This window comes from Coffea eugenioides, chromosome 7, assembly GCF_003713205.1.
Source record: "Coffea eugenioides isolate CCC68of chromosome 7, Ceug_1.0, whole genome shotgun sequence".
Classification (NCBI taxonomy): Eukaryota; Viridiplantae; Streptophyta; class Magnoliopsida; order Gentianales; family Rubiaceae; genus Coffea; species Coffea eugenioides.
Window position 1 is genome coordinate 7,056,332 of NC_040041.1, and position 71,219 is coordinate 7,127,550.

The 71,219-nt window shown below is 34.8% G+C and overlaps 8 protein-coding genes and 1 non-coding gene across 9 annotated transcripts in view; 4 read left to right on the forward strand and 5 right to left on the reverse strand.

Annotated features, from left to right (window-relative positions):
* The first annotated feature begins 1,924 nt into the window (after positions 1–1,924).
* LOC113776776 (pentatricopeptide repeat-containing protein At4g39952, mitochondrial) lies at positions 1,925–7,099 on the forward strand. The gene is made up of 5 exons (XM_027321837.1): positions 1,925–4,442; positions 5,130–5,222; positions 5,597–5,753; positions 5,879–5,921; positions 6,438–7,099. The coding sequence occupies exon 1, from the start codon at positions 1,925–1,927 to the stop codon at positions 4,250–4,252; it is 2,328 nt and encodes a 775-aa protein (XP_027177638.1). The 3' UTR covers positions 4,253–4,442; positions 5,130–5,222; positions 5,597–5,753; positions 5,879–5,921; positions 6,438–7,099.
* Positions 7,100–8,932: 1,833 nt separating this feature from the next.
* Positions 8,933–12,664, forward strand: LOC113777765 (2-hydroxy-6-oxononadienedioate/2-hydroxy-6-oxononatrienedioate hydrolase). Its single transcript, XM_027322960.1, has 4 exons — positions 8,933–9,794; positions 11,566–11,658; positions 11,770–11,837; positions 12,160–12,664. The coding sequence occupies exons 1-4, from the start codon at positions 9,171–9,173 to the stop codon at positions 12,320–12,322; spliced, it is 948 nt and encodes a 315-aa protein (XP_027178761.1). The 5' UTR covers positions 8,933–9,170; the 3' UTR covers positions 12,323–12,664.
* Positions 12,665–12,947: 283 nt separating this feature from the next.
* On the reverse strand, positions 12,948–14,228 carry LOC113777766. The gene is made up of 2 exons (XM_027322961.1): positions 13,271–14,228; positions 12,948–13,153 (listed from the first exon to the last, which is right to left on the reverse strand). The coding sequence occupies exons 1-2, from the start codon at positions 14,154–14,156 to the stop codon at positions 13,095–13,097; spliced, it is 945 nt and encodes a 314-aa protein (XP_027178762.1). The 5' UTR covers positions 14,157–14,228; the 3' UTR covers positions 12,948–13,094.
* Positions 14,229–14,465: 237 nt separating this feature from the next.
* TRNAY-GUA lies at positions 14,466–14,555 on the reverse strand. Its single transcript is given in 2 exon segments — positions 14,466–14,501; positions 14,519–14,555. It is a non-coding gene; the product is annotated as a tRNA-Tyr (tRNA).
* A 12,804-nt stretch (positions 14,556–27,359) lies between these two features.
* On the reverse strand, positions 27,360–33,325 carry LOC113777714 (linamarin synthase 2-like). Its single transcript, XM_027322896.1, has 2 exons — positions 32,705–33,325; positions 27,360–28,537 (listed from the first exon to the last, which is right to left on the reverse strand). Exons 1-2 carry the CDS (start codon positions 33,222–33,224, stop codon positions 27,594–27,596), a joined length of 1,464 nt encoding a protein of 487 aa, XP_027178697.1. The 5' UTR covers positions 33,225–33,325; the 3' UTR covers positions 27,360–27,593.
* A 2,095-nt stretch (positions 33,326–35,420) lies between these two features.
* On the reverse strand, positions 35,421–38,610 carry LOC113776703 (linamarin synthase 2-like). The gene is made up of 2 exons (XM_027321765.1): positions 38,061–38,610; positions 35,421–36,503 (listed from the first exon to the last, which is right to left on the reverse strand). The coding sequence occupies exons 1-2, from the start codon at positions 38,578–38,580 to the stop codon at positions 35,560–35,562; spliced, it is 1,464 nt and encodes a 487-aa protein (XP_027177566.1). The 5' UTR covers positions 38,581–38,610; the 3' UTR covers positions 35,421–35,559.
* Positions 38,611–40,389: 1,779 nt separating this feature from the next.
* LOC113778765 (7-deoxyloganetin glucosyltransferase-like) lies at positions 40,390–42,916 on the reverse strand. The gene is made up of 2 exons (XM_027324255.1): positions 42,409–42,916; positions 40,390–41,429 (listed from the first exon to the last, which is right to left on the reverse strand). The coding sequence occupies exons 1-2, from the start codon at positions 42,914–42,916 to the stop codon at positions 40,474–40,476; spliced, it is 1,464 nt and encodes a 487-aa protein (XP_027180056.1). The 3' UTR covers positions 40,390–40,473.
* Positions 42,917–49,391: 6,475 nt separating this feature from the next.
* Positions 49,392–51,758, forward strand: LOC113778222 (7-deoxyloganetin glucosyltransferase-like). Its single transcript, XM_027323546.1, has 2 exons — positions 49,392–49,963; positions 50,645–51,758. The coding sequence occupies exons 1-2, from the start codon at positions 49,435–49,437 to the stop codon at positions 51,583–51,585; spliced, it is 1,470 nt and encodes a 489-aa protein (XP_027179347.1). The 5' UTR covers positions 49,392–49,434; the 3' UTR covers positions 51,586–51,758.
* A 17,431-nt stretch (positions 51,759–69,189) lies between these two features.
* The window catches only part of LOC113778223 (7-deoxyloganetin glucosyltransferase-like), a 2,440-nt gene continuing 410 nt past the window's right edge, over positions 69,190–71,219 (forward strand). Inside the window, exons 1-2 of the mRNA XM_027323547.1 lie at positions 69,190–69,754; positions 70,435–71,219. The exon at positions 70,435–71,219 is cut by the window's right edge and continues 410 nt beyond it. Of these exons, the coding sequence (XP_027179348.1) occupies positions 69,226–69,754; positions 70,435–71,219 (1,314 nt within the window). The 5' untranslated portion in view covers positions 69,190–69,225. The remainder of the gene's footprint in view (positions 69,755–70,434) is intronic.

Below are 71,219 nucleotides of genomic sequence, written 5' to 3' on the forward strand. Positions count from 1 at the left end.
TGCCCGATGCTCGATTAATTATGAATATGATATTTCTAACAGTGCTGTTAATAGGCTCATATTATATCATAATTTAACATGTGAACACGCACAATTACAATTATTACACTCCTCCTTTGAAAAAACTTTCTTAAAGTAACTGTACTTCTCTGAAAAAATGTAACACCTAAAGATTCTCTTAATTATAGGAATATCTATTAATTCCATTAGCCAAACTGTTTGTTTGTTGTTAGAATTAGGGAGTAAAATGATGTGCGTTGTAAGTTTAGTTGAAATCCCGTTTATGAGAGGAGAATTCATGAACTATTCTGACATTTTTACCATATCGGGATTGCATTATTTTGAATTAGCAAAAAATTAGGCTGATACAAAGTAAGCTTTTATTTGTAAATTTGAAGAATCTGAAATTATATAATGCTGAAATGTTAAAAAAGAAATTTGTACAATATTATACGTACACGAAATATTAACAAACAAAAGCAATCACGAAATATTAAAAAGGAATGCAATTATAACACATTTAAAACTCTATTTTACGTACACGAAATATTAACAAACAAAAGCAAGTAGCAACTTGAGAACAACCAAAAAAAAAAGGAAAAAAAAGGGAGGAAAACAACATACTCTTAAAAGGCATAATAAATTATTATAGAAGTTGACAAGTTTAACTACTGCTATAAAAGTAAAATAAGCATGAGTTTTTTATTTTAAATTTCTTTTTTCTTTTAAATAAAAATTTAAAAAATTGATTGAAAAAAAATATATATATATATGAGAATTTTGAATACAAATTAATCAATAAATTATTAACACGTCCAAATGCAAATAGTTGGGCATATGTGTATTGAATATTGTATTTATTATTTTGAATTACTTTTAAACAAGTTGGGTATTGGGTACCAAAATAAAAAATCCAACCCGCCCAATGAATAAGTTGGGTTGTTCTTACCCAACCCAACAAAACCCATAACCCAATTGACCCAACCCATCCTTTAAAATTAATAGGCGGGTTGGGCGAGTTGTTTTTTTTTTTTTTTTTTTTTCCAGAGACGACAATTGTTGTATAACCTAATCTATTCTACACTAAGGGGGAGACGGCGGACCTAAGGAGACCCATAAATAATCCGGAGGGACTGAACCACCACCGGACCAAACGGGTGCACAACACACCTGTCTGGATTTTTTGAAGCAAAGTTTTGGGCTTTTTTACCAGTTCTATTATTCACCAATTAAGATGTTCTAGAAGAGAATCAATTTTCTGATGTGTCATTTCCTTTAATTATTGAATTATTTAATATTGTACATTTGATTCATATTATCCAATGATTATATGTTAGTTAAATTAAATGTTTAAATCCCTATGCAGCACAGGACATAAGATCAAATGTCCAGATTCCTATTATATTCTAACATTTAAATTATTTTAAATCATTTGTAGTTCTCGTGCATAGCACGAGAATCAAAGTTAGTTGTCATCTATTAAAATGATATATTAAGGGGGATTGGATTCGATAATAAAGTAGAAGGAATAGTGAGTAAGAGATTTTAAATTCATGTATTATTGTTTGAAAAAAAAAGGTATATTGAGTTAAAATTTCTCAAACAATTATATTTTCGAGAGAGGAATGAATTGAGTGGTTTGAATGGACTAAGTGTAGATGAGAGATTCAGATTCGAACTTTTCGACTTGCACTTAAAAAAAAAGGTAAAAAAACTATTATATTTCCGGGTAATGGGAGAAAAATAAAAGAAAAGAAAAGAAAAAAGAAATTCAGTTCAGAAAATCATGAAAAATAAAAAAATCCTACTAATTTAGTGCCACTTCACTTTCAAATGATTCGGCATGCTTAAATGATTTCATCCACTGTGCAATTTCAGACGACCAATTTTTCGCCTTGGTCCTCTCCTTCCGTGGCGCCACCAAATGCCCAAATTCAAATTCTCCTCTCTGTACAATCGCTTCTACTCCTCTTCAACCTCTGACATTGTATCTAACTACCTAAACTGCCGTATAAATTCTTTCCTGTCCAGCCAATTCTTGGACCTAAAATCCCTTCTCAAATTCCACTCCTACATTATCACAACTGGTCAAAGAAACAATCTTTTCATAGCCTCAAAGCTCATGTCAATCTATGCTGCACTCAATCACCTCGAGTCCTGCACCAAAATCTTTAGTTCCACAAAGTGTAAAGACCCTTTTCTTTGGAACTCAATTATCAAAGCCCATTTCTCCAATGGCAATTACTTACCAGCCCTTGAATTTTTCCACAAAATGCGATTTTCTGGCTTTTCCCCTGATCAATTTAGTATCCCTATGGTAGTTTCAGCATGTGCTGAACTTGGTTTGGTTCAGAATGGGTTGAAAACTCATGCGTTGGTATCAAAATTGAATCTTTTTAATGGAAATTCTGCAGTTGGATCATCTTTTATATACATGTATGCCAAATGTGGTTACATGGATGATGCCTCTCTTGTGTTTGATGAAATGCTGAATAAGGATGTTGTAGCCTGGACTGCACTTGTGGTTGGGTATGTACAGAATGGGGAAAGTGTGAAGGGGTTGGAGTGTGTCTGTGACATGCTTAAGATTGGTGGGGATGATGAGAGGCCAAATTTTCGGACACTGGAAGGTGGGTTCCAAGCTTGTGGGAATCTGAGTGCTTTGGTAGAGGGTAGGTGCTTGCATGGATTATCAGTAAAATTGGGAACTGACTGTTCTCATGCCGTTCAGTCGTCATTTTTGTCAATGTATTGCAAGTGCGGGTCTCTTGAGGAAGCACACCGTGCATTTTCTGAAATCGTCAATCTGGATCTCCTATCATGGACATTGATGATTGGTGTCTATGCAAAAATGGAAAGTCTGGATGTATGTCTACATATGTTTTTGGAAATGCTGGCTTCTGGGATTTATCCTGATGGTATTCTGATCAGTTGCGTGCTTTTGGCTTTCAGTAGTTCCATGAGGATATCTCAAGGAAAGGCTTTTCATGGTTTTATTTTAAGGAGAAATTATGATACAGGTCAGGTTGTCTATTACGGGTTGCTATCAATGTATTGTAAGTTTGGACTTTCGCACCTGGCAGAAAAGTTGCTTGAGAGGGTGCATGGAAGGGATACCGAGTCATGGAACCTTATTGTGGCTGGCTTTTGCAAATCAAGACTAGAATCTAAGTGCATTGAAATGTTCAGAAAAATGCAACATCTGGAAATTGAATATAATTTGAACTGCTTGATGTCTGTGATTTCTTCCTGCTCTCGCCTGGAGGCAACCCTTTTAGGCAGGTCAGTGCACTGCCATGCGATAAAAAGTTTAGCATGTGAGAGTGTTTCTGTTGCGAATTCACTCATAGACATGTATGGTAAAAGTGGGAATTTGAATTCTGCAAGGAGAATATTTTCTAGGACACAGAAAGATACTGTCACGTGGAATGTGTTAATTTCATCTTATGCTCATAATGGATATTCTTCTGAGGCTTTAGCCCTCTTTAATCAAATGGTTTTGGAAGGAACCAAACCTAACACAGCTACACTGGTAACTTTGCTCTCTGCTTGTTCCCAGCTTGCATCTTTGGAAAAAGGAGAGCAGATTCATAATTACATTAAGGAAGTAGGGTTTGAATCTAGTTTGTCACTTGATACTGCACTTGTAGATATGTATGCAAAATGTGGGCAGCTTATCAAATCCAGAGAAGTATTTGACTTGATGAATACGAAAGATGTTATTTCCTATAACGTGATGATCTCAGGATATGGGGTGCATGGAGATGTAAAATCAGCAATTGAGATTTTTGAACAAATGGAGCAATCAAATAATAGGCCAAATGAACTTACCTTTCTTGCTATTATTTCAGCATGTACTCATGCAGGATTGGTCGAAGAAGGAAAATATCTTTTTAATAGAATGAAAGAGTATTCTCTAAGACCGACACTGAAGCACTATGCCTGCCTGGTGGATCTTCTTGGTCGTGCAGGTAGTCTGCTTGAAGCTGAAGAAGTAATATTGTCAATGCCTATTCCTCCTGATGCGGGAATGTGGGGTGCTTTATTAAGTGCTTGCAAATCTCATAATGATACTGAAATGGGTATAAGGATTGCAAAGCATGCTATTGAATCTGACCCGGACAATGATGGTTATTACGTGATAATCTCCGACCTCTATAGTTCTATAGGGTTGTGGGAAAAGGTAGAAAGGGTGAGAGATACTATGAAGGAAAGACAAGTGAGAAAGAGAGTTGGTTGGAGTGCATTATAACTTATTGGAAGGAATAAAGAGTTGGAGGGAGATCCTTGGGTTCCAGTTATTCTGTGTAAAATTGTTTGAGCGCTACATCTCTTTTTCTTCTGTATTAAGTTCAGACTTCTGAGTTCTGTTGCCTTTCTGACCTCTTTGCACCTCGGCGTCAGAGGTTGCTAACTAATTTGTGCAACGAGATGATTTGCAGGTAACATTTTTCTTTGCTCAATTTAGTTCTTCAAAATTGATACCATAAATAATTTGTGACCACTAGTAGAACTTTTCTCATGCTTGATACATATTATCTTTCTGTACTTCACTGAAGTTAGTATTTTACCCCTGGTATAAGCGTTAAGATGGCATGATATCATAATCCTTACTCAGATGTTCTTTTCCATACTATAGTATCCTGAATGGGGCTGTAATTTACCTTTGGTTCATTTTCTGATCAAGAATGGGTTCAAGCTGTTGACCAAAGTAAATTATGCTGTATTTGCTTACACATTCAGTTCAGATATATTTGCTCTATCATGCCATCGTTGAATAAAATGGAGAAATTTCCTTCATTTGGATGTCTTTATTCTGCAGGCTGCACATCAAGCGTGAAATGCTAAATTCATTTACCATCATAATGTTCTAAATGGTCCCCTCGAAATTCTACAAACAAAAGGCTAGTCATTAGAATAATGGAAAAGGGAGACACAATTTGATGCACACTTGCATGACATGATGAAGTCAAAAGAGTATTTTGTATATAAAAAATGTAAAAGAGAATGTGAATGGTCTTAAATGTCTTACATTTTAAGGAAGTAAACATGAGGAAACATACTGGTGGTTGCAATTTGTTGCAGTTCCTATTGTTAAGGACTGATCAGGGTATTCACTCCTCTTACAGGCAAAGAATGCTTCACTAAATGCTGAGGTTGAATATCTTACTTCTGGCTGAGTACATGCAGCCAAGCTGTCCTTCGCATGTTCTAGATAAAAAGTTATAAGCCTGTCTCTTAGAGATATTGTATTTACTTGTGTTGCTATTTTCACTACATGATATTGATATCAGGGAGGTAGGGCAATAATCAATATTACTTGCATTTATCCATGAAGCTACACTTATGGTTACAGGAGATTGGCTAAAAATAAAGTCAAAATGCTCAGTTGAAATTGTTGCTTCAGCCAAGTATACCACCTATTTTGGAATCATGCAGGAATTAAAAATTTAAAAGTTCTTGATTTCTCGGGATATTGTTTTAGGAATATGAAAATTGGTAGTGTTTGATGCTTGTCGTTCTGCTAGTCTTGAGTCTCATATGATCTGTCAATTATTTGAATGTTGTTTATACCTGTGATATGGTACTTTCCCAGATTCAAAGTGATCTGTTTGGCTCGCTGCATCTCAGGCCTGCATCATCTGATGAATAAAAGCTGACATTTGTACTTCAGACAAATAGAGACTGCAAAGTGTTGAACACCAGAAATTCATGATTTTTATTTTATCATGTCATTGCACTGTGACGTGAAGGTTGGTATGATGGTGTTGTTATGTTACTGAAACAGCAAGATTACAAAATTGTCATGTTCATCAAATTTCTTTTACTTCATAGTTTGTTGTGCTTCGTCATGACATGTATTCCATGCAATGTGCAGGCATTTGGTGCTACTCTTGCAATAACATGCTTCCTGATGAAAGGTAAAAAGGTTTTCTTATATTCAAATTTTGATATCGAGTCATCGTTAATTCTAAGAGGCTTGGCTTCAGCTTTTCCTTGTTTCTCCGTTTTATCTTCTTCCATAAGAAGGGGGAGTGGTAGATTTAGTTTGTGCGCTTAAAACACCTTTTGATTTAATGTTTGTGGAAAACCACTTCTGTGTCTCTACCAGAGTACATACCTGATTTATTTCCTTAGGCTAAAAGAAAACTTTTGTATTTCTTCTCTCTCTCTCTCTCCCTGCCCCCCCCCCCCCCCCTCCCCCACAAAAAAAAGAAAAAAGAAAAACCTCCTTTCTTTTGTATGATGTCAAGGAATTGGTGACTGGTGATGATACTTTGGAAACATTACCTTGTTTTCTTCATTCAGGATAACCAATCAGCCTTTTCTCTCTTCGTGTTAGTGCTTTTAGGTATTGTGATGCACGCCATGATAAAATTGGTGATTCATTTGATAGTACGAAAGAAAAAATCTTTTACCCTAATTGCCATTTGCAGTTGGTCCAACATCTAGAAAATTCACAACAAAAAAGGGTGTCAGATACCCAAGGTTTATTGCAAGCAAGAATGCCTTGGAGCAAGGGTAGTACCCAGTGTGCCTGTTCAAGAGTACCCAGAAGTTGTTTTGCGGTGATGGAGCTGATCTACTTACTTCAAGGTCAAATTATCATTCCTCTACATTCCCCCATGGGGACAAGTGATCCATGTTGAACCGATTTATAAGGGGCAAATTCACTCTCAAGGAACTAAAATTGAGCCTAATTTTCATGTTGCTGCAATGATTTATGTATGTTGATTTGCATGTCTTTTTAGTTCTATAGGTGTGTGGGGATAGACACAGCAACAGCTGTTGCATTCCAAAAATTTCGGGCTGACTAATCGGGATGACAACATGAATGTTAATTAGTTCAAGAAATTGATTAGACGTCAAGATCACTGGTTCTTGAGAGGTGTCATGTCAGCTGCAGAGTAACTGTTTGTTGAACTACAACTCTACGAGGACATTTGCTGTAGGTGAGCAACCCTGTACTGCATTTGACTCGGAAAATCCTAGTTTGATTATCTACTAGAAAATCCTGGTTTGATTATCTACTAGATTTTCTGTGTAATATCTAGTACCGCATAAATAGATAATATGGAGTTTTGACGGTGCTCCATGCCTTTTTGTTCTCTGTCTTTTTTTCAGAGTATGGTTTCCTATTTACCTTCTCAGAAATGAAGCGTTTTATCAATTACACTGCTTTTCATTGTGTAACGTGGCTCCGTGCCGTGTCATCTAAACGGAAATTCCCATACTTTGCTTGAGAATTTTGTGCGAAAGGAAGGGGTTGGTGAATGGAAAGTCTTCTCCAATCAATTGCTTCTATAAATCAACTTGCTCAATTTAAGTTGCTTTTAGTAGTTTAAATAGGAGGAAGAGACAAAGGGAACAGAAATTATTAATGCAAAAAAAGAGGAAAAGGAACTCCAATGGACAAATAAAGTGGTGTATGGGTATTCGAACAGCGAATCTCTTTCGTTTTCTTCCAAGCCGACAAAAAGAATGTGCTGTTTCCAACCACTTAAGGCCAAAATGGTCAAAGCATAGGAACTCATTAATTACTTTTATTTTTAACTCCAAATTTTTTTCCCGTGAGAAAATTTGCCAAAAAGAGAGGACATTTGCGATCTGTCTAATTAAGGGTCGCCATTGTCAAGATTCTTCGGTTTCCTCACAGAAAAATAAAGAATAAAAGGAAAACAAAAATGCAAAATTCTTCCGTCTGAGGGAAAGGAATAAAGAATACAGGGAAATGTGAAGCTGTCTCCCCATGTCGAGTTACAACCATCAAAGTAGACATTTCTTTGTCTTAAAGGAATATCAAAGTAGTCTTTGCCAACCATATAACTTTTGCTTGAGAATATTGGCATTAAGTGATAGTATAGAAATTCAAAATTAATTAAATATATGAAATGACAGGATTTGTTTGGATAGCCATTATTTTTTTAAATATATACTTTGCTTGCATTACAATTACAGTTTTCAATCAATTTTTTATCTTGTCAATAATCTTTTTATTTTACTTATATTATATCATAAAAAGTGTTATAGTAATTATTTCAAATAATCTACTATTCAAACACACTCAATGATATATAAATGGGCAGTTTTCGTTCTTTCAATTTTATACTTACTAACATGAATAGGGAAACAAATTTGCAACGGGATAATAGTATGTAAATTAAAAGAAAATGCTATTTGCTCTAATTTTCTATAATACCACTATCACTATCTTTTCTATCATATAATCTAATAAATAAAAATCATATTATATAAATGGTAATGGGAGTGCCATTATAAAAAAATGGAATGTAATTAACATTTGCCAAATAAAGTGGAATGCAATTAATTTTTGCCAAATTAGGTGTAATAGCCATTGCAATAACGGTTCAAATATAGCTATTTTTATTTTTATTTCACTCAAATGATTTTATTTTATTGTGTTTTTTGGTTCAAATGATTGAACAAACATTTTCCCTGTGTTTCCAAGATGAAGAGGAAATCCTATTCATCGTCTCCACTAACTTTTAGGGTTCGTTTGGGAGTGGAAGATTTGAATAGAAAAGAAAGGGAAAGAAGAGAAAGTTTACTTTTGCTTCATTTGTTAGTTTTAAATAAGAAAGAAAAGAAAAGAAATGGAAGGATGAATAGTTATGAAAATGCTTCCTCCCAAATCGGAAAGAAATGGGAAGAATGTTTGGAGAAAACTTGATATTTTTTATAAAATGCCTATTTTGTCCTTAAAAGGTTTTGAACAAATATTTAATGACTTCTATGTTCAAAATCATTCCACTAATTCTCAAAACTCCCAAACAACATAACAATCTCTTGCCTTCTCTTTTCTTCTTTCATAACTTAAGCTTTCCCTTCTTTTCTTTTCTATCCTAAACTCCCAAACTAAGCCTTAGTCCCTCGTTTTAAGCTTCAGTCTTTTGGTCTTTATAGCCGAAACCACAGTCCAGCTAACGAGGAAAAGTCCACACGTCTGCAAAACAGGAAAAGGAGCACCTTTTTTTTACCTGTAATCTAGGAAAGTCTCTTAGATTACCAGAATTTTGACGAGTCCCAAGAATCACTCAACCACAGAAGTTTTTTCCCCCATTTTTCTCCTAGAATCCAATCACCACCTCTCCAAGCACGGAAGCGCTTGTCTGATCATCCGACCAATCAGAGTTGCACTGGTGGTTGAAATGGCCAGGTGTTTCAGCTTTTCTTCATCAAGAAATTCATGCTTCAAATTCTCTTTTTCCCTTGCAGGACTAGAGTCATCCACCAAAGATCTTGGTGACGGAACGATCATGCACTTTTGGATCCCCAAAACCCACAAAGACAAAAAGCCCAATTTGCTTTTGATCCATGGCCTTGGAACGAATGCAATGTGGCAATGGGATGAGTTCATCTCACCACTATCTTCAAAATTCAATATTTATTTGCCAGACTTGCTATTCTTTGGTGATTCTTACACCGCTAGGCCTGAAAGATCAGAGGCTTTTCAAGCTCAGTGTGTGATGAGGACCATGGAGGCTCTTGGGGTCAAGAAAATGAGTGTTGTGGGAATCAGCTATGGGGGGTTTGTGGGATATAACTTGGCTGTGCAATTCCCTGAGGCTGTTGAGAAGTTAGTGCTTGGTTGTGCTGGGGTGTGCTTGGAAGAGAAGGATATGGAGGAGGGAATGTTTCTAGTGAAGAGTGTGGAGGATGCTGTTAGTATTTTGTTGCCTCAGACTCCTGAGAAGTTGAGGGAATTGATGAAGATTTCCTTTCATAAGCCTCAAAAGAGTGTGCCGTCTTGTTTCCTCAATGATTTCATTCATGTAAGTATGCTTGGACTTTCATTTGCTAGTATCTTTGTTGTGGAATTGGTTATTAGAATGATTGAAGGATTGGATTTTGATCAACTCATTGTAGATGGCAAGAGCTTGAAAGTTACGGATCATTGTTTTTTGCTTTGGGTTTTCATTGCTGTTTTATTTGTTGTGCAATTATTTATTATACTGACATTAAGATTTGATTTTGATAGACTTTTTGAGGATTGTAATAGCTTAAAAGTAAATGATAAGGTGGACGTTAGAAACATTTATATTTTGTGGTTTAGGTTTCATTTCAATCTGTGCGAATTAGGGACTAGAGGAGCTAGGTTTCGGGATATCAGTGTTAATTAACATTGTGTTTGCTAAAATTAGGGCCTCTGGTGGACATTTAAAGCTTAAAGTAATGCAATTTATCTGCCACAATAGATTCTAATGAGGCACACTCATGATTTATCCTAAGTAGAAAGAGAGAAATATCACATACTGGTTCATCTGAATCTGTTTCCTGAAACTCATTTTGCTGGTATGGCATGAATTTTGGGATTAATCTCAGTCCTTGATATTTGGCCTATTGCTAAAACGCTCTTTTAAGTTTTGTCCCACAATTGCAGTGTGGATGCTCAAGAAGTAATGCCTTCCATGTTACAGTTGTCAAAGCAAGATGCATAAGTATATTGTTGATGAAATTGTATTTTAATCAAAAGACTGATGTTTTCTCACTAATGACAATGAGAAGCACTAGATTTCCCCAAGTTACTGGTTAAGTAAATTATGTGTATTCGCTTGGTGCATGACATTACTAGACATAATCAGTTAGATAATCCTTCAGGTTTTTATCTTGTTGCTGCACAAATTCAGCTAAACAATCTTTTTTGCTTCTCCTATTTGCCTCTTATTCATTATTTATCTGCAGTTTTGGAGTATAGTATTCAGCCTCAATCTCCATCTGAAATTCTCTGTAGAGATCTTATGAATAGTGGCATTTTCTGCAAGTATTGCTTTATATGGTTTCTCATTGTCTTGCTTCTCTGGACACTTGAGAATTACATGTCGGTTAACAGATTCTGTTCTAGCTGTGAATTTCTGTCGATCTGTAAAATGATGCAAAATTTTTATCCCCATCATATTTGATTGTTGTTTGTGTTGGTCCTTATGAAGTTACGTGTTCCTTAGGCTTATGAAGCCAGACGTCTAATGTACAGCTTTCTCTGAAGAATTCCTAGCTTGCCTCCATATGTCCCTTTGTATCTTTGTTTCAGAACCATCTTCCTTTGAGGTACATAGGCTTGGTTACTCTGTGATACAGAATCGTAATATGAATGACAATGTCCTCTATTAAAATTTTCCGCTTAACACGTTACTGCTAATTATGGAGAAAAAGCAAATTAGGCACCAGTGAAAGCATATGATTAGGAAACTGAGTGCAGTTCCAATTTCTATCAGCTAAAAGGTAATGCTATATGGAATGCTTGCTTGCCTGACAAAAGAATGTCCTATCAGAAACATCTTAGATGAGTTTCATTCCAGATTTGCCATTGAAACAAACTTTCTGTTCAATTTCATGATGAATCAGATAAACCGTGATAAGAATTCATCCATAGTCTTAACGAAGTATGGAATTTACACAATTTTGTGGCCTTAACATGTCAAAGCACTCGGGTGAATATCGTTCTTCATTGTGAGATTATGAGGTCATTTGACACTCTTTATTGATGCTCAGATGAATTTTACATTTCTACCTGAAGTTCATTGTACATGTATGGTGTTTGTGCAGACGATGTGTGTAGAAAATCGGCAGGAAAAGATTGAGTTAATACAGGCATTGTACAAAGGGAGAAAGCTTGCGGATCTTCCTAAGATTACTCATGTTTGTTCCCTATCTTATTCTAACTTCTAAGCTGAAGTATGCACAGCAGTTCTGCTGCAATTTTAACTTATCTAAGCACTATTTACTTGGTAAGTTGTCTGCTTCCTGCAGCCCACATTGATTATTTGGGGTGAACATGACCAAATATTCCCGCTGGAATTGGGGCACAGATTCAAAAGGTCAGTTTTGTGAATCTTACTCTTAAATTTTCGAATTTGATTTATTACAATTAGGAGATGGATGAACGTGGGAAAGACAAATTAGCATAAAATTTCACAAACTAAAATCTGCAGGTCTGTGACAATTAACGTCTATATGAGCAACAGATTTTTGACTTAGAGCATGAGCATACAGTCTGATTCGTGCATACCATCTCATATACTTTTATAGTTGTTCTTTTTCTCTATTCTTTGACTTCGACAGACTTGATGTTTTTATAACTTAATTGCAACTCCGAGCTTCTTATTGAACAAACTTTAATTTTCTAAAAAACTTGTACAGGCATCTGGGCGAGAATGCAGAACTGTTAATAATAAAGAATGCAGGGCATGCATTCAATATAGAGGCGTCCAAGGAACTATGCAAACACTTGAAATCATTCCTTGTTAATCCTCTCACACCATCTAAGAAGGAAATAAATGGCAGCAGCCACAAGAAAGATTGAGAGAATGCTGCAAATAGGATTGGGAGATGCCGATATCCTATTCTTCTTTGAGTAGTTATTACTCCAAATTGTGGGTAAACACCACCAATATTGTTTACAGAACTCCTTCTCGTGCCACATTTGTTCTGTAATACCAGCTTTGGGATGGAGATATTTATGAAGTATCTATAGCGTTGTTGTTAATCTTTATCCCATGGCTGAATTTTTGAGATTATTAGCCAGATAGATGTTTGAGCTGGAACAAGTACCAGAATCGTGAAAACAAGCAGTAGTACATGTTCCGAGCCTAGTTGTACTATTTTCTATGTTCTGAAAGATCACATTTGCATGCTTTTCTCGACATATTTGCTAGGACATAACGCATCATTTTGATGGTAAAAGGTAACAGGATTTGCTACCCACTGACTGTAATAGCGAAATTGAGGGATTGCAGACGAGCAAAAACGCTGAAAGTGTTAAGGTTTGATCCTCTAGTGATCTAGTATCCCTAACAAACCAAACTTTTTGTCAGAACCTTGGGATTTATTAGCTAGGTAATAAGTTTCTTTGCAGACGGAATTTATTCCATGTTTAAATCTCTGATCTGCCTTATGTGCGTATCAGATGCAGATCCATGAATTGCTCCTCATCTTAATGAGCTAATGTTCTTATTCCTTTCACTTTTGACATTTCTTTCGATCAAGAAAAGCTAGAATCGATTCAAGAAATTTTTAAGTACATAAAGCAGAAGAAAAAGGTGAGGATACAACATCGACTCTTCAGTTTTGCTTGCTCATGAAGCTATTTGACAGAAGATCATTAGAACCGCCAAAATACCCCACCAAACTTTCCCTGTAAAGCCAAAAAAAATAAATCAATGAATAAAAATAAACATCCCAAGATAATAAATGCAAAACTGTACAAACCTCAATAGAAGAATCACTAAAATAGTAGAGAGAATTAACTTACAACTTAAATGAGAAGTTGAGCTCACAGAAAGCCACTGGCCATTAAGGTAGTTGTAGCAATCTGTAGTTGTATTAACACCACCATTTTGACAAACACAAACAAAAGAGTTATGTGGAGGAGCGTATCCACACACCCCACCACTTAGTTCACAGGCACGGCAACTTGGAGCAGTATTATAGCTATCCAATCCACCAAGATTGTACTTCAAAACCATACCATATTCCCACTGCATAGGGTCAGATGGCACATCCCCTAGTGACACAACTGAAGTATAGCCAGCACAGTTTAGTTCATGCAGGTTGAATTCATCCCTCGAGTCGAGATTCGCCGGAGAGTACACGCAGCAAGTGTTGGTAGAAGGAAAGAGAGGCAAGCCGAGGTCGACGACGGCCGGACATGTGTAGATTGAGGCACAGAGGTAGGTTGAAGAAGGATCACAGATGAGGGTGTTGAAGTCCTTCATGGTGAGGGATGATATGGAAGGATCGCATGATAACAGGATGAAGATTGATGGGCCAAGTTGGAATGGGCTGGCCCAGTCCAGGCCCAAGATGGTTGGGCAGGTTTGCATGAAGGTGCAATTTGACATGCATGGAGGTGAGATGGTTATGGTTGAAGAAGAATAGGATATGGAGGTTATGGGGTATGAGCCAGTGTGGGTGGTGAGGAGGAGCCGGTCACCGGTGGCCGTGGCCGTGCACGCGACGAATGGGTGGAATCGTGGCGAGCCGCAGCCGTAGCCGGTGCCTAAAGGGTACTTCACCTCTAATGAACCACACTTGGTCAGGCAAGCCGGATTTGGAGCCAATATGCACCATGGTCCAAAGGATATGATGAAGGAGTAATAGATGATTTTAGGGAAGATGAAAGAAAGTAGGGAATACATGTTATGTGATGAAGCGGAATAGTTGATAAATGATTCTTGATAGTAAAAATGTATGTTGTTACTTTGTAGTATTGTGGGAGTGTGTTTGTTTAATTTTAGAACAAAATTGGACAGCTTGCATTGTGCTTTTGAGTTTTGATAGAGGGAAGAAGGGATAAGTGAAGTAGTATTATAGAGTTGTGGATAGTGGAATATATGTGGCATCTCTTTAATGCGGGGCATCGCAATTGGGCAATTGGATTGTTGAAGGAATTTTGACTTGGGTTTTGACATCGAGAATCTCTTCTTTCTTTTTTTTGAAAAAAAAAATCCGACCTGCCGGATTCGAACCAGCGACCTAAGGATATCTGACGTTCATAACACTACAGTCCTCCGCTCTACCAACTGAGCTAAGGTCGGAATTGTGGAAGTGTTTTGCACAAATGATAGAAAAGTAGAAAACTACAAAGTTGCATTTACTTCGTACCTGTTCAGCACATGAAGCTATCTAAATAAAATTGTCAGGTTAATCTAGCAAAGTTCTTAATTTGCAGTTCTTATATCCTTCAAAGGGAAAAAAATAGTTCTTATATTAGAGCATGCCATCTTATTATTTTGACATATGAAAATAGGATAATATTGCACAATACACTAGTACTACTAATTTTGAAGAGTTGCTATGTCAATTCACTCCCAAAGGGGCGGCCCAAATGTGGGGATGAAAAAAGCCTATGAAACAAGTGTTTTTTTTCATCAAAATAACAAGGGAATGTCTAGAATGCCAAAATGGCCCACGGCACAAAACACCAGAAGTAGAACGAAATGGAGAGAAATGGCATTGGGGTGAGAGAGGCTCGAACTCTCGACCTCAGGATTACTCAGAAGCTATGAGACCTACGCGCTAGCCAACTGCGCCACCACCCCGTGCTTGTGTCATTTGACATTAGCAAACTATATAAGCGCTTTTGATTAGACCTTCTCAGAGGCAACAAAAATGAAATGGCAACTTTTTGATGAAAAAAAAAGGGGAAAATTCTTTGTGTTGTGTTCATTCTCACAAATTTAATGCTACTGAAAAATTAAAATAATCCTAAAGAGCACAAATCTATTGAAGTTACAATCTTCTCTCATAGAATTTTACCTGGATAATAGGAAACTGAAAATTTTCTATTAAAACACAATAATGGCAATGAAAACATAGGGTCGAACTCAATAAACCTTATATGGATTTTTGTGGGGCTGGAATACCCATCTTGGCTCGAATGTGCTATCGAGGCGAGGTTCCTTGCTTCGGATTTCGAATCAGCAGTTTGGAAAGTTTCATCAGTCATCCAATATCCAACTATCATGAAGTGATTGATGTGACTCACGCTGCCTGATATAAATTTCCTTGACACACCTACTCTTCTCTCAGTCGACCTATGGCCACCCTCTGGCCCTCAAAGGCTGTTCGGACACTAATAAATCCGTGCACTCTAATACCTTATAAATACCCTTCTCCCATGCACTTTTGAGGTAACAAATACCCTTAATACTCTTCATCTTTCAGTTTCCAGACCATTGCACTCGCTAATTTAAGCATTGGGATAATGACAATTGGTCTGCTGATCAGCAAAGGAAGGCCAGCAAATAACAGGCACTCCAGCACAAATAGTTTCTAATGTGGAATTCCATCCACGATGTCAAAAATGCACCAACAGCTGAGTCCTCCAACACTTTGTCCTCTGCACACCAGCTTGTTAACATCCCTCTATCCTGAATCTCCTCCAGGCACGACGTCAAGCTGATCGATCCACAGGAACTGTTGCTTGCTATTTGCAAGTCCCCAAGCAAATTCTTTGAAATTAATGACGGTCACTCATCAGTGTTGGACTTCCATAATTAACATAAACAACTGAGTTAGGTGCTCTTTGATCTAGCCACTCAAAAACTTTTGAATCAGGCTTTCAAAAACTTGAATTCAGGGAATCAACTTGGCTTTCAGGAACAATATGCTTATCTAGAAATGGTAAAGGGACCATTGTATAGATGCTTGGGAAATTGAACTTACAGATAATTACCTTTAATGCTTCTTTTTCTAGTTCATCAAAGGTACTGAAGATTATTGCTGGAGCTTTTAGACAACTCTCTGCTTTCTCACCCAGATGTGACCTCATTGGGATCAATTGCTTTGAAAAAGCTTGGAAGGCCCCTGAATTTTACGTTGCTCATGCCACAAATTTAATCAACAGGTTTATCAAGGGTACCATATGTGAGGAAATCGTAATCTAGGATAGGAAAACGAATTGGTTTTTCAAAATTGTGGAATAATTATATCAGCACTAGAAGGAAATAAACTTTATAATTGTCTAATATGTGAATAGCCCTCGTGATGAGGAAGCTATTGTTTTACCATTTCATTTGGGTTAATCACACTTTGCCCTTTGTGCTTTAGAGAGAATAACGCGTTACCACTTTCAACTTGAAATATATATACTTTGCCCCCCAAGGTAAAGGCGTTAACTCTTTTAACACTGATAGGTCACATGAACATTTTTACACCTAAATTAACCCTGTGAAAAAGTGTGCCTTTCCAAAGTTCACGGAGCCAAATGTACATGTCTTTAGCATTTGCGGTAGTAAAGTGTTATTATATCCAAAGAATAGAGACTTTAGAAACATAATCCAATATTTTTCTTTTGTGCTGGATAACCTTATTTGTCCTAATATTCATTGAAAATTATAAGTATTAACCTTTATCAAGATCTTTGATGTAAAGCGTTGATAAAAGAAATGAGGTATTTTTAAAAAAATTAATAAATTTGGTGTCAACAATCTTTTTCGTTATTCTTAGGCAGTGTTTCAAACTTTTTATTTGAAAGCATTTTTTTTTTGAGATTTATATTCCAAAAGATAAAAATAAATGAAATATTACTAAAATTTGATGATTATATTTATATGATTATATTAAAGGATTAATATCAAAACCTCCCTTGAGGTTTTCTCTAATGGTCTATTGGGATTAATATCTGGCCCATTGGGATTTATTGAGACTTTCGTGATTTTTGGCTCGTTGGGACCTATTAAGGCCTTTGTGATTCTGGTTTGCTTGGATTTGTTAAGACTTTTTGTGTGTGTATATATATATATATATATATATATATTATCTCATTGGGATCAATTGAGACTTTTGTAATTTGCCCATTGGGACTCATTGAGATTTTTTTAACATTGACTCATAAGGGCTTCAAAGGAGAAGGTGAAGCAAATTTATTAGGGTAAAATACACTAAACCCTCTTATGGTTTGGGTTATTGTCATAAAACTTTCTCATTGTTTAAAAACCCCCAAAGAGCCGGCTCTTGGTTTGGACTAATTTGGGTAACGAACAGAAATCATCCAATTTGACGAAAAAATATGAAATTCCTATATTAACCTTGTTTCAACCTATACTAAAAGTTAGTTTAGGGTTTACATAAGATTTTAAAAACTTTTTCACTTTATTTGAGAATAAAGAAACATCAAGTGGCTCATTTGAAAATTTCAAAACTTATCTTCTTCTCCAAATCTCCACTTTTTCCTTCAACAATAGTAGAACAGCCACCAATTACCACAACCACTATTCAACTAAATCCAAATCAAGACAAGACCGAAATTTTACTTTCTTAATTCTCTCAAATCTTGCATATTCATGGAGGAATTTATCACTGTTATCATTCCATGGGTAATCTTGTAAGTCTAGCATCTAAGCTCCTTCTATGGGTGATTTATCTGTGGTTTCTTTCTTAACTATAATGCAAATGTCCGAATGGAGATGAACTAAACAACATTATTGCCACTAATTTTCTTTGAAAACAACCTGCATACCAGAAAAATTCGCTAATTTCACTAAAATAAATTCCCTAAATTTGCCATTATCCTACTTAGTACTGCTGCCAGAAAAACTTACGGCTACCCAACTTTCAAAATTTCCCCAACAAATCGACAACAGCAATGAGAACTAGCAAAAGCCCAAGTTGATTTATCTGCAATTAAAGAAGGGGGTCTTCTGCACAATCGTAGCCGTTGGACGAGATTCCTAAATCATGCATTCTGTTTAGATGGACTCAGCAAGCAAAGCCAGCAGAAAAAAAACATATATGCTATTCAACTTGAAGATTCAACAATTCAAACAGCTCGATTTGGTGCTTTATGTGCATTAAGTAATCAAATGTGTTTTTATGCAGTTAAGGCACAGCAAGGATATGATGAAGCTAGAGATTGCATTATAAATTCAGCATCTCGTTTCAAAAATCTTTGGGTGAATGATGCATCTCTAGTGCATAAAGCTAAACGAAAGGATAATATGATGGATAAGTCCACAAAGAGGAGTGATTTTGATGTTCGTGATCCAATTCTGTAACAAAGTTCATAAAGCAAAAGTCCTACTTATTTGCACCTTTCCTGTAACATTATTTTTTGTTGCAATTTTCTATTTTAGTTATCCATCCGACACTAGTACGGGCATAGATACAGATTAAGCAACTAGTTTGAGGAGTAATATTTTTTATTATAAAATTAATTTGAATTGAATTAACAAGTTGATATTTTTAAAAAAAAAGTGCAATTTTTTGGGACTTAGATTGTCATTTTTGAAAAATTTTAAAAAACTATATTTTAGCAATTGTTATCATTGACACTTAATTGTCTAGACCAACTTTTATCAGCATAAAATTAGTGTCATTAAGAATAATTGAAGTTCTGATAGCAATACTCTATTCAAATGTAAATATTCAACCCAAGTAACAAAATAAATGATAACTAAACAAAGGAAATATGAGCTCAATTGATCGTGTTCAGACTACAAATTCTATTAATGGATAATTAGTATATACTAAATTGTATTTCCATTTGTAGAAAAACAATATGCATTTTATATCTACTAACGAATAAATTACTGATGTTTTAAACAAATCAAACCTAAACTCAAGGTGTGATATGTATGTAGTTGCTCACATTTATAATTATGCCATCGTCCTTTCTTTCCATTTTCTTTTTAATAGTGCAAATTTCTTTTGATTATATTGGTAAAAAATAACATATTTTACTAATTATTCCAATTTATTTAGAAAGTGTTACTAATTTCATTAGAAATTATGCAATGTAAAAATGGTTTAATAATTTTTTACTAAACATAAATACTGCATACAAAAGGAAAAGATATTGATTTTGTTTTACTTTGATTAGAAAAACTTGTGGTAGTAATAACGAAAATGGTGATTGTGGTGCAAATTTCGTATCAACAATCAACGTACACTTGGTTACGGCAATTTTTTAGTAGATTAGACTAATATATGCCATAAAGTAGTAAGATTTAATCATTTATGAATTGACAATTTTAGTAGTTTATATATCCTTCACGTATAAAAAATTATGATTATTATAAAATGACATCTTATAATAATTTACATAATATTTGCCAATTAAAAATAAGTTTGATAAAAAAAATATGCATACAAATCCATAATGTAAATGATACAAAATATATTTGAAAGTCACGAAACTTAATATATAGGTAAATTTACTATAATTTTCAAAGATCATGCTACATTAATACACCTTTAACTTTTATACTTGTGACCTAGAAAATAAATTTATTAAAAATTTATCATTTTATTAAATTCATAAGTATTAATACATGGAAATTGTGATGTATAGATAAGTGCTATTCTATAGATAACTCGAAAGATTTGTTGTTATTGTCATTCAAACTTTCTAACCTTTCACAAATTAAAAAATAATTCAAAATTTGTAAAATGACAAATTATTCTTACATATTTTATAAGTTTATGTGAAAAAATAGTCTTCATTATATATTTAAAATGCTTAAAACACATAACATTTATAAACGATGCATACAATCGTTTATTATACATTTACGTTATGAGCAATTACTAACTATAATACTTAGTTTCAATCATTAATAAAAAATCTTAGCATTATTTTAAATAAACTTCCTAATACTTGTTTCATATAAGTTTCTTTAAGCAAAATAGTAAATTTATGCCACAAACTAGTAAGTTTTGACGATTAACCAAATTTACTATTCTATCAACAAGATTTACTATTAATCTATAAAAACTTACTATTACTTGAAATAAATTTATTCTCCAAAAAGTAAGTTTTCAATATAGAGTAGTAATTTATTTTAAAAAAAATGACTTTCATATGTAATTCGATTAGCTTTTTAAGATATAAAAGTTATTAATTTATCAGGTTAACTTACTATTTTTAATGCGAAATTTACTAACCAAATTTTTAGGTATTATCTTATTTAGATGACCGGTCCAACAGATAATCAAATGATCGCTAAAATTATTTTGACCTATCATATTAGGTAAAACCAGTTTCGTTATCATAATTTTGTTATTCAGACTTTTCCAAAATTGGAAAGAAAAAGCATTTGTTTTTGTTCGGTAGACAGAAAAAGCATTTGCAAACTTGTCTCTAAACCCTTCTCAATCCCTCGCTGTCCCTCTCTCTTACACAACATCATCTTCCAGACCAATATGACCTTACATAGAGTCATTCTTACCCGGTATTTACTTCTCTATCTTGAGTCATTCTTACCAATGAAAATAAGTCCAAGAAGTCTTGGCAGCCTATTGGTTTGCGTCATTCTCTGGAAAGGTCCTTCTTTTTAGCGTTGTTCTAAATTGAGGGCCAAATTGAGGGCACGCTTGCTCCTTATAAATGTCATACTCTCCCTTTCTCTAATGATTCTTACATTTCTCTTGTTTAGAGAGTCAAAAAGTGATTTTTTGGACAAGACATAAAACTCTTTTTTTTTTTTCCAAAAGGTTCCTTAAACATATGCAGCCGAAATTCTTGTCTGGAGTAGAGTTGGAAAGTAGTGTGAAAGCAGAGCAAGTGGCTGAGCAAGTTGCAAAAAATCAGGCTACAACACGCGACTTCAACTCGCGTACTCAAGTGTCATGTATTCACTTCTGTGAATTTGGCATCATTTCAACTGATATTTTCTCAATGATCGACACTGAACTAGCTCTTGTACAAAACATGAAAGTTGTATCCCTTTGAGTTAGCTTGCCAATGATATAAGAATCATCCAATTTGGAGCTATGTGGATCGAGATATCACCAAAATACCATCAATTAGTCAGAGATCTGTTTCAGCTTTCGACCATGCACATGCACTTCTGTATTTCAACTTTTTGACAAGGAAAACGACTGAACTGGATTTTGATATTCTCATACCAAATTTAGATCTATCTCTTAGTTTCAAAATGGTATAAGAATCACCTCAATTTAATGGTGTAACTCAAGTTATGGTCGAAATATCTCAAGGTGTCAAAACTGTCTTTACTTGCATTTCTTCCTTTGAATGTTTTAGACTCCTAAAACATTAAATAAATAGCAAGTATTTGACAAAAAGTTAGACTCCTAAACTGCTCAGATTTTGGAACTGCTAAAATGCAGTGCATGAGAAGAGAAGGCTAGATTCACAGTGGTGATAACCATTTCAAGCATTTTATGCTCTCATGTTGGAAACAAGTATACAAGAGTTAAGGCATTTTATAAGCATGATTCTTATTCTTTTGCAGTCTCTGCCTGAAAGTATTAAGTTCAAGTTAAGGCAACTTTGGCACATTTAGTTTAAGCTTGTCCATATTGGAATTCTACAAGATCAAGATATTGAGATCAACATGTAATCATTTGCCAATATTAACGCTGAAAAGCTAGGACTAAAAATCAGAATCTTATGACAATGAGGTAGCATATGTTTATAGATGCCCAAATTAAACCTACATAATATAATAAGCTACAGTTCCAGAGGAACATAAAAAGGTTAAACAATTCTCAAAATTGGCATTTCTCATACTTAAAGCCAATCCCCCTAAGTCTGCAACACAAATCGCCAGTAGCAGAGACAGAAAGTAATGAGCTTAAAAATTAACAATAAACTTCAAATTCACTTAAGAGAGTTCAGAATATGAACAAGTATCCCCCAAACCGTTTTTATTTTTGAAAGAAAAACCTCAAATATCCTATTATCATAGCCCATGTTAACATTCATGAAAATCAACACATAATCAAAAATAAATAACATCCTAAAATATGCTTTGGCTCAATAGACGTATACACTGCAAAATGCAGAACTCACAGCTTCATTTGCTGAAGAAGCACCAGGCTTCCCCCTCCCTTTGCCATTGATTTTTTAGGAAGCACTAGGTTTTCCCCCTTCGCCGCTTCTTTTGTTTCCTTTATTTCCATCCCCATCTTTGTCTTCTTCCTTACCTTTGGAAAGGCCTACTTGGTAGGATTTTACTCCCCTATCACACCAAAATATATCCACAGGGAACATTATCTTGGAGACGAGCTGTCTCCTAATTTTTCCGATCCCATTGTGTCTAAAACCAGTACCCCATGAATTCTTGAATTGAAATATCTCAACCCCATCTTCGACCCAAAACCCCGTCAACAAAATTGCATGAAGTCCCACATAATTTTCCTCCTCTATTGGTCCATGATAAATGTCCTATGATGCAATAACATTCAATTTTACATCAAAACACATGATTGTGCTTGTACTTAATTTTAGTTGATTCTTTTCCTAACCTCTCCCTTGAGACGGATGAGGCTTGGATAGACATGCACTACACCAGTAAGAGGAAATTGTGAGAGTGTCGAATTGACTTCTTCCTTTGTGTTTGGCTCTATAAAACTTCTTGCAAAGAATCGCTTTGTCTGTAAAGACAAAAATTCAAACATTTTTATTCAGAATTAGCTATTTTTAAAAAAATTACACAAAACATTAACTAGAACAAACTTACATTTTGAGGTGGATTACACCTCCTGTTGGCACGATCCCATGGATAATCCTCATTCAAACAATGGATTTGTTTGAATAGGAGTTTATTTGGATGATTTATTTGAGATAATTACTGTAGCATTTTTTGTAATGTGATGTATGTGAGATAAAAAGGTGATTGAGAAAATAAAAAGGTGGTTAAAATTTGTGAAACAAATTATTTTACTTGAAATCATCTCAATACAAACAAACCTAATATCCCTGAGCACCGGCTTATTCAAATACCCATTGATAAGAGCATGCGTCTTCCTTCACATCGTCGGGTACTTGCATGCTATAGTAGTAGTCTCTAATGCAGTTGACAGCATCCTGTATAGACAATGACTGGTGCTCCTCTTCAAGGTGGAGAGCTTTATACTATGAAGAAATTGCTTCCAATCCAACAATAGCCCAACATATATCTTAAAAATAAATTAACAAATACATTAATATCCAAATATCTTTTTTTTTAAATATCCAAATATCTTAAAAATGCATTAACATCCAAATATCCAAAAACATTAATATGCAAAACTAGTGCTCACTCCTCATTACTACTAAACTAAAATATTATATTATATTATAGGACACATATCTTAAAAAAAATAGATTAATAAACACATTAACATCAAAAACTAGTGCTCATTGCTAGTAAAATATTATACTAAATATTACTCACTAATACTAAACTAAAATATTAAATATTATATTATAGGACACATATGTAATGATCTGGTTTAAAAAAGAGAGTTTAGGGAGAAAGTAGAAGAAGTGAGAACTAAGAAAGAGGTAAGTATCAGAGAAGAGGTTGAGGGAGAATGGGAAGATTTTATTATTTCAGAGAAGAGAAGTTATTACAACTCAAATCATCGCTGCCTAAGATACAATCAATCCTCTATTTATATACAAAAAGTGGGCTAAAGATGTAGCAGTAAGCACAGCTCAATTCCCTCTATTAACTAACACTAGTTTGGATCTAGGAGTTTTTCAAATACTAGTTTTTCAACTACTATAAAAAATTTTAAAATGTACTCTAAAAGGTATCCTAAAAAATAGTCTAAATTTTTTTTAATGTTTAAAAATAGTCTAAATTATTTCAAGGGAATAAAATGCAATCAACCTTAAGTTTTCCAAACTAATATACGACTTTGACAACAAAATCTATTTCATTGTTTCTGTTGGAACCCATGGTTGGACTGGAAATGCTGCATCTGCGCCTTGTGATTTATGAAAATGAAAAATCATACAGAAATTTAAAGTTTATAGTGTACAAAAGTGAAGAAAAAAATTAATCTTAAGCATATTTGTTTCATTTGAAATATAACTTGAATTTTGTTGTATATTTTAACCAATTGCTAATTCCTTCAGTGCGTACTCGAAACTCAAACTTGAAGCTGATTCATTGCCATTTTTCTAGATGTCCATGTTGCAATTAATGCAACAACATTACATTAAATTAGTATGTGCAGTAAGATTCATTGTAACTTTCCACAAGTTAGTATCTTTTTTATTTTCCACTAGTATATGAACTTGTAGGACGTACCTTTAAATCAGATTGCCTCTTTGTTTTTTAAAAAAAAATGGAGAGAGAGAGAGAGAGAGAGAGAGAGAGAGAGAAGAGATTGCCTCTGTCTCTGTGAAGTTGAAGACAAGACAACCCATAAAGCCACAATCAGGGGCTGTAAAAAATTTAATAACATGGCATATTCACATTGAAGATTTGCAGCTGAGGTGCCAAATTAAGTGTAGCATTTCGCAAGGATTATTGCCAGTTGAAATCATGACGTTACTTCAAATCTTGACCTGTCAACGTTTTTACGTGTCTTCCTTTAGTAACAGAAAATACTTAACAAGACGTAGCTAAATTGAAATGAATTCTATGATAGAGATGGTTTCCAAGAAGACAAGTAATTGATCATTGAAGCAATTACTATTCAGGTTCTTTGTGTAACAACCCCACTTTCCCCTAAGGCGAACCAAAGGGGTTAGCGGGCTGCCTGCCCAACTCTCGCCAGGACTAACGATGCAGACTAGAACTATCTATTGCGATCCGGAACTTACAAACGAGCGTAAACAAGTCAAAATGGAAAAATAACCCAAAATAAGAAAAATGAAATCCGGAGTCGGTCATGATAGTAACCGACCCGTCAGAACCCAACCGAAAGAGCACGCAAACATTCACATCTGAACTTTTTTCTTCCTTCTTGGCAAGAGAGAGGGCCGGCCACAAGGTGAAAGAAAATGGTGATTTTTTGTGAAATTTTTAGATATTTAACCAATTTTGGTCAAAAGTCAAAAAAAGTGAATAGTGTTCTTAAGTCAAAACCAATCACCAAGTGACACGTGGCACTCCATTAATGCATTCATATCCTTTCTTTTCTCTCTCACATCAATCATTTCACACACTCTACTTATCTCTTAACACCCGATAAATTTTACACAGTATCCGGAATTTAACCTAATTGGCCGAATTTTTCCGAACTTTTCGCACTAGTGGGTCCCACGTCCATAATATATTCTTAATTTTCTCAAAAACTAACCGATACTAGAAAAATCATTTAAAAGCTATATTTACTCATAAAATTTATTTGCACAATTTTTCGAATAAAGAAAAGGTGGAAAAACGTATAATTAAAAGATATTAAAACCTAGAAATTAAGAAAATTACGGGTCCTCACACTTTGCATTATTCCACTCCCATTAATTGTCAAGATTCCACTCAGTCAATTTGACAGCCAAGCAGGCACATACTCGCACATTATTGTAATCATATTGATTAGGAGTATACATTATGTCCTGTTATTAATTGTGTCAAATTCGAGATGAGAAATTAATAGATATTGTATCTAAGACAAAAAAAAAGAAAAAAAGAAAGTGATGCTTTATGAAACTTTCTAATTGCATTGTTCTTGTTATTCCAAGGCATGCAACTCCAACCATAGAGCTAGGTAATTCAAAAAAAAACTTCTATTGCATCAAATAATTGTTAGTTTCAATACATACACATGAAAAACTTCTATTGCATCACTAGGTACTTAATTATTATTAGTAACTAGTAAGTATAAAAGCAACAGGACAAATTAAAAGCATGATAACAGCTAACAGGCTTGGATTAACAAGCTTGGTTTGCACCGACATGGTGAAAAACTACTCATAACCATAGAAAGTAGAAATGAATTTTGCCAAATTCTAGTTATATGTCTAACATTTCATATGCAATCTTGCATGTTGATTTATGTGCATGCTGTACATGCATGTACAATCAATCACTTTGGTTCCATATCTTGCAGGTTAATAACTTGGGTAGTGTGTAGTATATTAGAATGAAGAGATAGAATTCAACCATGCATTTTATTGTAAGGACTTCAAAATGAATGAATATCGAAACTAGGATATTGGCCTTTTCAATAATAGTATATGTTACCAGTCGTGTGAAAAAATCCAAACTGATCTGGCCATTGGCAGTGCAAGCTGTGCAGAGCCAATGACCAGCGACAACAATCTGAAGAAAATTCTCTAAGTCCTTTAATCTGCATTGAAACACGCAAAATGGTTATGAAGTTAGAGAAAGAACATTTTGGAGCTTGGTGATAGTATGGTTACCTAATCTAAGTATAATACTGTTTTAAAGTTTATACACAAATCGACAATATAAAAGTATAAAATACCTCTCCCCGCTGGAAAAAAAAATCCACAATACAAAATATACAAGAATATTAGGTTGGTACATTTTCACACCAAAACCTAAATCAAATGCACCAACCAAATGTAACCGTTTCACTGAAAATTATATAGACCTTCCAAATCTCTAATTTAACATCCAAATGGAATAGTCCATAGTCTTTATTTCACTGATTGATCTTGTTTAACCTTCTTTTTTTTTTCTATTGTTGGTCCTTCTTCCGCAGAACAGGACAATTGGTGAAGTGTAGATACTCAGATCCTCTGTCAACTCGTGCGAGCTCGGGCAGGGTATGCATAAAATCAATACTGATGAATCTAGTAATCCTGTGATATCTGTATGCTGGATCAGATACAAGAGGAACTTGTAGGAAGCACCCTTTCATTAGATTATTCTGTCTCTGAGCTTATTGATTGAAGATGACCCATATAGCACCAAGCAGAGGCTGTCAAAAATTTAATAATAGGAACGACCAAAGTTAATTTGGTAGCTTCAAGGTGTGATTATGAAAAAGTGAAACATGGCACATTTGCACTCAAGATTTGCAGTTTAGGTGCTAAACTACGTAAGATTTTATAAAAATTGTTACCAGTAGAAATCGTGATGTTACTTCGTGGTCTGTGTACTTTTTACATATCTGTCTTCATTATGTCCTGTTGGTGTTTTCTTCAATTTCATGATGAGCAATTAACAGATATTGTAGCTAAGAAAACGAAAAAAAAAAAGAAAAATTGACGCTTTATGGAACGTTCTAATTGCAATGTTCTTCTTAATCCAAGGCATGCAACTCCAAATACAGATGTAGTTTAAAACGAATAGGACTAATATAGACCAAAATGAAAAATGATAAGCAGTAAAGGAGGGAAGAAGGGTGATTGAATTATTTTGAGTATCAAAGCCATTTCAGCCAATCTTTTCCTTTTAGGCCACAGAGGAAACATTTTTTGCAACTCATCCCTGGTAATGAAGAGCCTCATTGATGAACTTGTCAAAGTTAATGTAAGATAATCCCCCTACTTCAGTTGCTTCCTCAGCTTTCTTCTTCCATTCTTTAGCGTTGAACCTCATTTTTTCCCCTTCCTCTCCCACAATCATTTTGCGTACAAGTTCTGTAACTTCATCGCGCTTCACATCATGATTTATTTCCATTCCAATTCCCCACTTCTCACAAGAGTAATGACAATTAGTTTGCTGATCAGCAAAGAAAGGCCAGCAGATGACAGGCACACCAGCACAAATAGTTTCCATAATAGAATTCCATCCACAGTGTGTCAAAAATACGCCAACAGCTGAATGCTCCAACACTTTCTCCTGTGCACACCAGCTTGTTAAGAACCCTCTATCCTGAATCTCTTCCAGGAAATCTTCAGGTAGCATTGCTGATTCTCCTCCCTGCACTACATCAGGCCGCACAATCCACAAGAACTGTTGCCTGCTGTTAGCAAGTCCCCAAGCAAATTCTTTGAAATGATGGTCAGTCATGGTTGTTACACTTCCATAATTAACATAAACAACTGAGTTTGGTGCTCTTTGATCCAGCCACTCGAAAACTTTCGAGTTAGGCTTCCATAAACTTGAATTCAAGGAATTGACTTGGCTTTCGGGAACAATGTGCCTGGTTAATAACTTTAGAGGGCCTATTGTATAAATATTTGGGAAATTGAACTTCGAAATGACTGCCTCCAATGCTTCTTTTTCAAATTCATCGAAGGCATTGAAGATTATTGTTGGAGCTTTCAGACAACTCTGTGCTTCCTCTCCCATGAAATCAAACATAATGTCATTGGGATCTGTTGTTCTTAAAAAGCTTGGAAGGTCCCTGAATTTTACATTGCTCATGCCACAAATCCAATCAACAGGCTTATCAAGAGTACCATCTGTAAGGTAATTGTCATCTAGATAGAAAAACGAAAAACCATTTTTTAAGATTGAGGAACAATTATGAAGGCTGTCAAGCAATCAAAATCAAAATTCAAACATTTGAACAACGATCCTTATCAAGTTTTATTCCTTTTAGTATCTGTGTTTCAGAAAATTCATATAGGATTATCTACCAAGGTTGTTGACGAGTTAATGAAAATGGTAAAAGAAAGAAGAAAAATTAGAAAGACTGCTTCTGTTGTTTACGACAGCTACTATGTATCATTAGTTTTAGTATCAACAACTTATCACTGCTCATATTTACTTGCTCATGTGGAAGCCCATCTCAGTAGATCTAATTGAAGGAGTTACTTGACATATTGCAATCCTATCTCTCTTTCTGTGATAATTTCAGAAATCTTCTTTAAGGTTTTTTTGTAATATCACTTAGCATTAATGGTAGAGTCAGGACCGTACTGCATTCCTAAATTGATATTATTGTTATGTAAAAAAAAGTAGCTTACATTAAGATTGTATTTTATTTTCAATTTTCAAGTTTTAACTTTCTAACGTTATTTATTTTCCATATCCTATTCAATTTTGTATGTTAATAGCTTCAAAACAATTTCACCGACGGAGAGATGTCTAGAAGAAAATACTAATATTTTTTGGGGGGGTTATGTTTGGGGAGATTGGGATTTTTCAACATATAAGGGGCAATGTAAAGCAAAAATTGTATTTTCCAAAATTTAGGGGTTACAATTATAAGAAAAAAACTTTCAAACCTTTCAAGCCTACTATTTAATTTTTACAAAATTGAGGGACGACAATTGCCCATCCTTCATTACAGGGTGGCTCTGTCATTGCTTATCATCCATGAAATTTTCAAAATATTCCTTACCTCATTAGTTTGAAATGTCTAGATATTTCATGAAATGTCATCAACTAACGACATTATCCTTGCACTATCAATAACTATTGTTTTACCAAAAAAAAATCCAAAAGGAAGAAAAAACTTTTAAACAAAAAAAATTATGGACAAAAAATAACCAAATTGACATTCCATATTGGTTTGTATTTCTCTGTGTCTCCAACTGTTGCCCGAGTTTAGTCTATAGTTGGTCACTTGAAGAATTTTAGTAAATAATTAACACCCTGGAGAATTTTATCAGTCGAATTTGTAGAAGGCAGGCAAATATTTTTAGAAAGTGCATTCTAATAAATGATGTTATGTAAGTTGCAATTAAAAGTAAATTAATATTTTCATTATAAAAAAAATTATTGAAAATATTAGTTTAAGAATTACTTTGTAACCAAATATTTAGAAACATTCTATGCTGTTTCTTGTCTTCTCTTTTTTTGGGAAGGGGGCGAGAGGGGTCAAAACCTACTACTTATTTTGTTTTTACATTTACCTTTTAGCCTTATTTTAATTTTTATTTCTATCGTAAGCTTCATAATTAATAGGATAAATAAAGGTAATAGTGAAGCTAAAATATCATCTCTCGTGCGATATGCAGTTTTTTAATGTTGATTTCTCGCAAGAAGGCTAATACGTTACAAAAATTTTTAATTAAAAAAAAGTAGGTGAGATACCTCTATCGTTTGAGAAAAAAAAAAAAAGAAAGGTAGGTGAGATATTGAAATCTCAAGAATACCAAGTACTACATGAGAAATCTTTAGGGAAGTTTATGATATTATACCTACTTTTTTTCCCATTTTTTCTTTGTTTAAAAAAGGTTTTTCCTAATTAGTCCACAGTTTTCCTACCTGCAACTCTTTCTTCACTTGGTATGACATTCGTCAAGTAACCATGAAAATCCTGGTTGTGACTCGGTAGCCTCATCATCTCCTTTTCTATTGCAAGATTTAGTGTCTTAATAAAATAAAATTAAAGAGAACCCCTCATCCTGCAAAAGCATCGCCCTGTCACACGTCTAAACAAAATTTTCTCCTCGAAACTCGAAAATCTGCTCCATTCGCATCAATCCCCAGTGCATGGTCCAACCCAAACTTCTATCATGTTTTTTTATATTTCCAAGCAACAGCATATATATATTAGAGAGAGCGAACTCTTTGGACAGCCCCTAAACTATCGCCTCTCTACGATTTTGACCTCTCAGCTATAAATTGTTACAAACAAGCCTTTAAATAAAAAAAAAGTTTATTTTAAGGATTTCTGTCAATTTTGGTCATTAGATATGACAGAATTAGGGGTAAAGCCAACCAAACAAAAATCAATCCATGAAAACAGCCTAATTAGGGGTAAAAAAGATGGAAGATGAAAAAAGACGAGGAAACATTAAATTTCATGTTGTTAGTTGACTTAATATGGCTGGTTTTTAATCAAATCATGGGTTAATTTTTTTGTTTGGTAGGTTTTGTCCCTAATTCCGTTACATTTAACACCCACAATTGACGGAAGTCCTTAAACTAAACTTTTTTTTGTTCAAGGATTCATTTGCGACAACCTATAGTTGAAGGACTAAAACCATGCAAAGTGAATAGTTTAGTGGCCTGCACGTTAATTGTCATCCCTAGGGGTGTGAATTAGAATCAAAATCGATAATTCGGAATTTTGAAATCAAAATTTTTCAAAATTTTGGTATCAGAATTTCCGACCGAATTCGATTTCAAATTCATCAACTCCGAATTCGAATTCGTTCCAAATTTAATTCAGAATTCAATAAATTCCGATTTCACCAAATTCAGGACTATAAAAATTATTATTATTATATAAATGTTATATTACATATATATATAAAAATATTATATATTTAAATAAAAATGAATTTGAAATCGATATGAAAATAAAAATTATTATTATAATATAAATGTTATATTACATATATATATAATATTATATATATATGAAAAATGAATTTGAAATCAAAATAGTAATTCTGAATTCCAATTTTAATTTCAATTTCGAATTGTGAATTCAAAATCGAAATTTCGAATTTGAAAAATCCTATTACCGAATTCGAACCAAATTCGCATAATTCGAAATCAAAATACCCTATTTCAATTCCGAATTTCAAATTACCGATTTGAAAAATTTCGAATTCAATTCGAATTCGATCGATAAATCGAAATTTTTTGATTTTACACACTCCTAGTCATCCCCTTTACAAATCAAAACACTTTAAACATAAAAGAATAATAGACCATAAAGAAAGAAGCACTTGTCAATTTGGCATTGGACCTCTGGTTGAAGGTTCTGTGCTCTATTTGTTTTCTCATGCATGGCATGAGGTCAATCGGCCTCGGTTTAGTACACTAATCATTGCAGAAAAGCAATAAACATTTTGGCCACAAATCTGGACCTAGTTTCAATGGGCGAATTTTCTATGATTACTAAAAAACAAAAAAAGTAGGCCAACTCCAGAATCTTTCATGAGTCCCCCTCATCCCCCTCTTCCATTTTTCGTTTGTTTGTTTTTTTCAATCAATAAAATCTCTCCTATGATCCGTGCCGTACTTGGCCAAGTAAGTATTACGTATGTTAGTTTTGTACGTATCTTAAAAATGTAGCTGTTACTTAATGAAACGGTAAAATAAAATTTTATAACATAACTAATGCATATTTGGACAAAAAAAAAACTAATGCATATAAAATTAACAGAATTTTTCTAACAGATGCTACCGGTCAGTGCACCTAGAATTTATTTAAATTATACCTAATGTGTTAGGTGAATGCACATATTTATATCTATTGTACCCCTATAGTTAAATATTATTTTCAAATTAAATTGCAAGAAATAAACACCACCCCTTTTATGGACCACTCGCTCATTGACCAAACACGTGTTAACAAGTTTAGTCGGATTTGAGCCCTAATATGATAAAAATAACAATATTCATACTCGATCAACAATTTTTTTTTTTAAAGTATATTCGATCAATTTTATTAGAATGGTTGAGCGGATAATTCAGGGCTGAATTTGGGTAATCAAAATTAAACATCTTCAAACCCAACTCAAAACGGATCACATCCGGGTCAAGACTTGAGCCATGGTCACCTTACTTTTCAACACTGTCATAATTAAGACAGTGCAAAAATAGAAGTAAGACGATAAAAGGAAGAGATCCTAAAATTGCTTAGCCATACCAATTAAGCTGGGATGTCGAAGACGGTGACACTACAGGTCTCATAAACAAGAGAAAAAGACATGGAGAAGAAAGAAGTTTATAGAACTTACTTTTGAATGGAAAAATCCCTCTCCTGATGAGCTCTCTGTAGTGCAAATATCCAATGAAAGAGCAAGCAGAAGCCGTCCAGAATTGAACTTCAGGGATGCCCAAATCTTCGGCAGCTTTGATACTGAAGCTCATGACACCATCAGAAATGACGCAGCTAACAGGAGGCACTCCGGAAGACGAGTTCAGCTTAATCAACAGCTCCTTAAAAGGAACCAAACAATTTTTTCTGACAGAATCACAGAGCCGAGGCACGTCTTGAGTTGCATCTTTATCTGACGGTGGCATCCCATCAGGGATAGTCTCAAACCTGAAATCATCGAACCCTTTAACTGACTCCGGCCCTTTCGATCGGATCAAACGTTTGTGGTTAAATTCAGTGTTGACAAAGGTTATATGGAACCCTTTTGCGTGCAAAAGCTTGGCAAGTCTCATTAATGGGGTAACATGGCCTTGAGATGGATATGGAACCAAAACTGCATGAGGTTTTTTCGTGGTTTCTACAGAGCCCATTTCCTGCATGGATGAAAGTTAATAGACGGGAGCAGAAAGTAATAGCTAGTCCCAAATTGATGGTGCCATTTATAGCAGATGGGGCAGAAATTGATTTTTCTTTTCTTTTCTTTTTTGGGACAAAGGTATACAAAATCATATGTTGTATGCCATATGTACCATTTCTTTACCACTATGAACCAGATGCACAAAGCGACAAAATATAAATGTAAAACATCCTTTCATAGGTCCCAAGCATATATCCCATTGAATCAAGTAATTATACATTTTAAAAAGGGTTAATTACCCTTGAATGTAGGAATTATTTGCATGTTTTCCTTGACTAAAAAGCGATAGGCACCACTTGTGATCTTTGGAAAAGGATTCCTTCAAATAATTCTTTCCAGTGGAATAGCCTAAAAAGGACAAAATACCCCTTCATAATTTCATTTTGCACCCTTTAATTATACTTTATTTTTTACTTTGATCCATGAACTTTAGTTTGAAACACGTTGCTCCTTAAATTCTTAATCTCATCTCATTTTAATCCAATAAACAATGGAACAGACAAAAACTAATGGATCAGTTACTACTCTCAATTACCTTATGAATAAAATTAGAATATTTTGTTAATGAAGGGTGGCAACTATTTTGGCAGTTCTGTATATTTTGTTAACGATTGGACTAAAGTAGGACAAGTTTAAAACTTTAGGGAGCAAAATATCCTAAAGTTTAGTTCATGGATCAAGGTGAGAATTTGTGTATATTTCAAGGGAGTAAAATGCAATTAGCTTTAAGTTTTCCTAACTAATATACCACTTTCACAACAAAATCTATTTCATTTTTTCTGTTGGAACCCATGGTTGGACTCGAAATGCTGCATCTGCGCCTTGTGATTTTTGAAAAATAAAAATCATACAGAAATATAAAGGTTATTGTGTGCAAAAGTGAAAAAAAATTAATCCTAAGCATAATTGTTTCATTTGAAATAGAACTTGAATTTGCTTGTATATTTTAACTTATTACTAATTCCTTCAGTCCGTACTCGAAACTCAAACTTGAAGCTGATTCATTGCCATTTTTCTAGATGTCCATGTTGCAATTTTTCTAGATGACATTGTTGCATATACCATGCAGTAAGATTCATTGCAGCTTTCAACAAGTTAGTATCTTTTTTATTTTCCGCTAGTATACGAACTTGTAGGACTTACCTTTAAATCAGATTGCCTCTTTGTTTCAAATAAAAAAAAAGGGAGAGAGAGAGAGATAAAAGATTGCCTCTGTCTCTGAGCTAATGAAGTTGAAGACAACCCATAAAGCCACAATCAGCGGCTGTCAAAAATTTAATAACATGGCATATTCACATTGAAGATTTGCAGCTGAGGTGCCAAACTAAGCGTAGCATTTCGCAAGGATTGTTGCCAGTTGAAATCTTGACCTGTCAACTTTTCTTCCTTTAGTAATGGAGAAAACTTAACAAGACGCAGCCAAATTGAAATGAATTCTATGATAGGGATGGTTCCCAAGCAGACAAGTAATTGATAATTGAAGCAATTAATAGATATCCAGGTTCTTTTCATTATTCCTCTCCCATTAATTGTCAAGATTCCACTCAGTCAATTTGACAGCCAAATAGGCACATACTCGCAGGTTATTGTAATCATATTGATTAGGAGTATACATCATGTCCTGTTATTAATTGTATCAAATTCGAGATGAGAAATTAATAGATATTGTATCTAGGGCAAATTTCACTTTACCCCCTTGTGGTTTAGCATTTTTTACATAATCCTCTAGGGTTTCAAAAGTTATACATAACCCTCTCATGATTTGGATTAAAACGTCAAAGTGATGGGAATGCTCATTCGTAATGGAGTCACCTAAAATATAAAAAATACTCTCATATAAAGTTGAAAATTATTTATTAACCAAGGAGATTTATGTGTATTTTTTGAAAACCATAAGGGGGTTATATGGTAAAATATAAAAATCATATGGGGTTAGTGTGTCATATATTTATAAGGGTAATTTCGACATTTTTAGAAGTTCCGTTCCGAATGACTATTTCCGTTACTTTAACACTTTAATCCAAACTATGAGGGGGTTATGTGTAGCTTTTGAAATCATAGGGGGATTATGTAAAAAATGCTAAATCACAGGGGGTAAAATATAATTTGCCCTTGTATCTAAGACAAAAAAAGAAAAGAAAAGAAAAGAAAGTGATGCTTTATGAAACTTTCTAATTGCATTGTTCTTGTTATTCCAAGGCATGCAACTCCAACCATAGAGCTTAGGTAATTCAAAACAAAAATGACTAATATAATCCTTTTTTCTTTTTAGCCACAGGAGAAACATTTTTTGCAACTCATCCCTTGTAATGAAGAGCCTCATTGATGAACTTGTCAAAATTAATGTAAGATGATCCCCCTACTTCAGTTGCTTCCTCAGCTTTCTTCTTCCATTCTTTAGCGTTGAACCTCATTTTTACCCCTTCCTCTCCCACAATCATTTTGCGTACAAGTTCTGCAACTTCGTTACGCTTCACATCATGATTTATTTCCATCCCAATTCCCCATTTCTCGCAAGAGTAATGACAGTTAGTCTGCTGATCGCCGAAGAAAGGCCAGCAGATGACAGGCACACCGGCAGAAATACTTTCTAATGTAGAATTCCATCCACAGTGAGTCAAAAATGCACCAACAGCTGGATGCTCTAACACTTTGTCTTGTGCACACCAACTCGTTAACAACCCTCTGTCCTGAATCTCTTCCAGGAAATCTTCAGGCAACGTTGCTGATTCTCCTCCCTGAACGACATCAGGCCGAACAATCCACAAAAACTGTTGCTTGCTATATGCAAGTCCCCAAGCAAATTCTTTGAAGTGATGGTCAGTCATGGTTGTTACACTTCCATAATTAACATAAACAACTGAGTTTGATGCTCTTTGATCTAGCCATTGGAAAACTTTCGAGTCAGGCTTCCATAAACTTGAATTCAGGGAATTGACTTGGCTTTCAGGAACAATGTGCCTGGCTAATAAATGTAGAGGGCCTATTGTATAAATATTTGGGAAATCGAACTTCGAAATGACTGCTTCTAATGCTTCCTTTTCAAGTTCATCGAAGGTATTGAAGATTATGGCTGGAGCTTTTAAACAACTCTGTGCCTCCTCTCCAAGGAAATCAAACAAGATATCGTTAGGATCAGTTGTTCTGAAAAAGCTTGGGAGGTCCCTGAATTTTATGTTGCTCATGCCACAAATCCAATCAACTGGCTTATCAAGAGTACCATCTGTGAGGTAATCGTCATCTGTACTAGAGGTGGCAAAATGGGCGGGATGTGCGGGATTTGCTTGGGTTTGAGATGGAACCGAGTCATATGGGTTTGGGCCCAACCTTACCCATATGTGTTTTGGGACTAACTTGGGCGGGATCATTTTGGGATGGGTTTAGATTGATCCCGCCCAATACCCAAATCCATTTTCTACATATTTTTTTTCCTTTAATTCATTTTTTATTTTTATATAATTTTTATATTTTTGATTTATTAAATTTCTTTTAGTTTTATTAAATAAACATGCAAGTGCTTTATACTGAAGATTCCCACCAAAAATTGGATTAACAAATAAAGGAAAGATAGATATACAGCCATATTCCAACATATATCAAGATGGCCAAGGTCCTTAGGATGTTGAATATTTATCCTTATCATTGTCCAAGGATGACAGGTCTAAACTAACTGAAATGCTGGAAATTCTTGTGGATAATGACTAGGAAGACTACTAGATTATATTCGCTGGTATGACTATAAAAATTGTTAAAGATAATTTTTGAATCTAAGATTCCGTTTGGATTGACTTTTTTTTCAAAAAATAAGTTTTTCAAATACAATGTTACAGTAATATACAATAACTCAAGAAACATCCCATCCATATTAATATATCAAATATTTCAAAAAAATTTTATAGTAAAAATTTTTCATATACACTGCTACAATAAAATATTTCAAAAACATATACCAAAAACAGCTAATCCAAACGGAGCCCTTGCCATTTGAGCCCAATGGGTACCCAAGTATTTCCCATCCTTTCCCATTCATTAATGGGTATAGTTGGGATGTGTCCCAACTTAAACCCAATACCATATTATAATACCCATCTCGCCCAAAGTTCCTTTGGGCATGGGTAGCCCATTGGGACTTGGGACAAATTGCCAGCTCTAATCTGTACAAAGAGAAAAAATATTGGTTTTTCAAGTTTGACGAATAATTATATCAAGACTAACAAGGAAGGAACTTCATAATTTGGACATGTGAATCCAATTTTTAATTTTTTTTAAGTTTCAATAACTACTAATAGTGTAATAACAGAAATAACAATTATAGCAGAAAAAAGATTGTAATCGTTTCTTACATATATACATACATACATATATACATATACTACTCCATTCGTAGCCATTGGAACTGAAGAAAAAAATAAAGTGTTATATAACTCTATAAAGGACACAAAGCTAGGAAGCCATTTTGAAGGTAAGACAGGAAGTGGAATAGAATATTCTCATTACATATTTGGGGCCAATAAATGGGTATAAAACCGATCGCTTCCGGGTGAACACTCGGCCTGGAAGGCCATAACGTGGGAAGTGGTCCAGCCATAACATGGGAAGTGGTCCAGATACATGTCGATTTCATATTTTAAGGAGGTATGCATGTTTCATCATTCTCATGATCAAGAAATTACAAGCTATAAACGAGATGATTAAAAAACAGGTTTAATCATACCAATTAAGTTGAGATGGAACGTTAAAGACAATAACAATACAGTCCGGAGACAACAGAACAAATAAAGAAGTTTGTAGTATGTACTTTTGAATGGAAAAATTCCTCTCCTGAATAGCTCTCTATAGTGCAAGAATCCAATGAAAGAACAAGCAGAAGCCGTCCAAAATTGAACTTCAGGGATGCCCAAATCTTCAGCAGCTTTGATGCCAAAGCTCATGACTCCATCAGAAATCACACAACTAACAGGGGGCACTTCAGAAGACGAGTTCAGCTTAATCAAAAGCTCCTTAAAAGGAACCAAAAAATTGTTTCTGACCGAATCACAGAGCTGACACACATCTTGAGTGGCATCTTTATCTGATGGTGGCATCCCATCAGGGATAGTCTCAAACCTGAAATCATGGAACCCTTTAACTGATTCTGGCCCCTTTGATCGGATCAAACGTTTGTGATTAAATTCAGTGTTGACAAAGGTTATATGGAACCCTTTTGCATGCAAAAGCTTAGCTAGTCCCATCATTGGGTTAACATGGCCTTGAGCTGGAATTGGAACCAAGACTGCATGAGGTTTTTCTGTGGATTTTGTGGTTTCCAGAGAACCCATTTTCTGTGTAAACGAAAGCCGAAGACGAAGTATTATGCACAAGTCCCTAATTGGTGGTGCCATTTATGGGATTTGGGGCAGAAATTGGTTCGGACCATACACAAAGGTCTACACAAAAGTCATACACTATACTACAAAATATGGTACAAAGCATATGTTTCATGGGTCACACACGTCCAATGAAAATCAAAGTGGACCTTTTAATTTTTGCTGTGCATATTTAAATGGGTTAATTACACTTTGCCCCTTGAATATGGTGTTCATTTGCACTTACCCCTTGAATAAACAAAAGGCACTCTGCACCTGTAGAATTTAGGTAAAAAAAAAAAAACCTTCTAATAAATCTGCTTAACGGATTAGCCAGAAGGACAAATGAGCCCTTTAATTAAGTATTAACTGAAGTAACGAAAGTTAATTATGAGCATATATATTTTTCAAAAAAATAAACTTGAAATGAGGATATATATATATATATATATATATATATATTAACTATTACTGATTCATTTACTGCATATTTATTTACCGTTAACAAACTTGAAGATGGTTCATCAACAATCCAAAATGACCATGTTGTAATGCAATAAGATCCCATTAAATATGTTTGCAATAACATATAGTCCACTTTCGCTAGTAAAATATTTTTATTAAATAATAGCAAACTTTTTTTTATTGTTTTCATAAGCTGAGCTTAAGAAAAATATTATAATTCAATTTTCAAACTTTAAGTATGTACAAATGAACAAATAATCATATAAATTGGATGAGGAAACACATTTTTGAGTTATTTTATGAAGGGTATAATTGTACAATATCCTTAACCGTCAAAGTTGTAAACAATTTACTGGTTAAAATTGCAAACATCATATTTTTCTCGACGCAAAGAGAATATTCGTTGCACTTAGAGGGAAAAGTGCTAATTATTCCCACATGCAGGGGGCAAACTATAATCAACCTTTTTGAGAATTTGAAACTTCAATAATTCATGACTGGGTTACCTTTTCCCCATGGGGATGTTATACCACAAGAATTTGAAAAGCAACCTCTTCCAACAAATAATTGTACAACGTAACTTAAGAATTTTACGGCTAAAAAAATTCAATTTTAAATGTACGCAACAAAGACACATAGTGACCCAAAGACGTCAACCTACTGATATTAAAATCAACCTCTTCCCATTTATATTGCTAATTTTTTGAATGAAATCCTTAAAAATCTTTAGTTACTGTCGGAAATTTCATAAAACGACATAATATTTGACAAAACTTAATATTCAAGCAAGATTGATATTACTGGACAATTTGTCATTTGAGTCATGTGTATATATTATGTTGATTTTTTAATCTAGAGGAAACTTAAATGTTGAAAAAACAAAGACTCATCGTGTAAGAAAACTTCTTTTGTTATTATTTTTTGAAATTGTATGACAATGACATATATAATAAACTCAAAATTCGTTATTCTCAACCATGGAAGTTAAAGACAAGGATGGCATGATAGAATCATAAATTACTAAATATTGGGACATTTACCAACGTCACAATAAGAGGGGAAAAATGGCTCTTAACTGGAGATTGTTCTTCACCAAGATGAAAGTAGTCAATTGCGACAAATTCAATTAACCTAGATTTTCTTTTTTCAAAAAAAAAAAAAAAATCACTTATAGTTGAACATCCTCACTTTTTTCTTCTTGCTCAATTAAGCTGAGACAAATCAGTATTATGTTGTTATTGCTGCAAAAATCAATTTTAGATTCAACCAAAATACAGTAACAAGTAAATTGTATTGTATTACAATTTATTTTCCCAATAAATACATGAAACCATGCTAACACTTAATCATGACATTATGAAATTATAATGACCCCCTGACTAGATACGGAAAGGCAAAAAATTAACCAAAAGATGTAGTATTTGGGGATTGAAGCACATTTTCAATCATTTTATCCAAATTCAAGTATGAAGATCCAATAGATGGCCTTATTGCCTCTTCAGCTTTGTTCTTCCATTCCCAAACTTTTTGCTGCTGTTCCTTGCCCTTCTTTCCCTCCATTAAGTCTCTTACCACCTTCTCTACCTCCAATCTATCCACATTACTGTCTATCTCCACAGCAACACCCCAGTGAGTGCAACAACACAGGCGATTAGTGAGTTGATCTGCGAAAAATGGCCAGCAAATCATTGGCACTCCAGCACACAAGCTCTCAAGCACAGAATTCCACCCACAATGTGTTAAAAATACACCTATAGAGGGATGATTTAGAACAAGCTCTTGATTGCACCATGTTGCTAACATCCCTCTATCCTTCGTTGCAACCGCAAATTCGGGTGGGAGAACAATTTGACCTCCTGTCACGAGATCAGGCCTGATAATCCACAAAAAGTTTTGCATGCTATTAGCAAGTCCCCATGCAAACTCACCCAATTGATCTTCAGTCATCACTGTTATGCTACCAAAGTTTATGTAGGCAACTGATCCTTGCTTCTTGGAATTGAGCCATTCAATGCAATTTTCATCTTCTTTCCATAGATTGGATTGAATGGATTCAGCGGAATGATCACTTTTTTGTATATCTTTGAGAAGCAAGTGAATTGGTCCAAGGGAGTATACATGATCAATCATGTTCGAAAGTTGCTTCAGTACATCATATTCTAGAGTGTCAAAAGTGTTCAGAATGATACCAGAACTCTTGTAAGTTCTTGGCATTATTTTCACTACCCATTCCAAAAATTCGTCCTTGGGATCAGTCGCCCAAATTATGGTTGGGATATCTCTTAAACGGATGATATCGATTCCAGGAATCCAATCAATAGTGTTTTCCATGTATCCATTAGTAAAATAGCTCTCATCTGTGAGTTGAACCCAAAAAGAGATGTATATGACATATAGCAGGAAGAATAAAATTTTCAGAAGTTCATATCATCGAAATTAAGATACACATTTGGCAAATTCGACTAAATCATATATAAGATCTATTTGATTTTCCTTTTGAAATTTAGTCATGATTCCCGAGTTTTGCTGCTTCAAAGAAAAAAAACATTACATCCAAAGTGTCACATATATATGGGAAAAAATATATGGTACGTAGTGGGATGTCTCTATTAGAGGATCTAACCATAGTCAATTTCATGCGTGTTCTCATATCTTCAATGCTTCTTTCATACTCTATAATTATTTTTCTTGCAAAGCATTTTTCAGGTTCAATACGTAAACTTTGAAGGTTACAGTCATATTTAAAACTTTTCGTACTTAACTAAGATTTAACGGATTTCCGTGAGTTTCTAAAATTTAGGGAGTGAAAATATCTAAAAGTTAGGTTGTAAGGGGATATAAACTAGATAAAATGGCAATAAGTTGAGAAATTTATTGGTTTTTAGGAACCTGTCGCTTTGGAAATTACATGTTTATAATCTTTCTATCTACCTTTTCACACGGTGTATGTGTGATTTATACTAGGTGGTGCAATATTCACATTTGACACCTCACCATCTAGACTGACCACAGAATTACGATTCATGAGTTTGATAACTCCATATAAAGTGGGATAAATTATTCGGTTTCTGAATCATGTGTTCCTTTTGGAATTCAAAAGTAAAAATCTGCTTTCTACTCAAAATCTTAAATGAAACAAAAAAAAAAAAACTATTTAGGTCAATCTAATTCATGGATGACCCTATTTTTAGGGCAACAAAAAAAGATGTGGTAGAACCTTTAATTCAAGCTTGTATTATCAATTTTTAGTTTGAATCTTCTTTTTTTAATGTCGTTACTAAAATCTATGTATCATTAAGACTGTATTATGCACAATTAGCAAGTACTAATTTGTACCTTTAAGTGGTGTATAACCTCGTTCACGAAGATGAGGAAAGTGTAGGAGGCACATCACAGTTAATGCACTGAAGGGCCAAAACAACAAATTTGGAATCCCCAATTCTTCAGCTGCCTCGAGCGTGAACGACATGAAACCATCAGAGATTACACAACTTACAGGAGGAAACTGATCATCCATTGAAGCCCTATTGTTGAGTTTTTTGAGTAGATTGCAGAATGGAACATAACAGGTTTTGGAAGTTGAAAGACAAAGCTGGAAAACATCTTGGGTAACATCATCATTTTCAGCTGGTGGAAGGCCATCTGGGATGGTCTCAAAATTGAAATCGGCTGCACCAATCAAAGATTTGGGACCTCGTGCTTTGAGTATACGATTATAGTTGTATTCTGTGTGAACAAAGGTTATATGGAAGCCTTTCTGGTGTAGAAGTTTGGCCAACTTTAGCGTTGCGCTAATATGGCTTTGAACTGGATATGGGATGCAAATTGCGTGAGGCTTTTTCATTGGATTTTCCATGGCTAATTGCTCCCTTTGCGGTTAAAGATCCCAAATAAAATCCTGCATGAACCTCATTCATCATTGAGAATCTTCTATATATGGGTAAATCAAATTTTCTCTTATAGCTATTTGATGATATTTTTCTTTTTTTGAAAGTGACAGGTACTAAATTATTAGTTTGCAAGTTGAAACCTCTCATTCATCATTGAGAGTCTTCTACATATAGGTAAATTTAATTTTCTCTTATAGATATTTGATGATATTTTTCTTTTGTTTTTTTTTTCTTTTGAAAACGACATGTACAAAATTATTAGTTTGCAGGTTAAACCTCTCATTCATCATTGAGATTCTTCCATCTATGGGTAAATTAAATTTTCTCTTATATATATTTGATGACTTTTTTCTTTCTTTAAAAGTTACATGTAACAAATTATTAGGTTGCAAGTTAAAAACTAAAACATTGATGACGATCAATTCTATCAAGTGATTTCAAAGAAGGCCAATAAACAAAAGCAGTGTTCAAAAATTGGTAGAGCAATGCAAATACAACAAGATTTCAAGTCAAAAACTCAAACACCTTCATGGTACCATAAATGTGGAGCATGTTGACATTATTTAAAAGTTTGTAAACTTTTCAATTAGTCAAAATTAAGAGGTATATCCTTTTATCATGCACTCTTCGAAAAATTTGAATAAACAGATCAGGATTTATACCCAACCACCCACCATTTCTAGGTGGTTTTCATTAAAAAAATATATATTAAGTATCTAATCTATAGTTAAAAAAAAGTTGCAAGTTAAATTTTGTTAAATGTCATCACTAAAAATGACATTTAGCTAAACTGTTAGTGCAAGAATACATTATTTAGAGGATCACGGCCTTGGTTTTTTAAAAATGACATTTTGGCTACATTAATAGCTGCAAGGTTATGCTTAAACCTGATCGCAAAATATATAACACACTTGAGCTACATAACTATAGAGATAATGACCCTCAACTAACAAGGCCTTTTTTTTTTTTTTTTTTTATGAAAACAAGAAAGTTTATTTAATTCTTGAGTAAAGTTTAATTTCCTCTTAACTACACTCTTCCCATATTGCCGTGGAAAATTTGTAAATTGTTGAGATCATCATTCACCAATTCAATTGTATGAAGTTGCACGCAATTAGGACATCAAATAGCTATTGGAAATTTGAAATGCTGGCAATGCTTGCTAAAATGATTAATTCATCCTTAAAATATCTCACAAAAAAAAAAAAGTATCTAAACAAGTTTTTTAGTTTGTTATTTTCTTTGGTTGTGGAGGTTGAATAAATATTGCTTCCCAAACTGCATCATCCTAAGCCTAGAGAGGCGGCAGGTTAAATACAAGAGTCAGCAATGCACCATATCATACTCGTACAGCTATAGTATAGCAGTATACTTGGAAGAGGGCCGAAATTATCAGAAAAATGTGTTAAAATCGTGGGAGATTTAGGGACATAGCTAAATTTTGGTTAATGTCCAGTAACTAAATTTTGTGCCAAAAATAAATATGCAAGGACTGCATATAATGAACACTTGCAAGCTGGATTACCAAATGAAGCATCTGCAATCGGCATGAAGAATGCCCAGGAATTAATTATTGCTTACAGATGTTGGTAGATAGATACACATATATATATATATATATATATATATATATATATATATATATAATTTACACCCCATGCATCACGCATCATAGTCTAATCACTTGTCAAGTGCAAAAACTATATTATCTAAAACAGGAAAATTAATATAAAAAAAATGCCGTATCTCATACTTGAATAAAACTATGTTAAAAGAGATTAACTTAACTCAATATCGATAACGTAAAAAGAAGAAGTCCAATAGTTTGGTTCAATTACGTCGTGATTCTTGAGTTCTACCACTTCGAGTTTCTGGTTCAATTAGTCATGTTATCTTTCAACCATTTCTTGAACATGTTCTGCTGTTATATTTTTACTAGACACAGGCAATTTAAATATAAGCTAATGAATCTCAAGCATTTGCAGCATCCTTCTCTTTCAAGAATTATTTCTCGAGCCATTTATGGTTTCTAGATTGCTTTAGTAAATAAATAATCTATCTTCCAATCAAGTTCGTGCACGTGAACCATGTTTTCAGTTTATGACTCTTCTAATAATTTGGTGGTGACTTAACCAACATATAGAGCTGCATGGCTAATAAACTTTTACAAGTTGATTATCTAAGAACTGGACAATCATCTTTGGAAGTTGATTCTTACCCACCACAAAAAAAAAAAAAAAAAAAAATCTTTGCAGCTTGACAGCTTAGTAACTTTTCATGTAATCACTGGAGTCAGTCCAATAGCTAGAGGAAAGCTCTTAGAGTCTCCTCCATTATCAGGTTCAAAATTCAAATTCTATATCTGACATTTGGGGGTGTGAAAAGGAATGAAAAGGTGTAAAAAAAAAAAACTTCTTTATGTTTATTTTTTAATCAATAACATCTATATTATTCTATTCTATTTTACAGGGAAAGAGAACCCAATAGCATTATATAAGAGGCTAGAAGAAAGACAGACTTATATCATTAATCTAGTTATGCACAGAGGGAAGCGAAAAAGCGGACAGATATTTAAATATTTATCGTTGATAGATTAAATTGAGTTTTCAAATCGAAATATGTTTGGTTCACATGCTCCGAGCAACCGAACCATATATATATATTGACTGACCTATAACTATGGACTAATTTTGCTCATTTGCAAAATGATTGTCCAAAAATCTAGTGACCCCAAATATTGAACCTATGACAGTATAGCTTCTTTTTTCAGCGGTTTTTTTTTTTTTTTTTTGGCTTTTTGCTAAGCAATAAGAATAGCTTTTTGAATTATGAATATGGAAGTACCTTGTCTACAGGCATGCGGACCACAAGAAAGGGACTTTGTGGGATTTTTATTTTTTAAAATAGGAATTCATATGCTTATGAGATGGATCATGGGTGAACCAAGTTTACAACACACCTTCTCCCTTTTCTAGTTCAAAAAGACTCCAAAGGTGCACTATAGTACACATTACTCTGGAGAAGGGCTCTCTCCATCTTTCACATGGTTCTGTTGGGCTCTCTCTTAATGTAAATTGCTGCAGGATAAAGATGGACGTTGGCACTAAAAAAATCTTGAATGTTGGTATCAATTTAAATGTAATGTTTCATCCATTGAAGATCCAAACTTCAAAACAATGTGCGCTTTGAAGCAAAAAAAAAAAGGTTCTTACTTGAAGAAATCAAGAAATCACCAAAGTACTTTTCATAATTATCTCCAACATTTCATTGTAATTTGACTAAAGTTTCAAAAGAACAAACCATTAACGTCTAATATGAACATTCTTGATCGTAATTCTATTCATCTGCTACAAATTAATGTTCCTCTAATGCATTGAAAGGAAGAGAGAGCTTTAAGCGAATAATTAAATTATGGTGCGTTAGAGATTTTTTTTTAATTTCTGATTTTTTTCTGGGAATAAACTTCTCGCATCCAGGTACATTGGCTTCACTGGTCAAGAAGGAATGGGAACCCACACAAAGGGTGCGACAAGTACTAAAAAGTTGTTAGGCTACAACTAGGGCTGTAAACGAATCGAGCCGTTCGATTCAAGCTCGAGCTGACTCGAGTCGAAATCGAGTTCGAACTCGAACTCAAAATATTAAGCTCGTTAGCTCGCGAGTTCAAGTATATATATATATAATATTTTTTATTTTTTTTTATTTTAAGTATATATATATTTTTTAAAATTTTAATAGTAAAATTACATATATATCCTTAATATTTTTATTATTTATTAAAAAAATATTATTTTATTTATTTTTTAAAAAATAAAATAATTATTTTTTTTTATTTTTTTCGAGCTCGAGTTCGAGCTTGGTAAAATTTAGTCGAGATTCGGCTCGATTAGCCCAAAACTCGACTCGACTCGGCTCATTTGCAGCCCTAGTTACAACTGAGCATATTGGCACTAAAACCCAAAATCTTTGATTTTGAGGCCTGAACTTCCATTATTTTCTCCATGAGGTCAAGTCTGGATAGCTGGCATTTATGGAGAAAACTGTATCCACGTATGATACGATAATATCTTTGATTTTTTTTTTTTTCACTCTCCCATCCCTCTTCACACATTTTCTATCATCAGCTATTAAGTACATGATTTAAACCCTGAGTCTGATAGTGAAGAGATATTTCCAATGGCCTGAGAGATATCTCTGATCTTATTTACTGAAAACTTCATATACATATATATGCAATTGACTTGCAAATTAATTGCTAGATTTAATTATCAAAGTTGGTATTAACTGCATAAATAAAAACTTAAAAAAAATTAAGAAAGAGTTGGAAGTACCTATTGGGCTTAAACATATTCATATTTCAGTCGATGATTGACATCCCATGCATCATACATCATAATTCTGTTACCAAGCAATCTACAACAGGAAAAAGAACAAAAAAAAAATTTAGTACCTAACATCACGCCTGACATCATTAAGCGATCAGAAATAAACGAAATTATTGGTGTCAATTATAAAGTTGAAGTAGCATGTCCAATTTTTTGGTTCAATCTAGTCGTGAATCTTGAGTTTCTACCTTTATTTTATTTTTTTTTTGAATACTTTACAAACTTCTGGTTGTGATATCAAGTCATGATTATTGATCTTTTGTACTGAAGTTCACTCTAAGACTTGATTGACGAGCAATTTAAATTGTTCCGCTATTAAATTATAAGCCATGCCATACTACTATCACACACATGTAATTTATATGATTGGCAACAATCCTTTCTGCCTCCGTCCATCAAATGGTAGGCTACAAAATTTAGGGCACACATCGCATTACCACTATATTAGGATAAGAGAGATGATTTCAAGATGCATTTGAGCATCACTTTCTCCAAACGGTTTAATCTGCTCTAGCATAATCTGGGATTCGGTAAGCGTGTTGTTGTATTGTGTATGATTCAATCTGATTATTGTGTTTGTTTAAATTTATTATGTATAACTACATTATAATGTTGTATTGAATGAAAGTGAAATATTTTAATCTTCATAATCATTTTTTCTGCGAGTACAATAACGTAATGTGATTGTACACCAAATACTATAATAAGTATAACAATCGGATCAAATCATGCGGCTCTTCCACATAATTTGTATGCAAAAGAGTCTAGCAAATTAATTTCTAAGAGTTTGATCGTTGACTGCCTTTACAATAACGAAATTAATTTGGCATATTCGTAGGAATAGTCAGGTCTATTCAGGATGAGACATATTCATTCATAGACGGAATCACAAAATTTATATAGAGCGGATGAGTTTTAACATGTTTAAATTGATGCATATACCTATAATATTTTCAAATTTTTGAGGGGACAAAAATTTTAATTTGTAAAGAATCTATTGAAAATTTTTAAATTTCTAAGGGTGGAAAACCTAATTCTGGAGGGTTAGATTGGAAGGGTCTGCACTTCTGCCGGCTCTAAGAAGCTTGCCATTATTGGCAGCAAAAGTTGGTGGGCTTGTCGGGCGATAGTGACTCCAAGGCTTCAGTTTCTTTGTTGGGAGTAATTACTCTAGTTATTTAATGGCTTGATTGAACAGCCAAAAACACGACTTGATATTGCACAATTTTGTACTTGATTTCTTGCTTATCTGAATTATAAAGTTGTAACCCTTCACTTGTATTACATTATAAAGTTGTCATTTTGTTCTGTCGTAAAACAAAAGGTATTATGACCTAATGGCTTCTTGAGAATATATTTTCAGTACCAAAATCTTAATCATAACAAGAGCAACTTTTACCCGCCAAGTTCAACTCCAAAAGATTCTTAAAATTGGTTTGTTATATATTAAAATTTTTAATTTGGTCCTACAATTGTACCCTGTAAATTTTCTAGAGTTTCCAATTGTCCCTTTCCAATGCCCCTCTAAGTCTCATTCATCCAGCCTGTAACGAGAAATATTGAGACCGACAGCAGTACATTGCTACCAGTGGTTGAAGTAGCTCCACTTATTATGTCTGTACATGTCGGTTCTAATATCAGTGCTCACATCTATAGTCGAACATTTGCAGCAGGAAAATGGGCCAATATCTTTGTTTTCCTCTAATTGAATGATCTTTTATCAAATAGTTCTTTTTATGGCGGTAATTTCATGTGTATCCTTACCCTATTGCTAGAAATCTCACACTTCACTCTTGTCACCCTATTGCTAGAAAAAAAAAAATCAAAACACCCTTTTCTCAATCAAAGAAAAATTTCCTAACAAAACTCATACCTCGATTTCTTCCTGCCATAATATAAGGGGCATCCAATAAAATTTCTAGCATCTGACATACAATTTAGTTGGAATGGCATTTTCAATCCAAAAAAAAAAAAAGAAACTGTGTGAATAAAATGTATAAAACTAATAGGAGACAGTTCATCACCAGCATTAAATATCCACCATGCATATTAAAGAGGACTTCAACTGCAAACTGATCAAAGAGCAAATGGCAATGGGGAAAGCAGTGAGGAAGCCTCATGCTGTTTGCATCCCACATCCATCTCAAAGTCATATTGGCGCAATGCTAAAGTTGGCCAAACTTCTCCATCATAAAGGCTTTTACATAACATTTGTTCACACAGAATATAACTACAAACGTTTGCTGAAATCAAGGGGTCCCAAGTCGCTGGATGGTTCACCAGATTTCAAGTTTGAGACCATCCCAGATGGCCTCCCACCTGCTGAAAATGATGATGTTACCCAAGATGTTTTCCAACTTTTTCTTTCAACTGCAAAAAATTTCTACCGCCCATTTGTTGATCTGATTAGAAGGCTCAACAATAAGGCTTCGGTGGATGATGAATTTCCTCCTGTAACTTTTATAATTTCTGATGCTGTTATGTCCACATTCACAGTTAAGGCAGCTGAAGAACTAGGAATCCCAGATGTACTGTTTTGGACCATGAGTGCATTAACCGTCATGTGTTTCTCGCAATTTCCTCAACTTCGTGAACGAGGGTACACACCACTCAAAGGTACAAAAAAGAATTTTGTTTTTTTTTTCCTCTATACAAAAATAACATAACAACCTTGCAATGAGAAAATTGGATAAAGGTAATATTTTAGCAGTAATTCAGATAGTATATATAATGACTGACTCAATAGAAAAATATCCTATGAACCATAGAATGATTGGACTCAGAAATGGAGCAGCTTCATGACTAATGCAAATACTGCACGTGTAATTTGAAATCCAAAGGGGCTCAAAAAAAAGGATAAGTTACCTTTTAGCCCCATATAATTTGATATTTTACCACATAACCCCTATATGGTTCAAAGCATCAAATCATAGGAGGGTAAAAGATAATTTACCCTTCAAAAGATTATACAGACTGAGCAAACTTTGTTCACATAAAGTTTAGCACTCAATTCTCATGCACTTCAAATTATAGTTATTATATTTTACAGCACATCAAATTATTTGGCACTGTTTTCTCATTAATAATTTTCTCTTCTTGAACCGAGACAAACTCAAGAATCAAGACGGTGATTAATGTATATAGGGCAATCAGGGCATCTTACTTTATCCTGTTTTGGCCAATATTGTATTTTATTTTTCATCCTTTGCCATATTAAGATATCAATTTTAGGTATTGAATGTTTCTTGTTTCAATTGTATGTAATGTACAGCTTTTTTTTATATATTTAATTTACAGATGCAAGTTGCTTTACCAATGGGTACATGGAAAATACCATTGATTGGATTCCTGGAATTAGTAGTGTCCGATTAAAAGACATCCCAACCGTAATCTGGACTACTGATCCCAACGATGAGTTTGTGGATTGCTTAGTTAAGCTCATACCATGGACTTTGAAGGGTGCTGCTGTCATTCTGAACACTTTTGAGCAGCTAGAACACGGTATTTTGGAGCAATTTTCTTCCATGATGGATCATTTATACACTGTTGGACCAATTCACTTGCTTCTCAAAGAGGTGCAAAAGGATGACCATTCCACAGAAGCAATCCAATCAAATCTATGGAAAGAAGATGACAGTTGCATCGAATGGCTGAATTCCAAGAAGGCAGGCTCAGTCGCTTATGTTAACTTTGGTAGCATTACAGTCATGACTGAAAATCAGTTGGTTGAGTTTGCAATGGGACTTGCCAATAGCATGCAGTACTTTCTTTGGATAATCAGGCCTGATCTTGTCAATGGAGGGCCAATCGATCTCCCGCCCGAATTCTTCATTGCTTCTAAGGATAGAGGGATGTTAGCTACATGGTGTAATCAAGAAGTCGTTCTTAGTCATCCATCAGTTGGTGCATTTTTAACACACTGTGGATGGAATTCTGTTCTTGAAAGCTTGTCAGCTGGAGTACCTATGATTTGCTGGCCGTTTTTTGCAGATCAACAGACTAATTGCTTGAGTTGTTGCTCTTACTGGGGTGTTGGCGTGGAGATAGACAATAATGTGAACAGAAAAGAGGTGGAGAATGTGGTAAGAGACTTAATGGAGGGAGAAAAGGGCAAGGAAATCAAGAAGAAGACATTGGAGTGGAAGAACAAAGCTGAAGAAGCAATAAAACATGGTGGATCTTCCTACTTGAATCTGGATAAGATGATTGAAGAAGTGCTTCTGGCCCCTAAAATTTAAGTTATTTACTTAAACCATCTTTTCCATTTCATCTATTCAAGGGATTATCAGTGTTTGTCGTTGATCAGTGAGCCGTATGATCATGCATCCGTATTTAAATTTTGGAAAATTACGTATAAGTACAACGGGATTGAAAGAAATAAAAGATTTAATTTCGCATTTAATATCTGTAAGTCTGCCTCAACAATATTCTGCATCATATCCTCATTAATTTCAATGCTTTTCCCCGTCCATAAATGCAGTAGTACGTTTAATCAAATATAACTTCATCATGAGAAGCAGTGTAATATATGAAAGTGAGAGAGAAATTGTCGGTGCATTATTATATTTTTTTCATATCTAATGTCGAAAATCTACTTTGGGCGCCATTTTGATTGAAGGAAAGGAAGAGGAAGGAAAGGAAAGGATACCGGTGGAAGAGAAAAGAAAGGACAGTAGAGGAAGATGATTTTCGTCCATCTTGTTTGGCTAAAATATGGAAGGAAAAAAAAAAGAAATACTGAATTTTGTTTAGATTGAAGAAAAAAAAAGGAAAGGAAAAGATCAACTGTTACTGAATTGAAAAAAAAAAAAGGTTATTATCACTTTACCCTTTTAACGTTCAGTGTTACTATCAATTTCCCTCTTAACGTTATCTTTTAGTCACTTTACCCCCAAGACTAACGGTCGGAGTTTGTTAATTAAAGTAAAAAGATATGTTTAACCCTTAAAATTATTATCACTTTACCCCCATAAAATATAGTCTCATTATCAATTTACCCCCTAGAGTTATTTTTAAGCAATTTATCCTACCATTAAACCAACTTAGCAAGTTAAAAAACTTTAGAAGAAAATATCTTCCTCTTTGCATAATAAAAATAATAAAAAATTTAGAGTGACTCTTCTCCTTTTTAGTATCAAGAAAAAAAGTCAAAATATTAATTTCTTTCATCTTGGCAATCTTATTAATATTGAAAAAAAATAGAAAGATGGAGAGGGGGAGGGGAAGAGAGAGAGCTCAATTCTTTTTTTAAAAATTACAAATAAGAAATAATTAAATACTTTTATTATTTTAAAATTATTTCACTTTTTTGTTTACGACCAAATTCCAATTCTAATCCCGACAACCTTAAAGTAATACAATAATGCTAGGCTTTTCTTTATTTCCTTTTTTTTGCAAAATCTAATTTTTTGTCTCCTTCTTTCCTATCTCTTTTTCTTTTCCTAGTATTAATAAGTGTGAAAAAAAGAAGTTGAGAAAGTTTATTTTTATGTTTTTCGATCTCTTAAAGTGAAAAAAAAGGAAGAATAACCATTACAACTTTTTTATTTTTAATTATATATAAAAAAAGGGTAAATATATTTAAAATTTTTTGACCATACAAGTTAGATTAATGATGAGGTAAAATACCTAGAAAATACTGTTAAGAACTAAAGTGATTGTATCACTATAATCCAATCGAATAAAGTGATAATAACAATATAGTAATACTATAAAATAAAAGGGTATTTTTGTCAAAAATTTCTTAACATGTTGAGTTGAATTACTTATGGGGGTAAAGTGACTAAAAGATAACGTTATGTGGTAAACTGAAAGTAGTGATATAGTTTAAGGGGATAAAGTGATAATAACCCTTTAAAAAATGTAAATTATTTCAATTAATTTAATTTCACTTCCCTCCGTTTTCATCCATTTGACGGCAAAACTCATAATTCAATAAAATAACTAGACCCTTTCCATTCCTTTCCCTCTTTATCCTTCCCTTTCCCTCCTCAAAAAATCAATCCAAACAACAAAAATCAAATCCCTCTAATTCCTTTTCTTTCCTTTTCCTCCCATTCCTTCAACACAAACGGTGCCTTACTCTTATCCTATAGAGAAAGGAAGCCCAATTAAACTTGTTACTAAATTCTAATATGGGCAAAATCATACAATTATGCACAATACATGACCATCTTCTTCTGTTTATAAAAGGCTCACAGTTATCAAAATAGGATGGAGGGAGTGAAACCGAGCTCGGGATCGCCTAGGATGTTTGTTCTGGTCTTGTCCTGGTCATTTTTTCTCCTGTCTTTTGTTTCTACATGAATATAATTCTGGGAGTATTAAACATGTTAGTTTGCTGTGCTAGTGGGATAGTTCATGAAGGGTAATTTTTTGTTGGTTCTTGGCTACAGATGATGGACTTAGCTTGCATTTCAGCCGATTCATACAAGAGATTAAATGCTCGGAATGGTAAAAACCATCCAAGCAACAATAACAGACAATGGATTTTTTCCTATTTTCTTCCTTGACTACAAATATAATCATTCAATGGTCGGGGTTCTCATTATAACCTTCAGTTTATCTTAGAAGAAGATTCCTTATTACCGAATATATATTACTACTCTTTGCAATTGTGATCAACTTTAATTGTAAGAGTTTTTGTTAATGCCTGTGTTACTTGTGCCCAGATTAATACTTGCAATGACCTTCACTTCCCCCCGAGGAAGCCTTAAAAACTGAAGATGTGAATGTTAGTCTGGACTAGCTGGTAATATATTGCATACTTTCTCCTGGATGGTTTGACAGAATTCTTGAAGTTTTGTAACAAGAAAATTACTTATCTCCTTTTTTTTTGTGCAGGTTTATTGAATTCTAAGATGCAATTCTTACCGTCCATTTAAAGACTTGCCACTGGCTATTATTTTTATGCTCCTGTTGATGAATATGGTACGTAGACTGCATTAGCTCCTAAACTTATGTCCAGGTTGTTATTCTTTTATTAAGCTTGCAGTTTCCACGTCATCCTATGCTGATGTAATGTTTTCTATCGTGATGCCCCTTGGAGACTGTCAAGAGGTTTGATTTGCTTTTGTTCGCTTGCATTCGTCACTCTGTTATAAATTGAATTCAACCTTTATTCTTACTTTCATTTCTGCATTACAGGCTCATGTTTTAAACCAAAATCTGGTGGTTGTGCATTTGATTTGATAGGGAATGTTTTAGCAAAATGAAAATTTGATCTGATAGGGAACACTAGGAAGTGAACCGGGAGCTTTGACTTCCGTATTAATACTGCATGTTTACAGGTATAAGTGCATGAGTGGCCTTGACATGTGATTTGGCTTCAATTCTTTGAGTCATTAGAACAATATGATAGTCTTAAAATAATGATATAGGACTTAACTACTTGTTGCCATGGGGATGCTTTTTTTTTTTTTTTTTTTGTCGACACAGGGGTGTCCGGGTCAATCCTTACGGAGCCCGACTAATCCCCTGCGGCCCGGGCCGGGCGCCCCAACCCGGTCCAAACACGATATGTGCGCGGAGGAATCCAGCGGTGCAAAGACTCGAACCCGGGACCTAATGGTCACCGGGTGGAGGTGCTACCGTTGGACCATTCACGGGGGGCGTTGCCATGGAGATGCTTGAGATGGTTGAAATTAATGCTTTGATAATGCAATGCAGAATTGATTTGTTTTACTAACAATAAATGTTTTTGTTTTGTTGCAGGAGATTAGAGACATTGTATTGACCTGTTGGAATCAATCATTTGGAATGACAAATGCATGTTTTTTCTTGGATTATATCGAAAATTGTTATAACGTGGTATAATCATATTGAAATGTAATGACTTATGCAAAATTGGTTGAAATTAGAAATTAGGAACTATTTGTACCTTTTAGAATTGATTATGATGATGAATATAAAATTTTAATTTGAAAATTTGCGGCGATAATTTCCATTTAAATGGTGAGCGGATTGTTTCCATTTAAATAGTGAATTGAATTACATACAGGAATGGGCAAGGTATTCAAAGCATGAAAAATAATTCAAAACAATAATTAAAAATGGTAAAACACTACCGTGCATCTATCATCTTGAAAGAGACCTTTTGCAGTGCAAAATTTTGTGCTGCATGAACTTTTTGTGACGCAAATTTTGGTGCCTCATGCACATTTGTGGCACAAATATGTGTCGTAAATACTTGTGGCGCTTCGCAAAATACTGCTGTTTTCTTTTGTAACGGCTACTTTTGAGGCACAAAGGACTTGTGTCGCAAAAGTGTTGCAAATAGTTTTTTGCAGCGCTTTTTGGACTTTTTGCGGCCCATTTTTGGCATCATAACAAGCCAAATTTCTTGTAGTGATACTACATATTAGATTGTAGAAGAGTTCTCTCCAACTTTCACATGATTCAGTTGGGTTCTCTCTTAATGTAAATTATTGCAAAATTAAGATGATTGCTGGCGCTAAAAGGATTTTCAATAATGGTATCCGTTTAAATGTGACTATTCATCCATAGAAGATCCAAACTTGAAAACAATGTAAGCTTTGAAGCAAAACAAGGTTGATACTTATGGAAATCAAGAAATCACCAAAGTACTTCTCACAATTATTTCCGATATCAAAAGAACAAACCATAAACGTCCAATATGAACACCCTCGGTCATAATTCTATTCATCCGCTACAAATTAATGTTCCTCTAATAAATTGAAGGGAAGCGACAGTTTTAAGTGACTAATTAAATTAGGGGGCTCGATCCCTCTCACTTACACTTAAAAAGAATTATGGGAAATTAGATATTTTGGTTTAGGAAAAATTATTCAAACATCTCTCGCATTTCGCCAAATAGATTTTTCGTTATGTACTTTTAAAAAGTTAATTATGTGTCCCTTACAAATTTAAGTTAGCAAATTTTAGTCCCAAATTAAATTTTCAATCATTTTAGTCCCAACCTAAATTTTCAATCATTTTTAAACCTGAAATCACTACGTGATCAACTTGTAGTCATTCTTTATATATAAAATGGTTAGATCCCACTTTTTAGTGGCAAAATGAATATGAATTATGTCAAATCTCACTTTTTTAGAAGAAACAATGAATATGGTTTGGGTTATGTCCAACATTTTTAGAAGAAAAATGACTATGGGTAGGGCTATTTGTTTAGCTATAAATGGGATTTAACTTTTTTGCCCCTATAAAAATGAGTATGTATAGGTCAGGTGATGGATTCAGGATACAAAGCAATTGAAAGCCTAGGTTGAAACTAAATTTTATCGATTTGATTTTGTAAGTAATCTAAAATTACTATTTTAAAAGTGAATGACGAAAAAATTGATTTGATAAAATGTGAGGGACATTTTAAATAATTTTCTCTTTGTTTTAAATTCTCATTTGTTTCTGGTAATAAATTTCAAGCATCCAGATATATTGGCTCCACTAGCCAAGAAGGAATGGGTACTAATACTAACACCACAAGCCCCCAAAAAAAGGTGTGACTAGTACTAAAAAGTGGGCGAGGGGTCAGTTCGGTTGGGGTTTGGTATAATTATACTTTTTACATTATTTGGAGTATAATTACATTATATTATTATATTTAGAATAAAAATAGTGTACATGAATAAAATATTTAACATATATTCACTACAACATTATAATATATTTGTACACAAAATTTAAACATGTACAACCACTAGACGGAATCACAAAGCACAATTGCACTGAGTTTTTGTTCCTAAAAAGTTGTTAGGTTACAACTAAGCATGGTGGCACTATAACCCAAGATCTTTAATTTTTAGGCCTCCAGTTCTATTATTTTCTCCATTAAGTGAAGTCTTGATAGCTAGTGTTTATCGAGAATACAGTATCCAAATATTTCTAATTCTTTTTTTTATAGATGAGAAGTTTTGAATTCAGGACCTCTTACCTATAATTCCTCCCATATTATCATTTAAATTTGGAAAATTTGCCAAATTGGTCCCTAACATTTATCAAAAACACTTTTTTAGTCCTTAACATATAAAATCAGCCAAAATGATCCTTCACATTTAAATTATGAGCCAATTTGGTCCTATTGCTCGTTTTTGCTCATTTCTCCGGCTAAAAATAGCATGCCCCCCTCACGTGGTCATATTTTTAGGGGCAAAACTGGAAACACATTTCATTACCGGTCGAAAGAAGCCATCTTTCCTTCATCTAATCACATCACTAACCATGAAATTGAAGAGGGAAAATACAGTAGCAAGAAATTGGGAAGAAGAAGCTGACCTTTGAAGAGTAAAATGGATCCAAACGAGCGATGTCTTTGTGGAAAGGAACCCATTATTGTGACTTCTTGGAAACCTGCAATCAGATACTTACAAAATAGTTGTAATACTTGGGGAGAGGGGGAGGGTGAGGCATCTGAGTTTTTGTTGGTTGGGGGAAGGGGAAGAAGAGATAGAGAGAGGTAGTTACTCTTGGCGCTGGAGGGATTTGAGGATGGAAGCTTTGGAAGACTCGATCTCCCATCCATGTATCCGAAGTCCAACCCGCTCGTCCGGCAGCAACTCCGCTCCGGCTTCTTTCAATTCTTTCTAGTCTGCCTCCCACTCCATGCCCCCTACCTCACAAAACAAGCACCGTCACGATTTATGTCCAGTCCTGTTCCAGATTCTGCAACCCCCCTTCTGCTGGGCTGGCGACTGGAGCTGGTTTTCTACTTCCACAAGGATGGTTTCCGAACGGCGATGCTACCGCTTTTTGTGAAAGGTCAGAATCATCATTGCATCTTGTTTGTGTCTCTGTGTGTGTGTGTGTACATGCCCTCTTAATTTTCTTCACGATTTTTTGGCCAAACCTTCAATCTTTTCTCAATCACACCCTACAGGTTTGTCGTCGTCATCATCGGCAGTACATTTCCAAGTTATGCTTGTTAATTTGGGGATGCAATTAGGGTTTCTTCAAACTGTAATGATAGGGTGTTAATTGTTGGTTATTTTATTGTTAATTTTCCCCTTTATCCTTGCCAAATATTGTTTTAATTATTAATATTTACTTATATTTGGTATTGGACTCAATTTCAGGAAGTGGAACAGAAAACTACAACAAATGAGGGACTTTTCACTATACAATTGAGACTTCAAACAGTTGGGCCCCATATGGTGCTACAAGGAAGCCTTTTTCGGTTGCTGGCCCACAAGGAGAAGAAGAAAACGAATTCCTTTTCTTTGTGCTGCTGGGAGTCTTTGACGAGCAATAGGAAACTAAACAAGGAGGAATTTCGACAGAGCCTCAATTCTTTGGCTCTTGGACTCCTTAGTCGGCGGGGACCACTGGATAGCAGGAAGTCATTTCCCTTTGGCTTTAAAAGGACGAACGTGCAGAAGTTTTCCTTACCAATAGTTAGAGCTTAGTTTTTTTTAGTTTCTTTTTCCCATCGGAGAACATTAGATAGCTCCGATTGTTTTATTTTCTTGCACAGCTGGTTCTCCATTAATGGAGAACTAGCTTCTCAATTCTAGTGAAGGGGACAACTGAAGATTTGGTTCAACAATTACTGTGAGATCTAATTTATTTTAATTGCTTCCTTAATTTATTGGTATTTATATGTTCCCTGCTTTTAATTGCTATAGCTCGTGTGAGTGATTGAATAGATGCGCAATATTTAATTATTCACATAGGCTATTTTGCTAAATAGGGATAATTGAATCCGTAATTGTTCGTTATCTTTATCTCAGTAGCAACTGGCGTAATTGGGTTTATGTCAGGGGAACATACGATCTAATTTAAACAAACCCTCGTAGCGTGTTTGTTAGTTAGGATTGGGCCTTTCTATTTATTAATGCAATCTAGAAATTAAATCCTACGGTCGTACCTAGGGTTGTTTTTGGGTTAGAGAAATAGTTAACGGTCGTACCTTAACTATCGAAAAATTAAGGAAAGGTTGGTTGTTTATCGCGTGCATGACAACTATAACTGGTCTATTAATAAATATGGGATTATCTGTGAATCAATGATCAGTTGCATGAACCATTTCTGAAGTGTACCCTTGGCTAGAGTTTCCCCTTAATTATTTCTTTGAATTAATTATTTCCTGCAGTTAACTTATTTAGTTAGCATTTAATCCAAAACCCCCCATACTCTGGACTCTAGAAGGAACGAGTTATCCCCAGTCCCTGTGGATTCGACCCTACTCACCGCTATATACAAAATCTGTATTTTTCTCGAGTAGGTATTTATTATTGTACAGGTTCGGCACCTGTCAATTTTTGGCGCCGTTGCCGGGGACTGGTGTCAGATTAATTTGTTTCTTTTTGAGTTTATCTTGTTTTCATTTTTTTTAATTTATTTTTCTCTTATTTTTTTTTATTTTTTTATGGCTGCTAACATTCCATATTTTGATGATAGACTGGACTTTGTTCCTGAATGGGGTTATGAGACTCATGTTTTTTCTAATGATCAATGGGCTGTTGCAAATTGTGGAACTTATTTTGACTCAGGTTATTCAACTGACACATGCCCCGTATTTCAAGATAATTTAAGTACTCCACTTGATACTTTTGGAGATTTTCCACCCCAATATCAAACGCAGTATGACCCTTATTCAAACGGGTATGATCAAGAATGGTGGGATAATTCCAATTTTGATTATGCGACGGGGCCAATGGATTTTCAACAGCAAGAGTCTCAGCAATCATCCTCCGTGTCAGGTATGTCTCTTGAAGAAATGATAGGTTTACTAATTGCTAATTCAAATCGATTTCATCAGGAGACACAAGCGAGCCTAAATCGATTTCATCAGAAGACACAAGCGAGCTGTCGCGACCTGGCGGATCAAATGCGTCAATTGACAGCCAGGATAGAGCGATTAGAGGCTCACCTTGAAGAATTGCCCTCACAAACCAATATCAATCTTGAAGGAGATGAGAGTGCAATTATCCGGTCAAATGACATGGAACTGCAAGAGTTTCAAGGAAACGGATTTAAAGATGCAGTTGAAAAGGAAGTTGAAGTGCAAAAAATGAGACTCCAGGATCAACTCATTCAAGTGAATGAATCCAGTGAACAATCTCCAAATGCGGTGACATCCCCTCCACTCATTCATCACTATTCTCCTGACTCTTACTCTTCAATTCCTGTTAATGAAATTGACTTTATTATACCAAACAATTTTGAATTTCATGACAGGAATAAATTAAGAGTGGCGATGGCGAGATATCTTGAACCAATTAATGCAAGTGGGGGAGGAGTGAATGGAGAATGCAAATTATTATCAACTCGTTTGGCGCCATTTACTAGTCCATGGAAGCCCGTAATTCGTATGCCCAAAGATTATTCTATCTACGAGGGCTATCAGGACTATGTAGAGGATGAAGCAATGAGACGAGTCACAAGATTTTATCCTCCATAAAAAAAAACATAATAATGTCTGGCCAAAGACATTAAAGGAAGGCGCTCATTGGGAGGCAACCCAATTGTTTCTTTTAGTTGTTTGTTGGTTTCGTGTTATAGTTTAAATCTGTTTTCCTTGAATTTGACTGATTTTGGGTGTTAGTTTTCGTTTTTGCTGCTTTATAGGTGCCATTCAGTCATGACGCGCCTGCGTGGTGACGAGCAGGAAGCTCACGATCAGAAACTTCAAACTTCTGGGAGCTCTCTTGCCCTCATGACGTGCCCGCGTGGTGATGTGCAGGAAGCTCACGACCTGAACTTCTGGGAGCTCTCTTGCCCTCTTGACGTGCCCGCGTGGTGACGTGCAGAGAGCTCACGATCAGAAACTTCTGGGAGCTCTCTTGCTCTCTTGACGTGCCCGCGTCACGTTCACGGGAAAGGTAAGGATTTCAAAAAAAAAAGAGGAAAAAAAAGAAAAAATTTTTATTTAAAAAAGTCGAAATCAATTTTTCGAAAAAAAAGGGGGAATTATTTCCGTGGCTCAAAGAGCCTCATAATTGGAATAAAAGAAAAGAAACATTTTTACCAAAAAAAAAACAAAAACAAAAACCAAAAAAAAACTATTTTTTTTTTCTTTTTCTTTCTTTCTTTCTTTCTTCTTTTTCTTTCTTCCTTTCTTTTCTTTCTTTTCTTTCCTTTTCTTCTTCTTCTCTGCCGTTCCCCTGTTTTCCCCTTTTCCTTCATCCGCCGCTACCAGCACCAAGTCGCGCCCCACCTGCGCGCCGCCGACACCATCTCCCCGCGTATTTCTTCTTCTCCTTGTGGGCCCCATAGTTGCCGACACCATCTCCCCGCGTATTTCTTCTTCTCCAGCCGCGATCCGCGCCAGCCCTCCCTCCAACTCAACTGCCGCCTGAAGCTCAGCACCACCTCCGAGCTCCACCACCACACGCACCAGCAGCTCCAAAGCTCACCGCCAGCTCTGCCCAGCTCGCGCGCCTGCACCACCAGCTCATGCCACTCTACCCCAACAGCTTCACTGTTGCTGCTCCGCTACTCGAGCCATTCCCACCTGTCCAAATTGACAGGTGGAGGTATTGTGATATCCCCTTCGATTAGTGTTTTTCTGGTGCATCAATTACTAAGATTTTCCATATTTTTTTTCGTGGGTTTCGTGAGGGTTGAAGCCAGTAAGTAATTTGGGCATTTTCTGGGTTTCATTATCAGGGGGCAATTACGTTTATTTGCTGCTTCCTTTGGGGATATTTTCTGGCATGGATTTCACTGTTGTGTTGGCCGTTTGATTAATTTTTCCCTGCGACTCACCAGTGGTACTGGTTGAGATCTTTTGCCTATCGTTATGGCTTATATTTGAAGATACTTGCTTCTTTTGAGTTAAAGTTCTTGCATTTGAGTTGCTGCCATTGAATTTAATTCTTTCCTGTCTGTGCACCAGTGGTACTGGTTGCAGGGTTGCTTTTCATTTCTTAATCATTTGTGCTGGACTGCCTACTTGATTCCATTGGTTGTTGCAATTGCCTTTTGCTTGGCCCAAGTGTTAGTTTTGATCGTTGAATTGGGTATTTGACTGTCCAATTGGAGACAGTTGTTGAGTCTGTGGGTGGAATTGTGTCCATTGCTGAAATTTGTTATTTTGATTAGCACTAGCACCGCTCTTAGTTTGTTCGACTTGTTGTTTTGGTGCATTGTTGGGAGCTGTGCTCTGGTATTGTGAGGTACTTTCTGCGTCTGTTTTGTTGAATTGGAAGGCTACTGTGCCACGTCCTTTGCTTATTGCTGGTGGTGGCGTCTAATTGACTTGCTGGGAGTATTTTACCTATTGATCCTCGGCCATTGATTGAAACTGCTGCATTGTCTGGAAATTTGCTGGTTTGAAGTTCTCTGTTGCACTTTAGTTCGCCTGGATCAAGACGCACGTCGGAGCTCTCCTTCCCTCTACAATCTTTCACTGCCGCGAACTACCGTAGCACCATTTTCACTCCACCGTTCCCACCTATTCCATAGCCGCCCGAGACCTTCCACCACGTATTCAGGGAAGTGTAGTTGTCCTATTCGCTTTCTTTACTTTATGATCTCCACTGAGGACGATGTCGGATTTAGGTGTGGGGGGGAGAGCTGTGGTACAGCTGGTATTTCTGGTGTTCAGCTTTTAGTTTTTTTTTCTTTTCCTTTATTTTCGTTGTTATTTGTTCTATTTTTCGTTTATTTCCTTTTCTTTCTTTCTAGTGGTCAGTCTTCATATGAATACCAAGTTTGATGCTGGATTGTTGTCTCTAATTCTGTTATTGCCAAGTTTATTAATAAAAAGGTATCAAGTTGATGTGGTTGAGTTCAGGAACATCTCTTTGGTGAATATCAATAATTGCTTAACTTTTCCAATTTTTGGTTAATTTTTCTAGGCATAGGGAATGATTGTTGGCATTTTTCATGTGAATTGGTCCAGTTATTAATTTTAGTTCTCCATGTCTGGAAATTTGAGGCTGGCTGCTGTTATTCTTGTGTTGCTTTTAGATATCGTGTTATATGATGTAAATAAGAATTGACTGTACTCCACTAGTAGTTACTACTGAGTAACCGAGGATCTTCACCTTAAGTGTCGATTCTCGCGTCAAAAGGTAGTAGTTACTATGAGTGCGTGGTCCCGTAGCGATTGGAGCTGAGTAACCGGGCTCCTCCATCTGTCAAATGTTGGAGTTCGCGTCAAAAGGTTCTAAGGGCTATAGACTAAGTCTTTTGTTATTCAAAAAAAAAAAAAGAAAAGGAAAAGAAACAAAACAAAACAAAAAGAAAAATAAAATAAAGATTGTGTTAGTATGTGTATAAGTCAGCTTGCCTATTTGTGATCTTAATGTCGAGATTTTGGTTAATAGATGGACCATTTACTGATAAATATGAGCAACCATTCCTTTTTCTTAGATTAGTTTGCTTTAAAATTGGAGGAGTTGGTAGTTTAGATGCTAACCGGGGTGATTTTTCTTGGATCTTGACCTGTGTCGCTTGATATATGATTTTCTTGGTGTCTTGGCAATACGGTAGTTGGAGTAACCGCCATGGTCAAATTTGGGTGTTCAATTGTTGTTCCCATGCTTGAGGGCAAGCATGATTTAGGTGTGGGGGAAATTGATAGGGTGTTAATTATTGGTTATTTTATTGTTAATTTTCCCCTTTATCCTTGCCAAATATTATTTTAATTATTAATATTTACTTATATTTGGTATTGGACTCAATTTCAGGAAGTGGAACAGAAAACTACAACAAATGAGGGACTTTTCACTATACAATTGAGACTTCAAACAGTTGGGCCCCATATGGTGCTACAAGGAAGCCTTTTTCGGTTGCTGGCCCACAAGGAGAAGAAGAAAACGAATTCCTTTTCTTTGTGCTGCTGGGAGTCTTTGACGAGCAATAGGAAACTAAACAAGGAGGAATTTCGACAGAGCCTCAATTCTTTGGCTCTTGGACTCCTTAGTCGGCGGGGACCACTGGATAGCAGGAAGTCATTTCCCTTTGGCTTTAAAAGGACGAACGTGCAGAAGTTTTCCTTACCAATAGTTAGAGCTTAGTTTTTTTTAGTTTCTTTTTCCCATCGGAGAACATTAGATAGCTCCGATTGTTTTATTTTCTTGCACAGCTGGTTCTCCATTAATGGAGAACTAGCTTCTCAATTCTAGTGAAGGGGACAACTGAAGATTTGGTTCAACAATTACTGTGAGATCTAATTTATTTTAATTGCTTCCTTAATTTATTGGTATTTATATGTTCCCTGCTTTTAATTGCTATAGCTCGTGTGAGTGATTGAATAGATGCGCAATATTTAATTATTCACATAGGCTATTTTGCTAAATAGGGATAATTGAATCCGTAATTGTTCGTTATCTTTATCTCAGTAGCAACTGGCGTAATTGGGTTTATGTCAGGGGAACATACGATCTAATTTAAACAAACCCTCGTAGCGTGTTTGTTAGTTAGGATTGGGCCTTTCTATTTATTAATGCAATCTAGAAATTAAATCCTACGGTCGTACCTAGGGTTGTTTTTGGGTTAGAGAAATAGTTAACGGTCGTACCTTAACTATCGAAAAATTAAGGAAAGGTTGGTTGTTTATCGCGTGCATGACAACTATAACTGGTCTATTAATAAATATGGGATTATCTGTGAATCAATGATCAGTTGCATGAACCATTTCTGAAGTGTACCCTTGGCTAGAGTTTCCCCTTAATTATTTCTTTGAATTAATTATTTCCTGCAGTTAATTTATTTAGTTAGCATTCAATCCAAAACCCCCCATACTCTGGACTCTAGAAGGAACGAGTTATCCCCAGTCCCTGTGGATTCGACCCTACTCACCGCTATATACAAAATCTGTATTTTTCTTGAGTAGGTAATTATTATTGCACAGGTTCGGCACCTGTCATGTAATTTGAGGGCCCAAGGTGAAATGTGTATTTTAGTGGTGGTCCCCTATCCTTTTACCTTCAACCGATAATGAAATGTATTTTCCGGTTTTGCCCCTAAAAATATGACCACGTGAGGGGGACGTGCTATTTTTAGCCGGAGAAATGAGCAAAAACGAGCAATAGGACCAAATTGGCTCATAATTTAAATGTGAAGGATCATTTTGGCTGATTTTATATGTTAAGGACTAAAAAAGTGTTTTTGGTAAATGTTAGGGACCAATTTGGCAAATTTCCCTTTAAATTTTAATCCAATCCTTCCCCAATAATCTCTGTGATCTTATAGACTGCTAACTTCATATATATGCAATTGACTTGTAAATTAATTGCTAGATTTACTTATCGAAGTTGGTATTGTCTGATTAAATAAAACCCTCAAAAAGAGTAAGAGAGAGTTGGCAAAACCTGTTGCCTATCGGCCTTAAATATATTAATATTTTAGTCGATCATTGACATCCCATGCATGCATGATACATCATAATTCTTTCACTAGGCAATTGTGAAAGGATATTAACTACAACAGATAAAAAGAAAGAAAAAAAATGAGGTACGTACCTCACATCACACCTGACATAAACAAATGATTCTAATTAAACGAAAATGTTGGGGTCAATTATAATGTTTAAGTAACATGTCCAATTCTTTGGTTCAATTTAGTCGTGAATCTTGAGTTTCTACCTTTTTTAAAAAAAAAAAAAATCTTTACAAACTCTGGTTGTAAAGTCAAGTCGTGATTAATGATCTTTTGCACAAAAATTCACTTTAAGACTTGATTGACGAGCAATTTAACATGTTCCACTATTAAATTATAAGCCGTGGCATGCTATTATCGCACACATTTAGTTCATATGATTGCCAACAATCCTCAAATTTTAGGCCAAAAATTTTAGAGCACATCGCATTACCCCAAGATGCATTTTCTCCAAAAAGGTTTAATTTGCGACCAAGGGCGGGTGCTACTGTGTTGTGTATGATTAGGTCCGATTATTATACATGTTTAATTGTTTGTGTACAATTATATTACAATATTGTATTAAATATGCATGAAGTATTTTATTCATGACAATTACTTTTTTTACAAGTACAATAACATGAAGTGATTGTACATCGGGTAATGCAACCGGATGGGATCACGCGGCCATTCTACATAATCTTCTGTGTGTGAAAGTGTCTAAGAGCTTGATCATTGATTGCCTTTTACAGTAACAAAAATTAATCTACTAAAAGCGTTCAACAGTTTGTGTTTTCTTCTAAGAGAAACAAGAAGATTATTGGAATCATAATTTCATCATCCAATCCCTCTACAACTCGTATGATTGGCAAATTCATAGGAATATTCGTGTCTGTTCATGATGAGACACATTCATTCACTCATCCATGATATTTCGGCACACACAACAATAAAAACGACGTTATGATTCATTGTTTTGCAAATTCTCCATCACAAACATAGGAGAGATTTCAAAGAAAATGAGGAAAAAAGAAAGAAAAAAAAAGAAAAACAGATGGTCAAACTGACCATGTTGAGTTATCTAGATGAGTTTATAAAAAAATAGATAAAAGATTTTTATCTTTGAAACCCATTGCACGTGGGTGGGGCAATATGGCCGAAGTAGTTGAATGGGAGGATCGTTGTGACCATAGACCTTAGTAAATTTACCAAAGGCAAAAATAATTTATTTGATATCATGGATGGCCTTTTTTTTTTTTGTCACTTATCATCATCTATATCTAGACCTACTTCTAATCCTAATCTAGCCTATACTAGGGGGGAGGGGGGTGACCCAACAGGGTCAGGAAACCGATGGTACCATCGGATCATACGGGTGCAAAGTATCCACATGAATTTTAAGCAAAGCCACATTAAGAGACAACTTTTTGATTGGAGGCAAGGATTGAACCCTTGACTTCTCACCCCACACTAAAGGCGATGGCCAACTCCACTAAAGGGAGTTAAGGTGGATGACTAGTTACATAGGGACCATTTCATTTTTGTAAGCTAGTTCTAGTCTATTGCTCTTTTGTTGTGCTTATTTCGCTTTAGGGGTTGACTCATAGGTACAATTTTTGTAACTTCATGGTGTATTCACGCTTAGCCAACTCTTATTTCGAAGGCTACAATTTCTTATTTGCTGCAGTTTCTACTCCTACGAATTGTTTAGCACACTCTTTTTTGTTACTATAGGGCCTTGAAGTATAAGGAGATTTTACTCATTGGTGTCAATTAGGCGGATTGTAGACTTTTGCTGCTTTCCACGACCTTTAATTTGCCTTTTGCAAGACACCAATTGTCTAAGAGCTAGATCTTGTTTGAATTGTAAGTCTCGTAAAAAAAAAATTTTTTTAACACATTTCTTAGTTATATTTTTGTTTCACATACATTACATCTTTACTGTATATTTTTTTTATAAAACTTCCAAAAACCTAAAATTCAAACGAGCTCGTAGTTTGTTCAAACTGCCAGCTTCTATTTGTCCAGCTGCAGTACAAGGCGAAATGTCATCAAACAACTTTAAAGAATTAGAGACAAAAGACAACCATCCATCATGAAGGGCCTTTTCCATCATAATTAGGGTAGCTTGGAGGGGTCTGCACTTCTGCTGGCTCTAAGATGCTTTTTATTATTGGCAGGAAGTTGGTGGGCTTATCGGGCGATAGGGATTCCAAAGGCTTGAGTTTCTTTTTGTTGGGCGTAATTACTATCGTTGTTCAATGGCTTGATTGAACAGCCAAGAACACATGAATCACGACTTGATATTGCACAATTTTTTTCTTGCTCATCTGTATTACAAAGATGTAACCCTTTACTTGTTTTACTTTTTCCGACATTATATTTGTGTCATGGCATTTTGCCATTATATTTATGTTATGTCATTACATTTGTGTCATATCATTTTGCCTTTTTATAAAAACAGAAAGTGTTATGTTGTAGGAGAATGTCTTTTTAATACGAAAAGGCGTAGAAAAAATCTTAATCGTAGCAGGAGAAACTTTTACCTACCGAGTTCAACTTCAAAAGATTCTTAAAATTGGTTTGTTATATGCTCCCTCCGTCCCACTTTGATAGTTTTGTTTTCCTTTTTCGTCTGTTTCAAATTGTAATCCACATTTCAATTGAGAAATGTAGTTGTTTTTTAATTTCTCTAAAATACCCTTGTTTAATGTAAGTTGTTATTACTATAAAGTACCTTATTTAATATAGATTGTTAGTATTGAATGTAGTCTACCCCATTTAATGCATTTAGATTTTTCAAAACATATTGATATATGAAAAGCCAACTTTATTTAATGTAAAGGTATTTTAGGAAAATAGCAATCTAAATTTGTTTTTCCAATAAAGTTAACTACTTTTTCTTAAACTGTGTGAAAAAAAATTAGGACTATTAAAATAGGACAGAGTGAGTATTAAATTTATAATTTTGTCCTACAATTGTATTCTGTAAAAATTCTGAAGTTTCCAATTGTCCCATTCCACTGCCCCTGTAAGTCATCTAACCACTAAAGAGAAATATTAAGACCGACAGTAGTGCATTGTTACGTAGAAACTATGTAGTATTAACATGATTACTTGCTACAAGTTGAAGTAGCTTCAGTATACAAGCCAATCGACATACTCCGCTCATAATATCTGTAAATTGTTGGGTCTAATATCATTGCTCATATCTATAATCGAACATTTGCAGCAGGAAAATGGGACAATATCTTTGTTTCCCTAATTGAATGATCTTTTATCAAGGAGTTCTTTTTATGGCGGTAATTTCATGTATATCATTTCCCTATTGCTAGAAATCAAAACATTTTCCTAATTAAACCCTATCTCGGTTTCTTCTTGCCATAATATAAGGGGGCCCCAAAAAATTTTCTAGCACTTCACATATAATTTAGTTGAAAAGGCATTTTCAACCAAAAAAAAAAGAAAAGAAAAGGAAAGAAAACCGACGAGAAACTCTGTACATAAATAGAAAAGTAATAAGAGACAGTACATGAGCATTATATATCTCCAAGCAAATTAAAGAGGACTTCAACTGCAAACTGATCAAAGAGCAAATGGCAATGGAGAAAGCAGTGAAGAAGCCTCATGCTGTTTGCATCCCATACCCATCTCAAAGTCATATTGGCGCAACGCTAAAGTTGGCCAAACTTCTCCACCATAAAGGCTTTTACATAACATTTGTTCACACAGAATATAACTACAAACGTTTGCTGAAATCAAGGGGTCCCAAGTCGCTGGATGGTTCACCAGATTTCAAGTTTGAGACCATCCCAGATGGCCTCCCACCTGCTGAAAATGATGATGTTACCCAAGATGTTTTCCAGCTTTTTCCTTCAATTGCAAAAAATTTCTACCGCCCATTTGTTGATCTGATTAGAAGGCTCAACAATAAGGCTTCGGTGGATGATGAATTTCCTCCTGTAACTTGTATAATTTCTGATGCTGTTATGTCCACATTCACAGTTGAGGCAGCTGAAGAACTAGGAATCCCAGATGTACTGTTTTGGACCATGAGTGCATTAACCGTCATGTGTTTCTCGCAATTTCCTCAACTTCGTGAACGAGGGTATACACCACTCAAAGGTACAAAAAAGAATTTTGTTTTTTTTTCCTCTATACAAAAATAACATAACAACCTTGCAATGAGAAAATTGGATAAAGGTAATATTTTAGCAGTAATTCAGATAGTATATATAATGACTGACTCAATAGAAAAATATCCTATGAACCATAGAATGATTGGACTCAGAAATGGAGCAGCTTCATGACTAATGCAAATACTGCACGTGTAATTTGAAATCCAAAGGGGCTCAAAAAAAGGATAAGTTACCTTTTACCTCCCATATAATTTGATATTTTACCACATAACCCCTATATGGTTCAAAGCATCAAATCATAGGAGGGTAAAAGATAATTTACCCTTCAAAAGATTATACAGACTGAGCAAACTTTGCTCACATAAAGTTTAGCACTCAATTCTCATGCACTTCAAATTATAGTTATTATATTTTACAGCACATCAAATTATTTGGCACTGTTTTCTCATTAATAATTTTCTCTTCTTGAACCGAGACAAACTCAAGAATCAAGACGGTGATTAATGTATATAGGGCAATCAGGGCATCTTACTTTATCCTGTTTTGGCCAATATTGTATTTTATTTTTCATCCTTTGCCATATTAAGATATCAATTTTAGGTATTGAATGTTTCTTGTTTCAATTGTATGTAATGTACAGCTTTTTTTTATATATTTAATTTACAGATGCAAGTTGCTTTACCAATGGGTACATGGAAAATACCATTGATTGGATTCCTGGAATTAGTAGTGTCCGATTAAAAGACATCCCAACCGTAATCTGGACTACTGATCCCAAGGATGAGTTTGTGGATTATTTAGTTAAGCTCATACCATGGACTTTGAAGGGTGCTGCTGTCATTCTGAACACTTTCGAGCCGCTAGAACACGGTATTTTGGAGCAATTTTCTCCCATGATGGATCATGTATACACTCTTGGACCAATTCACTTGCTTCTCAAAGAGGTGCAAAAGGATGACCATTCCACAGAAGCAATCCAATCAAATCTATGGAAAGAAGATGACAGTTGCATCGAATGGCTGAATTCCAAGAAGGCAGGCTCAGTCGCTTATGTTAACTTTGGTAGCATTACAGTCATGACTGAAAATCAGTTGGTTGAGTTTGCAATGGGACTTGCCAATAGCATGCAGTACTTTCTTTGGATAATCAGGCCTGATCTTGTCAATGGAGGGCCAATCGATCTCCCGCCCGAATTCTTCATTGCTTCTAAGGATAGAGGGATGTTAGCTACGTGGTGTAATCAAGAAATCGTTCTTAGTCATCCATCAGTTGGTGCATTTTTAACACACTGTGGATGGAATTCTGTTCTTGAAAGCTTGTCGGCTGGAGTACCTATGATTTGCTGGCCATTTTTTGCAGATCAACAGACTAATTGCTTGAGTTGTTGCTCTTACTGGGGTGTTGGCGTGGAGATAGATAGTAATGTGAACAGAAAAGAGGTGGAGAAGGTG

Coding starts and splice junctions, on each gene's coding strand:
- LOC113777765 (XM_027322960.1), top strand. CDS start 9,171: ATGGCCAGGTGTTTCAGCTTTTCTTCATCAAGAAATTCATGCTTCAAA. Junction 11,659..11,769: donor ATCTTCCTAAGATTACTCAT/GTTTGTTCCCTA, acceptor TGCTTCCTGCAG/CCCACATTGATTATTTGGGG. Junction 11,838..12,159: donor TTGGGGCACAGATTCAAAAG/GTCAGTTTTGTG, acceptor AAACTTGTACAG/GCATCTGGGCGAGAATGCAG.
- LOC113778765 (XM_027324255.1), bottom strand. CDS start 42,916: ATGAAAAAGCCTCACGCAATTTGCATCCCATATCCAGTTCAAAGCCAT. Junction 41,430..42,408: donor AGGTTATACACCACTTAAAG/GTACAAATTAGT, acceptor TTCAACTCACAG/ATGAGAGCTATTTTACTAAT.
- LOC113776776 (XM_027321837.1), top strand. CDS start 1,925: ATGCCCAAATTCAAATTCTCCTCTCTGTACAATCGCTTCTACTCCTCT.
- LOC113776703 (XM_027321765.1), bottom strand. CDS start 38,580: ATGGGTTCTCTGGAAACCACAAAATCCACAGAAAAACCTCATGCAGTC. Junction 36,504..38,060: donor AGGAATTTTTCCATTCAAAA/GTACATACTACA, acceptor CCTCTAGTACAG/ATGACGATTACCTCACAGAT.
- LOC113777714 (XM_027322896.1), bottom strand. CDS start 33,224: ATGCAGGAAATGGGCTCTGTAGAAACCACGAAAAAACCTCATGCAGTT. Junction 28,538..32,704: donor AGGGATTTTTCCATTCAAAA/GTAAGTTCTATA, acceptor TTTTCTATCTAG/ATGACAATTACCTTACAGAT.
- LOC113777766 (XM_027322961.1), bottom strand. CDS start 14,156: ATGTATTCCCTACTTTCTTTCATCTTCCCTAAAATCATCTATTACTCC. Junction 13,154..13,270: donor CTCAACTTCTCATTTAAGTT/GTAAGTTAATTC, acceptor TTGGCTTTACAG/GGAAAGTTTGGTGGGGTATT.
- LOC113778222 (XM_027323546.1), top strand. CDS start 49,435: ATGGCAATGGGGAAAGCAGTGAGGAAGCCTCATGCTGTTTGCATCCCA. Junction 49,964..50,644: donor AGGGTACACACCACTCAAAG/GTACAAAAAAGA, acceptor TTTAATTTACAG/ATGCAAGTTGCTTTACCAAT.